Consider the following 72,089-nt stretch of genomic DNA (forward strand, 5'->3'; position numbering starts at 1 on the left):
AGTGGCCTCATATTTTAATAATTATAATTTAGTTAATGTATATATATATAAAAAAAAAATCAAGTTGGATACATTAAGATACATATTAAGCATTAGATGTAGGGTATTATGTGAATACCATTGGAATTATGCTATTGAAAATAATTTGGGAACTTAATCCTAGGCTTGAAACTTGGGAACTCAAATTACCGCATGAATTCCAACCCCTAGCTTTGTATTTCTTTAGTTCTTGAATTACACATGCTAGGTCAGATATTTCAGTTATGCATTTGTACATGCTTCAATTTTTTTTGATGCATCATTATCAAATTAAATGTTGCATTCTCAGTTTACATGTTAAGTTTTGAGCTATCCAGTATTTACAGAAAATTTAGACATAATCAGTTAACTACATAAATCAATGGGAGTAGCATAATACCTAGTTGGACTAGGGTTTAACATAGCCAATTAATCCCAGAAATACTAGCCAAGTAGGTTGTAAGTATCCTCTGTGGGCAATCAGTTTAGTGATCACGCCAGCATGCCTTTATACCTCTGGTAGGGTATATTGGGTCCTCTCGATGGGGCGTATACATCGGACTCCATATTTAGCTTATGTGGTTTTATTGTTGGTTATTAGTAGCTCCAACAGTTCAGTCAAACTCTCTTGCATTGAACATTTATCAGTATATTCAGTAATCAGTTTCAGCATGTTATAAATTAGTCATTGCATCCAGTTAGCTTAGAAATCAGTATATAATGTTCAAATTATGATACTTGCTTTTGTGCTTGTACAGTTATGTTTTATTTCCGCTTTGCTCTATCCTACATGCTCATTACCTTCAAGTGCTGACGCATACGTGCTCTACATCTTCTCGTGATGTAGGCTCAGGTTCTCAGCATCCAGATCACGCATAGACAGATTTTCCAATCTCCAGTTCAGCAAATTCAGTGGTGAGTACTCATTCTCCGTGGACAACAGTCATGAGTTCCATTTCAGTCTTTTAGTCATTTAGTTTCAGTTTTGCTAGACTTAGCTGGGGCTTGTCCTGGCATTTCTGGTCCAGGTTAGAGGCTATTTTCAGACATAGTTAGTTTCAGCTTAGTGTTGAGTTAGTAACTTCACTGTATTAAACTCATTAGTCTACATATTATATCAGTTTTAGCATATGGGCATTCCCCATCTTTTCATTTTAAATTATGATTTAGCTTTCGCATCAGTTTATTATCTTTAGTATGCTCATAATCATGCCAGCAGAGTTAGCTTGGGATCACTTGTGGTCCTAGGTTCCGAGTTCACGTCTCGGGGTAGCTCGGGGCATGACAAATTTGGTTAATGTTTCAAACCCGAAATCGAAGGATTTCTCCATAAACTTCGTTCCTAGGTGTGTGGGAATTAACTAGTAGGTTCCTTTCACCCATTAGGTCCATAGAATTCAGTTAGATTCGTGATTCTCCATGTCTTGTTTAGACCTAGAGTATCTAAAACCATAGATATTGGTTGTGATTTAGCTGTTTTGAACTAAGACTCAAACCATCATTTCTTGTGAGTAATATTTTACCGAGGAATTTAAAATTTCTTGAGTGTTAAGTTCAGGTCACTATATGTAGCAACTTTAGTTCCAAATAGAACTTAATTTGAAGTAGAAAAATCTGAAATGTTGCAAGTTATGATTAAGTTATGAGTTTTAGGTCAAGTTCAAACCACCATAACTGTTATTACAGGATGAGTTACGTGGGATACAAGATAGCCTATGAAAAATCTTTGAATTATATGTTTAACTCCACCAAGTTTTGTATGTTTGAAGGTCTAATGAGTGCGATGTTCCCTTTTGAAGTCAAGTTGTCTAGTTAATGAAAATTAATCGAAAATAGTAAGGGGTATTTTGGTCTTTTCCTTACCCAATATGATTTAATTCGTTTTACGTAAGTTTTTAAGGGTCTAATCTTATTAGTTAAGTTTTATAATCCTAATATACGCCTAAGGTTTAAGTTGAGAGTTCAAGAACAGAAAATATTAGAAAAGAGAAGAAAAGAGGAAATGATTAAGGCGTTCATCGAGATTCTTGAAATTTGTTGCGGATTTTTTCCATGGGTTTGATCACTAAGAGGTATGTAAGTTTTCGTAGTGTTGGGTTCGTTCACCCACACGCCAAACATAATTTTCATATTCAAACTCGTCCATAAAGATTGAAAGATATAATTTCTTGTAAATTGTTCTTAAAGTTCATTTTAAATCTTATTTTGTTGGTGTTTTGATGATTTACAAGATTAAAATTAGTTATTTGATTGTTGTTTTAAGTATATTAGAGTGTACTTATGTTAAGTAATCGAATCTAAGTGATTGAGGAAGAAACTATTCAATTCTTGGTGAGTTAGGGTGACAAAATGAGCAAAAAAAAGTCGTCGGGGGTTTGTGGGTTGGGGATTGGAGCCCCACGCCATCCAATGCACCTCAAACACTCCTTTGTAGGGAGATTTTTGGCACCCCGCTTCACTTAGTGCGCCAAGGTCACCTGCCCACACCCCTTCTCCATCGTTTCGCCCGTTTGAGTCCTTTAAAAAGGTACCTTCAAGCCCTATCAATTCTAAACACTTTAACCTACTTATAAACACCTAGAAATCATTGATAAAATAGTAATACCCTTTAATTCATAATTCAAATTCAAGGTAGAGTTAAAAGTTAAGTCTTGAGAGTTCTTTCAAAACATTTTGAGAAAGTCTCTTTGAATCTTTTTTTGGAATCTTCTACAATGTCTAATAACTTGTGTCAAGACTCGAGCAAGTGAGTATGAGAATGTATTCGTGAGCCTACTTTATCATCAAAATATCCTTCATATTATGGACCATAAAGCGTGAATTCATAATTTACAGTTAAGAGTAGAAATCAAGAAAGCTTTGGAGTTCAATTTTGAATCATTTGAGATCATTTATCGAATCAAACTAAGTTTTGACAAATTAAGTATGAGAATGGGAAGAGTTGTATACATGATTTCTATGTTGTTATGTCGACCCTCTAGTGGAGTCGTTCATGCCCATAAATTCTTCATGAACTCCATAAATTGAGTATCTTTGAGCGGAGCAGTATCTTCAAGTTCTAAGTATTGAGTTCATAATCCTTTTGAGATTATATTCCTATTAATGGGACTATTTAATGCTATCCATGAATTACTTGAGTTGAGTTTCCCATAACTCTGTATGAACCCTATAAGTCGAGCAATTTTGAGATAAGAAGTATCTTTGAGTCCTTGAGTTGACTGATTCATGCTCATAATTTTGCATGAACCCTCTGAATTGAGCATTTTTGAAATGAGTAGTATCATTGAAGTTCTTGAGTCCCAAGTATTGAGTTCTATATATGGTTATTAAAAACCTTTAATTGAGTCGTTCACGTCCATAATTTGGCATGAACTCTATTTTAAGAAGTCTTTTGCAAAGAGTGAAGTTCATTTCTTAAAACAAGTATATGGGAACTATATATTCTCAAAGGTAAAATGTTTCACATTTAAAAAAGAAAGAAAACGTCGATTTCCAACAAAACCTTTGAGCTAGTTTTATAGTAAAGCATAAATGCTTTCATATTTAAGCAAGAGAGGAAACACAAATTTCCTAGAAAGCCTTTGGGCTAGTTTTTGAGTAATTATCTCAAACCACAAAAAGAGTTATATTTTTAAACATATGAGTTAGTTATATTTTGGGAGTAGTTTGAACACCGATATGGGGGAGAGTTCAGACAAATCATAACACCCATAAACCATGTTGCCATAGTGGATAGAAAGGGTCATACTTTTTAGAGGATTCCTTAATGCTTTATCATAGACTAGTGGATCCACTTATTAGTAGGTTATATTCCCCTGGTAAGGTATGGAGGGTTCTGGCAGCATGAGGCCAAATGATGTATCATCACATAGCACATAAGTGATGGTTGTCGGTTAAAAAAACTCCCGCAGAGATAATTGTATTTTTATATACAAAGAGTTTACTTATATTTTCATATACAAAAAGAGTTTATATTGTATCCTTGCATACAAAGTGATAATATTTTCTTCTTTAATACATTGAGTTGTTTTCTACTATTAAAAGTTTTTCATGTATTTCATCTCTTATCGTTGCTTATACTGAGTAGAGTATCCAGATTTGAGTATCTAGAGTTCAGCATTCGGAGTTTGAGTACCAACAGTCGAGTATAATATTATTGAGTTAAGTCTTATTTCACTGAGTTGAATATCATATAATTGAGTTGAGCCTTATTTCAATGAGTTCCATTCAACTTTATGCTTTGTATGTTTCAGTCAGTCTTCCGTTGATAGTTAGACTGGATGAGGGTTCGCTTGGGGACCAACAATGGTTCTCAAGTGCCAGGCACGTCAAGGGTGTAGGCTTGGGTCGTGATATTTATAGTATTCTTAATCGAGTTATCATGGTTTCGTGGAAACATTGCTTAGTTTCTTGCATGAAACTTAAAACCCTAAATTTGTAGATTCTCTTAATTGATTAATTACACTTGCTAGCACAGTTAACCAGATAAACATGCCTTATATTTTGAATGTTATACTGCTAGTACTTAAATTTGCATTCTCAAATTTACATGTCAAAATATTGAGTTATCCAGTATTGTTGTTATGTTGTGTCATATACATTTCATGTTTGGAGTAGACTTAACACCGGGTTGAACAAGGATTAAGCATACCATCATCATGCTTGAACTATGTGGCCCCGTAGGTTCATAAGTCCCATATATTGGGCCTAAGATTTAGTGATTAAACAATTGATGCATTTATACCCCTGCCAAGGTAAATTGGGTCCTCTTGATGGGGGTATACATCAGACTTTGCATCTAGCTCACGTGATTTTTTGTCGGTTAAAAGTATCTCTCACTGTTAGACTCTAGTGCATTTGACCAGGTTTTCAGTTTATACTTCAATATTATGTCTCACCATGTTGTGTTCATAATCAATACTTGGTCATTGTATTCATTTCAATTTTTGTCACTTATAATTCAGTATTTATATTATGTTCAGATTGTATCATTGCTAAGATATTGTTTGTTCAACCTATATATTTTTCAGTTATTATCTACATTGTGCATGCTGAGTACATTCCAAGTACTGACGCATACTCTATGTTACATCATTTCATGATGTAGTCAAGCATTGTCCTTGGGATAGGCTGGCGGTAGTGTAAAAATTCGCATATCGTAATACTTCCGCTGTCACTAATTACTTATCCACTTTTCCATTATTACTTGTACCTTTTTACTTCTCCATTTTAAAAAATCAAGAAATGACGATTATACATCCATATAATCCATCTTCACATTGAGCCAACTATAATAACAAACCCAGTGCAGTACCACAACAAGGTATGAGGAGGATAGAGTGTACTTAGATCTTACTCCTACCTCGTGGAGGTAGAAAAACTATTTCCGAAAGATCTTCGACTCAAGTAATGCACATAAAAGTAGCTAAGAAAACACAAAAGTTAAGAGGACATAGCAAATAACACTGAATGCATAAATTAGATTTCCGGAAACATAAAAAAGCATTTTCAAAAATAGGAGCAATAACAATAACTAAATAATGTGATGTTTAGTATGAGTAACAATAATAGTATGGCATGCACTATGAGAATAGTGCTACTACTATTGGCATATCTAAAATTATGGTTGGAAACAAGTAAATAGAAGTATATAATTGGATACATATCTACTTTATACAAGTGTAAGTGTCTACTTCTGCACAACCAAAGTTGGAAGCATAAATGTGAAATGGGGTCAAGTTAAATGTCATATTTATGTATTATGCTAATTTGAATTGGTTCATAAATAGTGATCTTTTTTGAAGAAAAACAATTAATATAATCTCTATATTTCATTCTCATATATATCATACATTCAAATTAGCTAGAGATAAGATGTAGAAATACATTAAAGCTATTGATGGAATTATTTAAAGAGAGATGAACCCCTTTAATAGAAAAATATTGTTACTATTTATGCATGACTAAATTTTATATATATATATATATATATATATATATATATATACACACACATATCATAAGTTACTTAAGTTGCACTTGAACCATCAAACCATTTTAAGCATAACGAGTAAGAGGTTCAGCTAACTTCCTCAAAATAGAATAAAGTGAATCAACAGTAGGGATACTCAAACTTCATATTCAACAACTAAAGAGATACATCAACTAAGACATTAAATCGAGCAATTATTGGACATTAACAGTGAACCAAGATGGAATAGATGCATTCATGAGAGGGAGAGAAGAAACCAACAGAGAGCTTCAGTTCTCAAATGAAATACCAACTAAAAAAATGTTAAAGATCAAAAGAAGATTACCTTTTCCGGGCAGCAAAATTGATACGGGAACGAGTTGAAGGGAGCTATATTACCAACACCACCGCAAGTGAGAATCCGACAAACTCTAAGCAGTGAACGAAAAATCAAACTCAAAACTAAACTCTAAACTCCGATCGTTCAGAGTCTATTCACTATGTATTTTGTATATGACTTTGTGCACCTCGTTATCTTATAGTATATTTTTTGTTTCCAATATAAGATGGTTTTCTTCTATATTTTCGCCAACCTTTTCCGTTGTTTTTCCATTTTTTCTCCCAACTTTTCCTATACTTCCACTTTGTCTCTTGCCATTACCCAACCCTTAACACTTAGAATGAGAGGGTTTATATAGATGAGAAGATGGGGCCGAATGTGGGGTGGGTGGGTGTGGTGGGGGGAAATTGGGTAAAGAAAAGGGGTGAACTCGAAATTCGCTTAGAGATAAGGTTGAGGAGATGTAAATCGTAAAGTTCTCAACGGATATAGAATGGCGTCCTCCCGATTTCTGAGCAAAGGACGAAGGAGAAACACCATCGTCACACCTGGAAGATTCTTCCTATTGAGGATAAGCGAAAGACGACACGCGAGAGTGGAATCGGGTCGCCAGATCCGCTGGACTAGATCGCGATGGGCTGCGCTCTAGCTGGGTTCTCCTTCACAAAAAAAAAAGATGCGTTGCTGGAATTGTGTTCGGGGAATGTTTGGATCACTGATGTATTTTTTAAGAAAAATTGGGAATGGGGCTGGCACAGGTCGATTGGAATGGGCTGCTGAATGGGAATTGGGCTGACTGAAATAAAGGCCCAAAACATTGGTCTCTAAATAGGTTGAACAGATTTGGCTACAATTGCAATAGAATAATAAATAATCTAGCCAAACGAATTAAAGACGTAACCAAAAGATTCGACTAGGATTCAAATAGGATGAATTAATATTAATTAATTAATGAGTTTCTTAATCTAAACGAAATAAAATAATAAACGTAATTGTAAACAATGATTCAAAAAATATAGTCATATTTTAAGCTAAAATAATTTAATAAAATACTTACTAAAATTAAAATCTTTTTGAGATAATTTTCAAAATGTTTATAAATATATTAATTATATACAAAATTACATCAAGCCTATATGTTACTTAAAAACTTATAAAAATAATAACATTACCTTAAAATAACCTGAAAGATATTTTGAATTTCATAAAGTTAATTATTTCATATTGTTCGAAATTTAAGAAGATCGATGAATCAATTTCTATAGGGGAGAGTCAAAATTGAGTGTCAACACTGCCAATGGGTTGATTTTTCTTTGCAATCACGAAAGGATGATGTGTGTATGGAATCCCACCATTAATAAGTCAATAAAATTACTTAGTTCTCTTTGGGGTACCTCTTTCTATACTAAATATGGTTTTGGATATGATGACTCATGTGACAATTATAAAGACCTGTTTATTGATCATTATCATAATTTTTACAATGATGAGGTGTCCAACATGAGAATTGCCGTCAATATTTACGGTTTGAGGACTGAATTCTTGGAAAACACTCCATGACCAGCTTCAGGGGATCTTTCGAATAAATCATTCGGGTAATTTTTTCAATGGGAAGCTTTATTGGATTGTATCTACGAGTATTGACTATGATGATGCACGCGACATCTTTCATTTTGATGTAGCAAACGAGACATGGGGAAGCTTGCAGATTCCCATTTGTGGAGAAAACAATTGAAATATCAAACTGGGAGTGGTGGGAAGTGACCTCTCTTTGCTTTATACTTGTCATATATGTACTAATTTTGATGTTTGTATTTTGAAAGACTGCAGAGGTAATATGTCATGGACGAAACGGTTCACCAATGAATACCCTAAATATGGTGTGTTATATATGTTTTCTTCACCCAATTTCACATTTCTTTACACCTTCTTCAGACAAATAAGGGGGACATTACACTTTCGGTTCGGCGATTGATCATGTTATTTGATAGTTCAACTAAAAACTAGAACACATTGCTACAGTTGGGGGATACAATCCTTCAAAAAGCATTGCTAATCCCCTAACATATCCGGCAAGAATTCTTCTTAGTTTTGTTGGTATGCTCATTTTGCAATTCTTTTTTCTGTCAAATATAGGACGAGACGTTGAATTATATGTTTTATTGTAGTAATTGTAAGCATTTCTGCTTATTATTTAATTAATTTACACATACGTGTGTTGCGTGTAGTCCTCTATTGTCGATTATTATAGCACTGTTTGTATTCTAAAGCAATAAATCATTAACAATATACATGTTTCAAAAGAATTTTTTTGAATTATTGATGGTTCAAAAACGTACAAAGATAATTTTTCATGAGAGATAGATCTGAATTTAGAAATATGTTGATGTGGTCTGCTATATCTTTCACCAATATCGTGTGAGTGTGTATATAGCATCTTGCGATCCTCGTGCAGATAGAAGGATAGTTTCGAATGACACTCGAGTCGAGGAATGAACATCAAAGAAGTTAAAAGGAAAACACATAAGTAAAGAAGACATTCCAAATAACAAGGACAATATAGCATACCAGTCAGGGTTTCGATACGACCTCATCTCATCACTACAAATATGCTTATTGTAAATCCACACATGGAGACACAATAACAAGAATACAGTATGGTAAAATTAGTATTTTGGTGAACCCTAGGTGAACTTTTTAAGTTTTATGTACTAAACCAGTAAAAAGATATTTAGACAAATATGTCACTTATGAGCTAATAATTATATAAGTATATATGATAAGTAGATCCACCTCTTGTTGATTATAATAAATGACATTATTTTCTCACTTCGTAATCTAATTAAAGGAAAAAGGTAGTATCTCCTAGACCATGACCTAAATCTCAGAGACACACCTTAACTAAACTAAGATCTTATTACACCCCCCCCCCCAAAAAAAAAAAAAAAACTCCATCTTTGTAATTTTATGCACCTTTTTAGCTTATGTGGAATCCAAATATCTCCCACGCGGCCCATTTGCGTGGAGTCACGGAGTGTGCCATATAAGACAAAAGGTGAACAAAATTACCAAAAAAAAAAAAGTTCAGGCGGTAATAGAACCTTATTTTAGTTAAGGTGTGTGTGAGATTTCACTCATAGTTTAGGAGTACTTGTGCATTATCCCTTTAATAAATGATATTTACACAAGTATGTTAAATATGGGTAAGTTTAAGTTCTTTTCTTTTGTGCATATGCATATATTGCAGTGTTTTTCTTAATTTCGTGTTCTTATTTAAATTGTTAGTAGTTTCATCACAATGTTTGTCAGAGGAAAACAAGATTCGGTAATTAATTCACCAAAGAAATAAAAAGAAACAAAAAAAATGTCACAAAGAGAAATTAAGAGTTTAACACAACAATTTACGTCATCTAGCTTGAACTTTGAAATCAATATACTACAATCTAGTACTCCATAACTTTTATTACTTGTAAATAGTGAGTACATAAAAAGGAGGAACGCTTATAAGTTTACATATAAGACAAGAAAATATGATTAGAGATTCGTATGGATATTCATCGTTTACTTTAATGATTGTTGTGCCATCCTATATACATGGTTGCACGACCACCAACACTTCAACAATAACAATGTATCTAGTGTAGTTCCAAAAGCGAGGGTCTGAGAAGTGTAGAATGTACACAGACCTTATCTGATATTCTTTTATTGATAGCCCCCTCAGTAGAAATGTATATCGACATAAAATTTCATCCTCTAGAGATTTATATCAACTAAATTAGACTGTTTAATACTCATGCAACTTCTCACTACCTATTAGAGTAAATTATAATTGCTACATTCACATCTCCTAAAATAGCTCATACAACTTCCCACTATTGTAGTTGTATTCTTTGTTATTACGTGATATATTGAAATTATTATTTACAAATTTTCAGGATTTGAGATTGAAGAGAGCCATGATTTTTGAAACAAACATAAATTGCAACCATGAATTCACTTTTCAGGATTTGACATTGAAGAGAGCCATGATTTTTGAAACAAACATAAATTGCAACCATGAATTCACATGAGTATTCTTTATTGGAATAGGTTTATTTTTAGCTTTAGAATATTAATTTAAGGGTTTCTAGTTAATCATCTTTGAAAAAGGGATTAAAATCAGTATTTGCTGATCAATAAAAGTTCATGGCTGTCAACAGAGAATAAAACTTCACGAAATGAAATTTACGGATATATAACCATCGGCCAATAAGTTTACCAACATGGCTGAGTATTTCGATCTCTTTAAAGAGATTCAAGCTCGATTTTTCATAATTTGCATCAATCTAGTAGTGTGACTCTTGAATTGTCCCATCCATGATAAAACAGTCCAACAATGTCAAATAAATCAAAAAATTCCGAACTAGTTGAAGAGCTCAAAGCGATCAACCAAAAGAACAACTTCATTCCATATAAAATTACTCTCTTTTATAGTGAATTAGTTGAAGATTTTTCTATCTCAACACTCTCTTTGACTACCCAACCCATGGACTCAAAGAAGACAAGAACGGCTACTCAAGGGTCGTGATATATAGACGATTTGCTTGTATGATAAAAGAATAAGATCATCAAACAAATTGTAGGTCTGGGGTGTTGTCTTCAAGAGAGATATCACAACAGTACCATTCAAGATTTATAGAAATTGAGATCTCATTACACAACCTACAAGATATGTATGTTGAGGTCGAATACATAGTCCCTCAAATTTATCACAATTTATTTTTATATTTAGACACCTTGATTGTGACCATGGCCTATTGGCAAGATATTCTATCTCTATTATAAAAATGTAGAAAAACCTTTGCCAAAAAAATAACAAATTTTATATGCAAATTATAAAAGGAAAATTGTGATGCATAAATTGAGATCTACTCTTCCCTGTATCTCAATTTACGCATCTTCCTTTCCTTTTATAACCGGTCAAAAAAGGAATGCTACACAAAAATTGTATTTAATATTTTATTGTTGTTGATATCTCCGTTAAAAATTAAGAGTGTAAAGTAAATTACTTCTACTAGTTAATAGATGTGGTTACCATTATTATTCCCCCCTTTTTACACCTAATTTAAGGAGGAATACCAATTGAATTTCTTTTATGAAAAATCATGTTATAGAAATAAGGTAAGACTTATTTTTCTGTACATGTAAATAAACTAATTGTTGAGTGGTCTTGGGCCTTCTCAACCCAAAAGCTAGCTCAAAGGTTGAGGCTTTCCCTCACACTTATAAATTGACCACCAGCCCCTTCCACTTCCGATGTGGGATAACCCAACACTAATGAATCCCTTCATATGAGTGAAGTTTTGGTGCACATGAGTGATAAACTAACCACCCACTTGTACGTTAAATACCTAAGAAAGTTTTAAGTTTTATATACTAAATCTGTTTTAAAATTGTTTTACACAAGTAGGTAGTCACTTATAAGGTACTAGTTCTGGAAACGTGCATTGCATGTTTGTCCCAAGATACTTATTATAAATTTTGATTGCAAATAACATATTTTTATGTCCTTCAAATCTACTGATATTTACTAAAATTAATCCATAATTTTTGCAATAGAAAAGTATATCTTTTCCTTATAAAAGGATACATCCTTCATCATAAAATTGAATAAAAGTTCATAAATTAAAATGACTTAGTACTATATAAATACTATATGCAAATATAAATTCCCAATAATAACGACGACAAAACAATTGAGAGTTGTAAAATGTCAGCAAACAAGAAACATAAACATTAAGCAAAACTAATAAAAAGAGAAAAGACAAGAGACCATAGAAATGTTCTCATTTTTTAGAATTATTTTAAGTGTGTATAATGTTGTGTCAAATGTCACTATTTATAGGATAGGATTGAGGAACACAAAGAGTTGTCATGAATATGACCGGTATATTAAAATGCGGGGGCGTGAGGCAGCGTATTTTACTTAGCATAAGGCGAGACGTAAGCCTAAAGACATGGGACATAAACCCTATGGATCTTTTAAGGTTTTAATTATACAATATAGTATAATAATATAATAACACAAAATTATAAAAATACATTTATAGTTTGAAATAATTAGAAACATGATTAAGGAAAACGATAGAAAATAATACTTCTAACATGATTATACAAGTATAAATAATTTAAAATCTTAACAAATGTTTTATACAAAAATGTATTTTATCATACTATAAAATATACCTCCCCCCCCCCCCCCAAAAAAAAAAATAATAATACTAACTAGTATTATAGTAAAAACAACATTCCTCATGAATTAAAATAATTAACTTTAAAATAACTAAATAAAATATGATAATTTTGAGACATGATAAAAACATGAAGACCAATGATAAGTGAAAAAGTAAAATTTGCTATGTATTTTACAAGGAAATGTCACGTAGTATATAATAATCCTCACAGTGTTATCAAATAGTAAACATGTGATACCATAACTTGTTATTTAAATTATTCTCAATATTCTTATCTCGGTGGAGTGGTCCGATAAACCCTTGTACTTGTATGAGTTTGTATTTTGGACCATTCTACTTGATCATTTTTCAATAGAACCCTTAAACTTAGTAAAACTAAACATTTATCAGCATCCACATCACATTTTAAATGACACATCACTTACAATTATTTATTTTTTTTAAAAAAAAATATATTTTTTGTTTCTTTTTCACTTCATTCTTTCTTCATCCCTTCATCCCTCTTCATAATTTTTACATTATAGATACCACCACAACTTTTCATTCTTACTAGTATCATTACATTCCTAAATAACTAACAATTATCGTTGGATTTTTTTCCGAAATTTCTTTCATTCACAACTTTTAATCGTATTTCCTGAACCAACATTTATATCTACCACTTTAACCACCATAAATCTCTTTTCCCCCATTGATGTTAACAAACAACCATTAAAATACATCAATATACTCGAATATTTGTACACAATTTTACATAACACATTTCACCTAATTTCACAAAGACATTCAACAACAACTTTTCATCTTTCAAGACTATTAAATTTTATCACTTCATGGGTTATAAATTACCCAGAAATAAAATAAAAATACAGATCTACAACAAAAATACAATTTTGTTTCTAATATCAAGAGAAAAACATGTGGAAACAAAAAAAGAGTGAGAGAGAGAGAGAGAAATAAGAAATCGGAAATTGAGAGATAGGGGAGAAAGAAGAGAAATGAGAATTTGAGGGTAAAAAGAAATGGGCGTTTGAGAATAGAAAGAATAAAAGAAATGGGGAGGTTGGGGTGGGGAAATAAGAGAGAATTGGAAAAAAATTAATTTTTTTATTTTTGATATTCTTATTCTATTTTAAAAAAGAAAAAAATATTTTTAGTCTAAAATTTGATCTTTCATGCTCCTTCTACGCGTGACATCACACATTTATGTTAAGTCAATAATTAAGTTGTCATATAAGCTTGGTCAACAGTCATAATGGCTTAAAACATAGAGTTTCATTAAGCTTAAGGGTTCAGTTGACAAATAGTCATGTAAAAGGGTACAAGATACAAACGCATACAAGTAGAAGAGTCCATCAGATCATTTCTCTATATATTTAAACACTATTAAGTATATTCATTTATTCAAGATTTATGATGGTCAACAATGCTAATGAAAAAAATTCACATAATTTGTATATGATATGTTAGGCAAGTACCAAGCGTTGGGCATTGGGCATTGGGCATAAAGTCGGACACTTAGGGCGTAAGTCTTACAGAACTATGCCCCACACTTGAGTCTCGAGGCGATATGTTGGAGCCACCTCAGGGTGAGTCTGAACAAAATCTTTCAAAACACTGAATATGACGTTAATCTATTTAATACTATGAATGAGAGGTGGGAGTAGAAAACCATAATGAATTATATAATTAGTGGGAGTTACGTGTATTTACATCATAGAGAGTTAGCAATAATAAAATTTATGCAAATGTAATTCTCATTGACACGAATATATATATATATATATATATATATATATATAGAATGATAGATAGATCTGTATGATTTTTTTAATGAAGGGCAAATTTAACCTTCATATTCCCAATTGGAAGAAGAACAAAATAAAAAAAATCATAATTTTACTCCAATTTGAAAGTAATACAAAGAATACATATCCAATAGATTTTATGGAGATTGATTCATGAACTAATATGATGATTTACTATTTACTATTTAATTTATTAAATGATTTATAAGATTTAATTAAAGTAACATATCATCATAGATTAACCTACGTTATTAGTGTAAACATTATTTATACTACTAGTATATATATGTTAAACAAGTTTCAACATCACTAATAGAGCAAAATGCGCAAGGATTAATGTTTATAGAAAATCATAAAAATGTAATATAGCAAAATAGCAACATTTAGTCTAGTTTTATATCACTCTTATACTAAAATATAAAATATACAATGAGAAAAACACACAATTGTTTGTTTTTGGTAAACAACAAACAAGAAATGACATCTACCATTAGCACGTGTGGAGACGTCTGAGACATGCTCCTACATTTTAAACAAATTTTATCCAATAAACATCCAAAACGGATGTCAAGATTCCGAGTTCAGAAAGTTGAAGAATAGCAAACAAGTTAAGAAAGCATAACAATGATATTTCACATGACTATTAAATATTTGTAAACAATTCATAAAGAAAAATCAAGCAGTAGTTAATAATACAGTGATCCCACATGAAGATTTGAGAGTATCGTCATTATGATTTCATCGGGAAGCTAGGATGGAAATTGGGCATCGGTTTTGAACTTTAGTTTCAGCTATTGTTGCTTTGCAAATTTTGCAATCGAAAGGATGACGGCCGCTGATGGTTCTTTATAGTTTTACTTTTTAGAGGTTAAGAATCAACCATTTTTGCTACTCCTTTTGATTAAAGTATTCACTTATATCCTGTTGAAAAGGATAATGATGTAATAAATCAAAAGGAATATGCTAGCATAATCGGAAGTTTGAGATATGTGACTGTTTGCACTAGGCCTGATATTGCATATGCAGTAGGAGTACTTGACAAGTTTACAAGCAAGCGAGGTAATGAATATTGGCATGTTATAACAAGAGAGCGAGATATATGTGCCTCATGTTGAAGATATTTATTTCTTCATTTTATTGTCAATTGTAATCTTGCAATTTTATTATCTTGTAAGTTTTCTCACTATCAATTTCAAAGAGATTCATGTTTTTGTTACATTTTGAAAAAAGAGAGGGAGATATCCGTATCTCTGCCTGAAGATTTGTTTATGCATTTTTTTTCATTTTATTTCAACTGTAATTTTTTGTATTTGTGATATATTACACCAACAATTTGATGTAAGCTTAAAATGGTTAGGATGATATGTAAAGGACAAATTTGAGCAATTTTTCCACATATGGCTTTGATCGTACCCGTGACAACATCTGGAGAGTTCTCCTACTCTTGGCGGCTAGTGATTGCATAGAGGCGATTTTCCCCTTCGTCGGTACCCAAAGTAGCTCCTCTGGGTGTATCCCTATTTGGTGGAGCAACTGATGAAGATTGAGCTATGTTGCCTTGATTTTCGCCACCTTGCTTATTATTAGTCCATTCTCTCATGAAGTGGCCCTATTGACCACACTTTAAACACCGTTTCTGGCCATCACGACATTTGCCAGGGTGGATTCTACCACATTTACCACACGCAGAACTCCCACTACCTCTTTGTGCCTCACTACCTTAAGATTGGGCTGGTCTATCTTTGAAGTGCTGTGAATTGTGATCGCTATACTCACCTCGGTTTCTGGATGCAGGTGCACTAGCTGATGATGGTGCATGCCCCTTTGATTTATGGAATTGTGGTTGGCTCGAACCACCTTTCTGTTTTCCAGACTCATTCCCAGACTTCGCCTTCTTATTTCGTTTCTCTTAGCGATCATTCACCTTCTCTTCTTCATCTTTTTGAAAATATACCATCAGCCTGAATATATCCATGTGACCTATTAACATGGCAGGCCTACCTTCCTTACTTGAAGGACGACCCAACCCTACAACAAACAAACTCATTCTGCTTCTCATGAATTTCACCATCTCCGGAACATAGTGAGATAGTTGGGTGAACTTCATCCTATACTCTTGTACAGTCATGTAGTCCTGTTTCAGCGGAAGGAACTCCTACACTTTGGCTTCCTTCAGTTCGCGAGGGAAAAACCTTCCCAAGAAGTCTTCTTCAAAGCAAGCCCAACTTGGATGTGGTGCACCCTCATCTATTCCATCCTTCCATTGATCAAATCAAGTTCAAGCCACAACCTTTAGTTGATACGCAACCAATTCAACCCTCTCAACATCCACCACATGCATTACCTCAAATACCTTCTTTAATTCCTCCACAAAGTTTTCCGGATCCTCAGTAGGGCTTGATCCAATGAAACTAGGAGGGTTCATTCTCAAAAACTCACGAACTCTCGAGTTATCAGCTTCTTCTTGTCGAGCTGCTCTCTGTTGCCCAACCTGGTTGGTCACAACCTGAACCTCGGTTAGCTTCCCAGAATTTTGCATTGGTGACCTCTCCTTGGAGTTGCACCTCTGGTAAATGTGGAACCTCTTGTTCTTCAACATTCCTTCATGGACAACCTTTAAATGCTCTTTGTGGAGGCGTGATGATCTGAAAAATACGTGTAAGCATGAAATAGAGAGAGACTTTAGAGATAAACTCTTTGCATGAAAGGAACATGAAAGAATGGAAACATTCCTAAATGTTGTAGCCTCCTAATTATAGATGTGGCGTGCTTCACACCGATGACTAAGACTCAACAGACACGGCTTCATAGACACCCTAGGACTCTTGAACTCTATGTTCTTATACCAAGTTTGTGAAGCACCGAGCCTACACCCTGGGCGGGACCGACACTCGAAGAACATTGCTTGCTTTCAAGCAAACCCTTGGCCTGGCTACATAAATAAGTGTAGGACAAAACTTAAATTAAACACGAAAAAAAACATATTTAAAGGAAAATACTTCATAACATAACATTGGCCAATATGGCACTTTAGTCTTAATAACTTAAAACAACTTCAAACTGAAATATTATAGTCTATGAAGCCTCTAGACTGTCTAGAGAGGGATGATGGGAAAGACCACCACTACATCCTAAAAGCTAAGATAATATAGAAATGAAAAGGATGTCCTCCAAAATGCAAGAAGGCTCACCACAACTCTGAATTTCAATCAGGATCAACGAAGCGATGTGTGCTGATCCTGGGTACTTTCTTCAGTATCATAAAATGATGCAGGCCAACTGGCATCAGTACATTGAATGTATGAGAATGCGAGTTGGAGAGCTAAAAAATGACTTAAGCTTTAGGGGACTAGATGATCTTACCTTGGCTCTGCTTAACTCAAGGATATACTCAACTGAAAGGATATACATATAAAACAGTTTAAAGCATATGCAATATATATATATATATATATATATATATATATATATAATCTTGTAAAACAATAATACAACTCAGTTCGTTAAAGAAATGCAATAACAAAAACAACTTTACTTATATATAAAAGTAATATACTTTAGTGGGAGATTCTCTAACCGACAACCATCACTATGAGCCTACCTGATGATATAATGTCTTACGTCACGTTGCAAGAGGACCATCCTACACCTTCCATCGGTATAGGACCTTACTCAACTTAGTGGATCCACTAGGTACCCTTAGGTGATCATCTAAAAATTATGATCCGTCAATTCAGATGGTGGCTACATGGTTTACATGGAGATTGATTTAATATGAATATCAATACTACTCCCAAAACATATTTAGCTCATACTTTTAGTAAAACTTACTTCTCTTTGGGTTGAGATAATTTGCTGAACCCTTTAGATTTAGGAAGCTCTTCTTCGAATCAACATTCCCCTTTTTGTTCTAAACTCTTTTTGAACTTCTAGTTCACCTTTTTACTCAAATGTGAAACATTTGTAAATCTCTAGGGAATACTTAGTTCCCTTATATCTTTTTGAGAAATGAACTCAACTCTTTCTCTTTACTTAACTTTAAACTTGACTCGGAGGGAATGCTTAGTTCCTTTATAGCTTTTGAGAAATGAACTCAACTTTTGCTCTTTACTTAACTTGAAACTTGACTCTTAGGGAATAATTAGTTCCCTTATTGCTTTCGAGAAATGAACTCAAATCTTGCTCTTTACTTAACTTAAACTTTGAACTCTTTAAAACAAAGTGAAAACATTTGTGAAAGACTTTAGAAAACATATAACTTTACTTTGACTTGCTTTTTAACTTCTAGACTTGACTCTTAACTTCTTTGACTTTGATCTTAACTTTTCTTGAATTGAATTATGGATTCAAGGGTTATGATCTCATGTTTATGGATGATTTCATGATGTTTATATGTATCTTAGAGTGTTGGAAACAACTAGGAATGAGGGGTACATCACTTAGGAACTAGTACGAAACGATAGGGAAAGAACGGGGTCTCCTGGGGGTCGGGGCACTCTGAGTGGCGCGGAACGCCATAGCCTGACGGATAGACTCTGTCCTCAGGTGCTCTGAGAGGCGCGGCATGCTAGATCCTGACGGACAGACTCTGTCCTGGAGGAGCTTTGGATGAGCGGCGCCCCAGCATCTATCTTACGGGTTTTCCGACTTTCTTCTTCGTTTTTCATCTCTAAACCTTCCCACACTCCCATGGGTTCCGCCCCAAACAATTAGGAACCCTAATTACTTATTAACCAATGATTTTGACCCGAATACAGTCCCAAAACATGAACTACAACTAACAGCGATCAACGATAATTCAATCAATAAGCACTTCAAACGTTTCATCAAAAGTTTCAAGATTTCCTTTCAATTTGATTCTAATTACTGTAATGAATCAAGTTTGAGGGTGGGTCACCAAATTATCTCACATACCTTGTTAGGGATCACCGCCGATGAAATCCACAAAGCCAAAACTTGGCGTTGTTGCGTCTTCTTCTTCCTCCTCCTCTTTTCTCCTTTCTTTCCTAGTCTATCTTTCTAAATGCGTAAACTGAATGAGATCAGTTTTGACCCCAATATATTTCCCCAAAATGAAAATAATTAATGACTTTAGGAAACGACCAAATCACCCTTAACAAATCCGGATTTGGAATTTTCCCTGCTCAACAATCAATCTTCCGAAGGTCATATCCTATTTGTATGACCTCATAAATTTGCACACTTGGCGTCTTTAACAAGATCTTCCAACGAGCTTTAAATCCATATAAAGAATTCACCAAAACTCTTCCTGAGCTGGGAGTTATGACCTTTTGAAAATGACCAAAACTTACTTTTGAAATCTGGAAATTTTCCTGATTTCCTTACTTATTTCCAAATTTGATTCTTCTTTTTTTTCTTAGCTTAACCTTAGATAATTCAAGATACGAGATGTAACAGTGGTGATATGATGGAGCCCACCCAAAGGTGTGTCCCAACAGAGTCTTTTAAAACACTAAATATGACGTTAATCCTTTTAATACTATGGATGAGAGGTAGGAGTAGAAAACCATAATGAATATAATTAGTGGTAGTTAAATATATTTACATCATAAAGAGTTAGTGGTAATAAAATTTATGTAAATGAAATTATCACTGACACATATTTATATATATATATATATATATATATATATATATATATATATGTATGCATGTATGATATAGATCTGTGTGATTTTTTTTATGAAGGGAAAATTTAAACATTATATTCTCAATTTGTAGAAGAACAAAACAAAAAATTCATAATTTTACTCCAGTATGAAATTAATACAAAGAATACATATTCAAGAGACTTTATGGTGATTAATTCATGTACTAATATGATGATTTACTATTTAATATTTAATTTATTAAATCAATATATATATATATAAAGGAGGATCATAGAGGAGCTGATGTGGCACATCTCTATGGCCTCCATTTCAATTTCTTTTTTTCCTCCTTTTTTTATTTTTTTTCATTTCTTTTCATTAAATAATTTGTTTATTAATTAAAAAATTCATTCATATTTATTAGTCTAATTATACCTAATAAGTTACAACAAAACCTCTATCTATTTACATTCCCTACTTAAATAATATGTCTCTTCAAACTTATTTTTAATTATTTTTATGATTTACACTAACTATAAATAACAACTATCTATGTTCAATGATCATTCTCATTTTCTCATTCTTTCTTTTTATTAGTATAGTTTTTTCCTCTTTTACATTTTTTTTTCTTCATCTTTTTCATCAATCATGTACTTAATATGTTCACCATATGATCTTCATATTGATAAAGATCATAGATATATATTCTTCAAGATTTATCAAATTGATGTTTGCATTAGTTTGGTACAAGTTTATAAAAATGAAGAAAGAATCATAATTATTTCAAGATTTCATCAAGAAGATGATTATATTAGTAAAAAAGTTTGAATGATTTCCAAATATTTTGAAGATTAATTCATTCATGTATTGTTTGATTATATTTTTTTATTAGATATATAATTTCATGTTATTCAACAAAAATTAAATTATGAAACTCTACTAATCAACACATTAGAAAGCTCAATTAACATTATTTTCTTCATTTTACTTTGCTCTTTTTCTTCTTCTTCTTCTTCTTCTTCTTCTTATTATTATTATTATTATTATTATTATTATTATTATTATTATGAATGAAGATGAAAAGTTATATAGTTTTATTTTTATGTAATTGTTTCGTCAAGTTCTAATTAATATTTCAATTTTTGTCACAGTTGAAAAATATAATATTGCTCATGATACATTTCTTATAGCTATTGCATATTGATGCCCCTAAAAAATATATGATATAGTTTATCATATTAAAAAATAGTCATAGACTAAACAAAAAATAAATTAATCACTTTTTTAGTACTTTTAAAAAATTTAATGAATAAATAAATTATTCAATGAAAAGAATGAAGAAAAAATTTCCCCGTAGTCACATTAATTATATTAAAACTAAAAAGTGTAATTTATTTAACTTCTCTTAATTATTGAAAATGAGATACATAAAAAAAGTGATGTGACATTTATCTTCTCTCTTTTGACCTTTTTTCTTATTTAAATTAATTGATTTTTTGTAAAAAGTAGTTTACTCAATTAATTAAAAATAATTTTTATTAATAGAGGAATATTTACACAATAACTTTTCACATACTACTTTATTAAGAGTAAATAATAATCATCCATAACTGACATCTTTCTAATTTCCAATCCTAATAAATTAATTTTCCACATTCTTTTCCTCTTTTTTTTTTTACCTTCTTTTGATTATAATGTCAGAATAACAATTTTAAAAAAATATTTTAAGTTAGTTTCTCTTTATTATTTACTTACAATCAATATATCTATTTACATATAAAGTTAGAATATTAGAAATAAATAAGATGATGTGGTACATTTCTATCACCCCCGATCACATTTATCTTTTCTCTAAATTATTTAGCTTGTTTTTTATTTTTCTTCACCAGTGTGATATTGTAAAATATATTTTCAATTTCCTCTTCAAATAATTACTTAATAGTATTATTCTGCATAATTGACTTTTTTTTTATATATGTAACTTTTATTTTTAATTGTTAATTAATAATATTCATGACTTCAAAACCTTTGATGTGGATAACCCCCTAAAGTAATTAATGTGCAAGTTACATAGTTTTTCTTATCTTACTTAGTTGCTACAATTAACAATTTTAAAGAAAATTTCTATGGAGTTTTTGTATTTTATTAGTATTTTTAATTTTTTTATATATTATAAATTTATAAGTGTTTATTAACAGTTTTGGTATATTGCAAATGTTGCTTTTTTTTCGTTCTGTAATAATAATTATTGTGTTGCTAATTTTTTTTTTAATATTGAATGTTTGCTTTTCATATTAGATTCATGTTTAATTAAAAAAATTAAGTAGAGTACATTGTTAGTTGAATAATGCAAATATGATACTCCTATTGAATTGCTTATGTAGTGTATGATTTCTCAATATACCGAAGATGATTTTCACCAAAATAAAAGTCAATCTTTTATTATTTTACAAGCAATAGATTCTAAAAGATGTAATTATTTTAGATAAAATAATATGATAAGCATGACTTGAAATTAGTTGTATATTTCCACTCTAGGAATTTCATTCACACACACACACACACACATATATATCTGTGTGTGTTTTCTAATTTATTAGATTATTTGTTATCAATTTATTTAGAGTAACTTTTTTCATTAATATTTTTTTTATGAACATTGTATAATTGAACTCCCTCGTAAAATATAATTTAGAATTTACTGCAGCCGCATAAACAAAAAGAAAATTTCCATGAAATTATTTTTCTTTCTTTACATGTTTCTAAAGATAACATACCAAATAGATTATACGAAATCAACTATATTTAAAATACTAAAAGCATAGATAGTGAACAACAAATTGAAAAATATAAGTTATTGGGTTCAATGATAATAATATTTGACTCAAAATATTTAAATAAAAAAATTATTCATAAATCTAATGAGGTCCGCGCGAAGTGCGGATATGTTAACTAGTAATTTTATAAGATTCAACCAAACTAACATGTAAACATTATTTATACTACTAGCATCATATATTAATATAAAAGAGAACCCTAGGCCCGCCTACGTGGCGCCACCACAAGCAATAATTTCCATTTAAATTTATTCATTTCCAAAACTAGCCTCCTCTTTAATGAAAATATGTGACTTTTATGAAAAGTTGCAACTTTAATGTAAAGTTGAGACTTTTATGAGAAGTTGTGACTTTAATGAAGAGTTGCTACTTTTATGAAAAGTTTAGACTTTTATGAAAAGTTGCGAATTTAATGAAGAGTTGTGACTTTATGAACAGAGGTGACTTTTATAAAAGTTGTAAAATTTACGAAGGGTTGCAACTTTTCCAAATAGTTGTATCCTTTCTTATAAGTCACAATAAACATTTGTTCACACTACTCTTTGTTGTCTACAAATAGAGTGATTCTCTCTTATTTTAAAACAACAAAATTTAAGATCTTCTTCTTGTACCGCAAAATATATATTCGTGTACTTTGCTCATTTTGAGTGACTTACAGACACAAGTGTTTTTGTATCAATAAGTTGGTGAATAAAATCGTTCATTCCTGAGAGGATGTAATTCGTTAAACCTCTGGTATTGGAGGGGAATAGTTTTCTTAAGGGAATATTTTGTATTCAGTGGACTCGATTTGTTCCTTTTTATTTGATTCTATTTTTACATATGGTGGTATATATTTTTACACTCATTTATTAATGCTTATCATATTAATTGTTGTTTTTGAGTACATGTTTTAAACTCTGTTGTCTATGTTTGTGCAAAATTATTGTCTCTGGTTATATTGAACATATACACATAGAATACGTATATTCATTGTGCATAAAATAATTATTGTATATTCTATAGTAAATTATATAACTTAAAAGTACTATGGATAAACTTAGATATTATCTATTTTTACATAGATATGAAATTTCTCACTTATGAATTGAACAAATTCATTATGCAAGTTTAAAGTTATAGTTTCTTTCATGTTCAAGCATAATTTATTTTTTTAATATGTTTAAAAAATTTGAATTTTCTTCTAAGACATATGTCACAATTGTATAATATATGCAACATAAATGTTTCTTTTTATTACGAAATACCTTTGTATATATATTATTGTTTTCTCTTTATTTTCCTCTTATTAATGTTTCTTAAAGAACAAATGAATCACTATTTCTTGAAAAAATCATTCATTAGAGGTTCTTGAGTTATATGATAATGACAAATAATCAAATTAACGTTGTAATATTGCTAATACTTTTTAAGAGCCTATTTTCCCGTTATTTTTGATGAATGGATATTAATAAATTTTTTGCAAGTTCAATGCAATTATTTTTTATTTATTACCGCGCGAAGCGCAGGTAAATTGCCTAGTATATATGTTAAATCAATATCTAAATCACTAAAAAAGCAAAATGTGACAGGATTCATGTTTATGAAAAATCATTTAAAATGTAATATAGCAAAATCTCACATTTAGGGTGTGTTTGGTATGAAGGAAAACATTTTCCTTCCAATTTTCTCATGTTTGGTTTGGTCAAATGTTTTCGAAAATGTTTTCCAAATAATGCATAAAGGAAAATCAAGTAGTAAATATAATACAATGATTTCACAGAAAGATTTGAGAGTATCGTCATTATGATTTCATTTGGGAAGTTAGGTTGGAAATTGGACACCGATTTTTGAAGCTTTAGTTTCCGCCATTGTTGCTCTGCAAATTTTGCAAACAAAGGGATGAAGGCCGTTGATGTTTATTTAGGGTTTTAAATTTTGAGAGGATAAGAATCAACCATTTTTGCTACTCCTTTTGATTAAAGTGTTCAGTTATATCATGTTTAAAATGATAATGATGTAATAAATCAAAAGGTATATGCTAGCATAATCGGAAGTTTGTGATATATAACTCATTGCACTAGGCCTAATATTGCATATGAAGTAGGAGTACTTGGCAGGTTTACAAGCAAGCTAGGTAATGAACATTGGCAAGCTATAATAAGAGAGAGAGAGATATACTTGCTTCAACTTGATGTGATTTATTTCTTCATTTTATTTTCAGTTGTAATCTTGGAATTTTATTATCCTATAAGTTTTTCATTATTAAGGAGATTCATGTTTTTGTTACATTTTGAAAAAAGAGACAAGATAATCGTGCCTCAGCCTAAAGATTTTTTAATACGTTTTTTTTATTTATTTCAACTGTAATTTATTGTATTTGTGGTATATTACACCAAAAATTTGATCTAAGCTTAAAATGCTTAGGATGATATGTAAAGGACAAAATAGGTCTCTGGAGCAATTTTTCCTCATATGGAAAGGAACGTCCAAAAAGGGGTAAAGTTTGTCAATTGTTTCCTTGCTGAGACAGAGGAGGCATAACAACAGGAAGAACAAGCGGTTATCTTAATCAACTATGTGTTTTAAACAAACAACAAGTTAATGCACTTCAAATTAATACATGGAGGGTGACGTTTCAAGCTGGTGGGGGTGGTCTCAAACGAGCTTTGATTTACCTAGAAAATAATTGAGTCACATAAGTATGAACGACATGACATTAGTGTGAAGGATTTCTCACATACTATTATGGACTGTCCAAAATCTATACACATTTGGATTTAATTAATCTCTCTGACTAAAAGTGATGTTATCATAAATACTAAGTCAATGCTTGAATGACTCGATGATATCATAAGCAACACCTAGCAACCCTCTCATAGTGCTAATTTCGTAATTTCTAACATTTCTATATAATATATAGCATATATGTAAAGAATGAAACAGAAATTCGATTGAGCAAAACTGCTTACTTTTAAATCTTTTATGTTAACACGTTAGAGATAATGCTAACAAAATTGATAAGTATATTATAAGAAAATCTATAATTTCATAGAATCCAAACTAGTATCTTGGTGTTCTCCTTGGGTATGAAAGCATAAATAGAAATTTGATTGAGTGATGTTATGTACTTATAAAAGGTTTCTGTTTATGTAAATAAATTAATGAATCTCTTTACATGAGATAGTTTATAGTGTACCAGTAAAATTAATTAAAAAATTAATTTAAGTTGAACGTTCGAATTTCAAGAGTGATATTCTTGAATTTGATTGTTAGAATTCATATCATGATCACCATAAATATGGTTATGGTGCTAAATGCAAATCAACATGGAAATACATGTGAAGTATCCTCGTATGGTTCAATATCCATACTGCAATTGAAATGAAATCTTTATGATAGATTAATGTAATGTAAAAGGAATCACAAAAAGGTGGTAATAGTTGTTAGGTTCACTATCAATAACAAAGTATATACACATGCGAAAATATTATCCAGTCATGGAGCCTTCTTAATGTCAAGGAGCGAGGTGACAAAGTTAGGTGCCGGGTAGCACAACACATCTGCTTCGAAACTAGGGGTTCTAACCTGGCCACCCAACGATGTACATTACATATTAAAAAAAATTAACTATAAAAAAGTTTATACAAGAAAGTTACTCATAAGGTAATTATAGGTATTTATAAAGAATATCAATTCTTTTTAAGATCTTCTTTCTTGCTTGGAGGCTATACAAAGGGAAAATACATTGTAATGCAATCATTAAAATTTTGAATGTTATTGTTGCAGTGACCTGTAATAGATTCTGTTCAACACAAATTTACACAAGGGAAGGCTTCAACTCATATGTGGAATTACATTGGTGCCTCCTTCGACATCTCATCGGCCTGGTCCTATAATGATAAATTTTCAATAATTAGTGCAGTGTTAGGAAGAAAGGCAGTGTTCATGATCTGTCATTCAAACTGCTCAAATATTTATTAGTTGGCATATCTTGAAATAGTGGACAGGTTCAGTCCTGGTGTGCGGAGAATGGAATCAACAGTTTCACTTTTTAAATGAATTCCTTGGTGATCACTAACATGTTGAAAAACAGGAACACTGCTAATCTAAAGTTGAAAAAGATCATATATGATACTAATAAAAGGGTTAGCAAGGTCAACTTCATTGTTATCGAGAAGCTAATATGGTGGTTGATTACTTTGTCTATATGTCCTCTACTAATGAAATGAAACTTATTTCTCCTCTTGGCAATCTCTTCAATTTGACTAGATAAGTGGCAAGTACCTTCCACGAGGAAAGAATATGAAAATTGTAGACTAAGAAATGATTTGATTCTTTGATAGAGAAAGAGATTGTTTAGGCAAATCCTTCCCCACTCTTTTTTTTGAAACTTTTTGTGATGTAATTTGTTGGTCAGGGGTATGATCCATGTCCCCCCTAACAACTGTTACTTTTTTGATTAATCGACATGTTTGGGGTCAAGACAAACCCTCCACACCAAAGAGATCACAACACGAGATAAAGGATTGAAAATAGTGACTTGTTACAAATATATCTAACATGTCATCGTAGAGATTAATAACATAAACAACCTAAAAGGAGGATTCGGATTTATAAAAGATCTTTTAAAATGTAATTAAAAAAATCAATATTTATTCACACTTAATGTCACTCTTATTCTAAAATACAACAAATACAATAAAAATAATACAACATTGTATGTCTCCTATAAAAACCAAACAAGAATGACAACTACAAGTAGCACGTATATATGGAGACATTTGAGATATGCTTTTGCATTTTATACAAATTCATTCAACATATATCCATAACAGATATATCAAGCTTCATCGTCGATCTATGCAGTCCGAGTTTAGATTACTCATATACACATAAGTTTCGAATTTCTAAAAGTTTACGAATACCAAACAAGTTAATGAAGTACAATAGTAATTTTTCACATGACTAGTAATTATTTATAGCATTAAAATGTGTCACATGCTCCGGCCTCCATTGGCATGTAACAAACATCAAATCTAATTGAATGAAAATTATTTCTTGGGCATATGAATATATAGTGAAGTAAAAAATTTTGTTGACATTGCAAGCATCAAGAAACTTTAATTATTAGTAAAGTAGATTTGCATCTCAGTAAAAATATTAAATATCATACTATTTTAGCATTCTTCAAATCAAATTAATAATAAATATCATATTCTTTACACGTTGTACATTCAATTTAGTAGAGTCATATAAGTCCAAGTCATTTTCTCCCCATCGGACATGGTAATTCTCTTCGTCATAATGACTATCGCAATTTTGTTTCTCAATCTCTGGTCTCATTCAATCTTTTTGTGCTTTAGTCATTATATTTTTCAAAGAGAAACAAGAATTTACCTTTAGTTCACCAAAAAAAGTGAAAGAAAGAAAATGAATGTCAAAAAGAGAATTAATTGTGTGCATATACAAACACATTGAAAATAATGATAATTGTATATTCATCATGCAACTCATCAAAGTCATCGAAAGTAACGATGATTTTATATTGATATTATAACCCATTGAGTACATTGAATATAATGACAACTTTATTGCTATTCATCATGTAACTCATCAAACACATTGAAAACCGTGACAATTTTATATTTATCATGTAAATCATCTACCAAATTGAAAATAATGATAATATTGCATAATGTTCATCATGTAATCCATAAAGAACATCTAAAATAACAACAACTTTATATCTATTATGTAACTCATCACCATATTGAAAATAATGACAATTTTATATGTATCAAGTAACTTATCAAGCACATCAAAATTAATGATTATTGTATATTCATTAATAAGTAACTTATGAATTACATTGAAAATAAATATAATTTGCATTCATCATGTAACTCATTATACGCATTGAAAATAATGGAATTTCATGTCCATCATGTAATTCATCACCAAATTTTATATTCATCATGTAACTCATCAAGTACATTGAAAATAACGATAATTTTCTATTCATCGTGCAATAATCAAGAACATTGAAGCTAACGATAATTATATATCCATTATGTAACTGATTAAGCACATTAAAAAACGACAATTTTATGTTCATCATAAAATTCAGCAAGCACATAAAAAAATAACGATATTTTTTTTATAGCAAATCAGACTCCATGTAATTTCTGTAAATATTTTAATTTTTCTAATCCAAATACATAATGAACTCCAATCTACGGAAAAAGAACATTGACTTCTATAATGAAATATTTTTACAAACAAACATATCAAATAATATAGTAGAACATTTGGTCATTATAGTGAAATGTTGATACAGAAGAGGCAGAACAAGCCCGAACATTCAGCATTATTACTTATTGTATCTTCAGCCAGTTGCACTAAGTCCTTGGATCCCGGAAGAGAAGCACTAGCACCTCGAAAGAAAAGCTTGGTCTCCTAAATCTCCGATTGGTGTATTTACAACTAGCTAAAACGATCTTCTCTTCATTATCATCATCTTCCACTCGCTTGTGGAATCCAATCATTCTCATGGTAACCATGTATCCCTTGGAAAATTATTGTTTAAGATTTCCCTAGTGATCACAAAGGGCCAAAATTTGCAAATAGGGCTGAAATTCAGATAATCTTCAATCAGATCTATGTGTCTAACTAGTAGAACCAATAGATCATGTTGAAGCTCCGATCAATCAGCCATTTTTTTCAATATGAAGCCCTAGCTAACAAAAGGATTAAATTGGATCTTCATTTTGAAACATACCTGAATCAGAAATGAGAAACTTCAATAGTATCAAGGTGACAAAGGCCAGAGCCAGTCTACGAGTCACTAATGGAACTCCTTTGTAGCCCCCTAAAAAGCTAGAGAATAGCGGTCCTACTTGTTTTTCAAATAGATCAAGGAATTCATTAGCAAACTGATTTATTTAGGAAGGGAGAGTTTCCTCCTCTTCTATGGTAGATGTGCCAAACGGCACAGATGAATGAGGAAGATGAATGAGGCAGATAAATGGTTCCTTAGGGTTTTATAATTGAAACAATTACTAGGATGGTCCCTTTTCAAGATATTTAGTGAAAATTAACCTTTATTTAAAGGTTGTTTTTATTTTAATCTTTTAAATATAATCATATGCATATTTACTCCCCCATCTTTGTTAAACAAATATAAAGGACCTAAAACCAATAATGACTATAAAAAAACATACGACAAAACCAACCAACTCAGCTGATTTGATCCAAAATTGGGAATTAAAGATGCTAAGATATTCTTTGAAGGGCAAGTAGATTAATGAGACATTTTTGGCTTAAAACTCTATCTTTTGAAATAGCAATCAAAGTTTAGTCACAAAAATACATATAATTACAAAATTGTCAATCATATTGTAAAACTTAAAAGGAATATCTCGCTAACACTTAAATCTACTGAGGTAAATTATTATACAAGTAGAGAAATTCCACACCATGATATAGAAAGTGATTAAAGAAAACTAATCAATTAAAAAACGACTTTTAACGGAAAGATTAAGTTATTAAAATAAAGAGTGTATTCAATGTGTTCTGTTGTGTAGGATATAATTTCGATCAACAGAGCAGTTTTGGCGCTAAAACAATTATTTTGATGTCTGAGAAAAAATCTAAGAAATTTAATCTAGAATGTGTTAAGAGTTTGAGGACCAAGTATGTATTGAAAAATTGATATTGAGAAAAATAATTTGGATCCTATAGCGACAGGAAAAAATGAGGTAGTATGCTTTCTTGTAAAATCAGTCTACCGCTATTTAAGCCTGTAGCAACATGTTTATTTTCAATACATTTCCTATCTCACCTATTAAGAGTAGCTTGGTCCGAAAATACATTTAAATAGTATAAACATCGCAAATATTATTTTGAGGGGACTTTGGATTCTTAGATGATTGAGAGGGCGGCTAAATGATGAGGACACTAGAGATTCATTACTTTCCATCATCAAGAATCGATTCAATGCACGAGTTTGTATCGATAGTTGGTTGCAGTGATTTCCAGTTTTCCATTTTTCTTTACATGTGTTTTCATTTGATTATAAATTAGTTTTTCCTTAGGGTATTTACATATATGATGTATTTAGATTTAATATTGGAGCAACTTCAAAAAATAAACGTTCTGAAAATCTCTCAACTGAGAGCAACAATAATTATATTATGTTTTCTTTTCGACAGTTAATCCAATTTGTCAATTTAGAGTGACTGATAACAGTCAAATTACTCAAAAGAAATAAAGTGAATAAGTGATCTCTAGCAATATCAATACTCAATAATAGAGTCAGGGTCGAATCTCAAACGAAATGATCTAAATTGAAGAATTCAATGAGGAAATTAAAGATGCAAACTAATTCATTCTAGCAATTATGACACATGGGTAGATCATTCCACCAAATTTAAGAAAAGAATTTTGGAATTAATTATCACAATTCAACTAAAACAACAAAGTTTAAGCAAGTAACAGACGGTCTAGGGGTGTGGGAGTTGGTATCAATATCAAATAGGGGTACAAGTGCTTGCTCAATAATCCTAGATAAACATGGATACGTTGGGTAATCGTCAATTACACCAATCTTCTTTCGATCTCAATGCCCATATCATAGAATCTTCTTTCAGGTTCATCCACGTAAAAAACAAAAAAACTCAATACCTTACTAAAATCTCACATTCTAGCAGAATCTATAGTTAGAATCAAAACTATAACTTCCCTTTTGCAAAAACTACAATAATCAAATTGAATATGAAAGTATTAAGTTTTGCCTACTTCAATAAATCATTTTTGAGCATCAATCGAAGATCTAAGCTAGGATTAAGTTTGCAATCTTAACCCATAAATTGATCACATGTTAAATATCTTAAATCCATGAATAATTAATAGAAAAATATAGCAAGACATTAGACGTACTAAATTTAATTAACACCCAACTCCATAATCACAACCCCAGAATTGAGGTTTTAATTAAATATCATAAAAGGGAAAGAAATTATAAGAATTATATTTATAGCCATCACAGTGTTAATAATTGGAAATAATCTTCAACACTCACTTTGAATTGAACATTCAATTGTCAACTACAAAAAATTTTGAAACCGCAAAACTCTAGAGAGTAAAGTTTCTAAGCTAATATTCAAAAACAATGTTTTAAAAGATTCTATTGGGATTCTTCTCGGGGCACAACCTAGTGAGGGGATCTAGAAAAACATCTTGAGACTCAAGTGTGGGGCTTAGTTTTGTAATATTTATGCCCTATGCTATTACGATCTGAGTCTACACCCTAGATGTGGTCCGCACTCGACAACCATTGTTGGTCCCCAAGTGAAGCCTCATCCTGACTAACTACAAGTGGAAGACCTACTCAAGCATACAACAACTCAGAAATAGTTAGAATAAATTCAAATACTCAAATATAAAATAATTTAAACAATACTCAATAGATAAACTCTGAGTTTTCAAAAACAACTCAAAGAAGATACACATTGAAAACTACTCAACTTTGTCTATATATGAAGTCTCTACTATTACATAGAAGGAAGTTGAGAGAACACGCAAGACCTCCTAACAAATTTGAAAAGTAAATAGAATCCTCAAGAATTAAACAGGCTCACCAAAGCTAACTCGAACTGCAAGTTATATAAATGAAGCACCTATTGATGACCTTAGCTAACTGTATTGCATCATCTCTTGATGCAAGCCAAATGGTGTTGGTATATGGAATATACGAGCATGTAAGGGGAATTATAAAGCATAACATAATCTTGAACTTGTAACACCTCAGAGCATAGCTAGGACAGAACAATAGAAAATTGGTGCACCACAGAGGGGTTCACAGACTGTGCAAGGAACCATTGTCCGTTGACTTGCTCGTGGTTCACACCCTTCCAGAAGTGATGGGAGTCTGAGCCCTTCATGTGTCCAAGAGCACACACGAGCCATAAGAAGCCTTGTGGAATCAAATAAAAACCACCCAAGGCTCAAGCATCATACCAGGAAACCCTACACGGGTAGTGGTCTTGATGATAATCTGTGGTGAGGCTCGTAAATCTTAACTAGTAGACCCCAACCTCAAGTGAAGAAACGTAGTGGCATGCATGGTTCGTGGTTGTTTACGTGGTCCGTGACGTGTACCATATTAGAGAGTGCCCATCACTAGTAGACCTTGACCAGCAACCACGACCCACATGACGGTATGTGGTCCCTTTGGCGGTTCATTAGTGGCTCCGTGGTAGGCCTCCGTTGGCTTTTAAGTCGGGTTCATTTTTGTGTTTCCCCTTTGATTTGGGAATTTAAACTACGTCGTTTTACTCAACTTAGGCCTAATATTCTAATCAGAACCTACCCTAAACGATTAATCACCAAAACTTAAAGCAAAAAAAAAAAAAAGAGGCACTAGTTTTCCCAAAGACAATCAACAGATTTGCTTAAAGTTTCTAACTCGAAATCAAAGGATTTCCCCGTGAATTTTGTAACTAGGTATGTGTGATTTCACTAGTAGGCTCCTTTCACCCATTAGGTCATTAGAATGCAGTCAGATTCTTGATTCTCCATGTCTTGTTTAGAGCTAGAGTTTCTAAAACCTTAGATATTGGTTGTGATTTAGTTGTTATGAACTAAGACAAGAACCATCTTTTATTGTGATTAGTAATTCACTGATGAATTTAAAATTTCATGAGTGTTAAGTTTAGGTCACTATGTATCACCTTGAGTTCAAAAAAGAACTAAATTAGAAATAGCAAAATCTGAAATGGTGCAAATTTTGCTTAAGTTATGAGTTTTGGGTCAAGTTCAAATGACCATAACTATTACAGGATGAGTTATGTTAGCTACAAGATAGCTAGTGAAAGTTCCTTGAGTTATCTTTCCAACTCCACCAAGTTTTCTATGTTTGAAGGCCGGATGAGTGAGATATGCCCTTTTGAAGTAAAGAAAATTACCCGAAAATAGTAAGGGATATTTTGATGTTTTCCTTACCCAATCAGATTTAATTAATTTTTATTAAGGTTTCAGGGGTCTAATCTGATTAGGTTAAGTTTTATAATCCTATTATATGCCTAGGTTTTATGTTTAGAGTTCAAGAAGAGATAAGAAAAGAAAAGAAAAGAGGAGAAAAGAGGAAAGGATCAAAGAGTTCACCGAGGTTCTTGAAATTTGTTGCGGAGTTTCGCCATGGGTTTGATCACTAAGAGGTATGTAAGTTTCCATAGTGTTGGGTTTGTTCCCCCACACGCCAAACATGATTTTTTACATTCAAATTCGTCCACAAAGATTGAAAGATTTAAGTTGTTGTTAAGTGTTCTTAAAGTTAATTCTAAATTTTATTTTGTTGGTGTTTTGATGATTTATTGAGATTAAAATATTGATTTGACAGTTTTTTAGTAGATTAGAGTGTACTTATGTTAAGTAATTGAATTTAAGTGATTGAGGAAGAAACTGTTCAATTATAGGCGAGTTAGGGTGAGAAAATGAGCAAAGAAAGCCGTCGGGGTTTTCTGGGTTGGGGACTAGAGCCCCACACCATGAAAAGCGCCCCAACCACTCCTTTGTAGGTATATATCTGGCACCCTGCGTCACTTAGTGCGCCACGGTCACCTGCCCACACCCCTTATCCGTCGTTTTGCCCGTTTGAGCCCTTTAAAAGTGTACCTTAAAGCCCTATATATTCTAAACACTGTAACCTACTTCTGAATACCTAGAAATCATTGTTGATATGATCAAAACATTTAATTCATAATTCAAATTCAAGGTAGAGTTATAAGTTAAGTCTTGAGAGTTCTTTTAAACATTTCGAGAAAGTCTCTTTTGATTCTTTTTTAGGAGTCTTCTACAATTTCTAATAACTTGTTACAAGACTCGAGCAAGTGAATATGAGTATGAAGAGAATATATTCATGAGTCTACTTTATCATCACAAAATCCTTCATATTATGGACCATAACTTTTGAATTCAAAATTGACATTCAAGAGAGAGTTAAGAGTAGAGTTCAAGAAAGTTTTTGAGTTCAATTGTGAATCATTTGAGATCATCTATAGATTCAACTATGTTTTGACAAATTAAGTATGAGAAGGGGAAGATTTGTATACATGAGTTTCATGTTGTTATGTCGACCCTCTTGTTGAGTCATTTATGCTCATAAATTCTGCATGAACTCCATAAATTGAGTATCTTTGAGCAGAGTAGTATCTTTAAGTTCTAAGTATTGAGTATTGAGTTCATAATCCTTTTAAGGTTATGTTCCTATTCATGGGACTATTACATGTTATCCATGAAGTCCTTGAGTTGAGTATTTCATTCCCATACCTCCGTATGGACCCTTTAAGTAAAGCAGTCTTGAAATTAGAAGTATCTTTGAGTCTTGAGTTGAGTGGTTCATGATCATTATTTTGCATGAACCTTCTGATTTGAGCGTTCTTGAAATGAGTAGTATCATTGATGTTCTTGAGTCCCAAGTATTGAGTTCTATACATGGTTATTAAAAAACTTGAATTGAGTCGTTCACGTCCATAATTTGGCATGAACTCTATTTTGAAAAGTCTTTTGCAAATGCTTTAAACTTGTTTTAAGACTTGAGTTTTGAGTTGCGTAATGTCACGCCCCGAGCTACCCCCGAGACGCGGACACGGTACCTAGGACCACAAGTGATCCCAAGAAAACCCTAATGGCATGATCATGAGTATACTAAGGATAATAAACTGATGCGGAAGCTAAATCATAATAAATATGAAAAGATGGGGAATACCCATATGATAAAACAGAGATATATGAAAACTGAAGAGTTTAATACAAATAAGTTATTAACTCAATGCTAAACTGAAACTAACTATGTCTGAAATAATCCTCTAACTGACTAGAAATGTTGGGACAGGCCCCAGCTAAGTCTAGAAAAAATTGAAACTAAAGGACTAAAAATACTGAAAAGAAACTAATGATTGTTGTCCTCAGAGAATGAGGACTCACCACTGGTTCTGCTGAACTGGAGGTCGGAAATCGCTATAAGCATGATTTGGATGCTGAGATCCTAGACCAACAACACAACAAGATGTAGCTCATGTATGCGTCAGTACTTGAAAAATATTGAGAATGTAGGATAGAGTAAAACTGAAATAAAACATAACTGAACAACACAAAAGCAAGAACAATATTCTGAACATGATATACTGAATTCTGAACTAACTTGATGCAATGACCAAATTTATAACATGTTGAGACTGAAAACTAACTGAACTTTAAATTTGGACAATGCAATAGAGTCTGACTGAACTGTGAGAGCTACTAATAACCGATAATAAAACTATATGAGCTAAATGTAGAGTTCGATGCATACGCCCCATAAAGAGGACCCAATATACCCTGCCAGATGTATAATGGCATGTTGGGGTGATCACTAAACTGATGCCCACAGAGGAGACTTACAACCAACTTGGATAGTTGTTCTGGGACTATTTGGGTACGATGAACCCTAGTCCAACTTGGTATTATGCTACTTCCGATGAATTAACTGATTAAGACATTATGACTGAATTTCTATAAATACTGGATAGCTCAAAACTGAACATGCAAATTTAGAATGCAACAATTAATCTGATAATCATGCATTAATAACTGAGGCATGTATATCTGAAGTAACTAAAATATCTTATCTAACATGTGTAATTCAAGAACTAAAGAAGTAACTAAAATATCTGATCTAACATGTGTAATTCAAGAACTAAAGAAATACATAGCTAGGGTTCTAAATTCATGCGATAAACTGAATAATAACTTTACAATTTGTTTTGGAACATATATCTAAGTAATTTATGATACTCTGCTATAATTTTAGAAACCCTAGGTCTATTCATGATAAGAGAATCAAGAACTGACTGAAAACTAAGGACCTAATGGGTGAAAGAAACCCACTAGTGAAATCCCACAAACCTGGTGATGAAATGTAGGGAGAAATATTTAGATTTCGGGGCTGGAACTAGTGGAACCTTGTTGCGTTCTGGAACCAGGGTTCTTGACCTTTTTGTTCTCTCTTGCTTCTAATTATCTAAGTTTTGATTTATGATTTTGACTTAGGTAAGTTCTAGTTAAGTTTCGAGACTTAGCCAATTTTTTCTGAACAGAGTTTGGGGAGGGGCTGCGGTGACAATCTACAAGCCTTCAGTACTGGATGTACATCAGACTATGGTATGTCGATGGTGACCTTCGATTGCACCTATAATTTCTGAAAAGCTGATTTTAGGTCTATTTGGATACGGGGTGTTACAAGTAATGAGTAAAGAGTGAATTTCATTTCTTATAAAAACTATATGGGGACTATATATTCTCAAATATTAATTTTTTTCACATTTAAACAAAAAAGAAAATTTCGATTTCCAACAAAGCCTTTGAGATAATTTTTCAGTAAAGGGTAACTGCTTTCACATCTGAGCAAGAGATGAGACACGGATTTCCTAAAGAGCCTTTCAGCTAGTTTTTGAATAATTATCTCAAACTACAAAAAGAGTTATGTTTTTAAACATATGAGATAGTTATATTTTGGGAGTAGTATTGAACACCGATATGGAGGAGAGTTCATACAAATCATAGCTCCGATAAATCATGTAGCCAATGTGGGTCGAAAGGGTCATAGTTTTTTGATGACTCCTTAATGCCTTTTAGCATAAACTAGTGGATACACTTAGCAGTAAGTTCTATAGCCCTGGCAAGGTATATGATGGTCCTGGTAGTGTGAGGCTTAAAGATGTATCATCACATAGATCATTAGTGATGGTTGTCGGTTAAAGAAACTCCCACAGAGATAATTGGATTTTTATATACAAAGAGTTTACTTATATTTTCATATACAAAAAAAGTTTATATTGTATCCTTGAATACAAAGTGATAATATTTTATTCTTTAATAAATTGATGTGTTTTCTACAATTTTAAAAGATTTCCATATATTTTATCTCTTTTTGTTGCTTTATATTGAGTAGTGTATCCAGATATAAGTATCCAAAATTCATTATTTGGAGTTTGAGTATTAACAATCGAGTATCATATTATTGAGTTGAGTCTTATTTCACCGAGTTTATTATCTTATTATTGAGTTGAGCTTTATTTTATTAAGTTGCATTCAGTTTTAAGCTTTGTATGCTTGAGCTAGTCTTTCGCATACAGTCAGCAAGGATGAGGGTTCGCTTGGGGACTAACAATGGTTCTCAAGTGCCAGACATGTCCAGGGTGTAGGCTCGGGTCGACACAGTTATAGTATTTGTGGGAACATTGCTTAGTTTCTTGCATGAAACTTAGAAATCTAGTCATGTAAATTCTCTTAATTGATGAATTACACTTCCTAGGCCAGTTAACTAGATAAACATGCCTTAGATATTGAATGTTATACCATTAGTACTTAAATTTGCATGTCAAAATATTGAGTTATCCAGTATTTCAGTTATGTTGTGTCATATACATTTCCAGTTTTGAGTAGACTTAACACCGAGTTGGACTAGGGTTAAGCGTACCCTCATTGTCCTTGAAGTGCATGCCCCTATACATTCATAAGTCCCCTATATTGGGCATTAGATTTAGTGATTACGATTGTCATGCATTTATAACCCTGCCAAGGTATATTGGGTCCTATCGATAGAGGTATACATCGAACTTTGCATTTAACTCACGTGGTTTTATGTTGGTAAAAGTATCTCCCATGGTCAGACTCTAGTGCATAAAAAATTTTTCATTTTATCCTTCACTATTCAGTTTCATCATGTTTTTTTCATAATCAATACTTGGTCATTGAATTCAGTTTAATTTTTGTCACTTAAATTCGTATTTATGTTTTGTTCAGATTGTGTCATTGTTAAGATATCTTTTGTTCAACCTATATATTTTTCAGCTATTATTTGTATCGTGTATGTTGAGTACATTCCAAGTACTGGCGCATACTCTGTGTCAGTCATTTCATGATGTAGGTTCAGGCATTCAACATCCACATCACGCATAGATTAGTTCTGATCTATCACGCCCGGGCCCACACCCTGGGCCGGACTGGCACCCAAAGACCATTGCTGGCCTTGAGCAAACTCTTGGTCTTACTCACTTAACTCTGCGGAAGACTTAACTCAATAAAAACAATTTCATATAATAACTTAAAGAAATATAATCTGGCCAAATTGGCAAGTTAAGTCTCATAGCAAAAGATTTGCAGTACAAAGATCATAGACTCATAACTAATTGTTTGACGATCTGTGAAGCCTCTATAATACTAATATGGATGTTGGGACAAACCACACAACATCCTATAAAAGAACGAATAAAAGCGAATAAAAGTTTCCTCTGGAATGCAAGGAGGTTCACCACTGAATCTGAGTGATCAAGTGGATCAATGAGGTTCTAGATGATACTGCTCATGGTTACTGCGTCTGCATCATAATAAGATGTAGGTCCAATGGCTTCAGTACATCGAATGTATGAGTACGCGAGTTGGAATGCTGAAACAACTTATGGTTGAAAAAAAGTAAGAAGGAACACTTACCTTGGCTCTTATCAACTCAAGAATAACTTAACTCAATATAAAGCAGTTGGATAAATGTAGTATATAGAAAGATTGTAAAACAGTGTAACAACTTAGTTCTTTAAAGAAATGTTATAAAAAAACTCCACCTAACTTATATATGAAGTAATATAGTTTTTGTCGGAGATTCTCTAGCCAACAAGCATCACTATCAACCTAAATGATGGTGCAACGTCTTATCTCACGTTGCAAGAGGACCGTCGTATACCTTGCCTCAGTATAGAACCTGAACTACTAAGTGGACCGCTAGTCTATGCTAAAAACCATTGAGGAAACATCTAAAAAGTATGACCCTTCTTTTGTCCATGTTGGCTACATTGTTTTGGGGGATTGAGTTAATATGAACTCACGTCCCTATATTGGTGCTCAATACTACTTCCAAAAATACTTAGCTCATATGTTTTAAAAAAAACAACTTCTTCTCTGGTTTGAGGTAATTTCTCAAACTTAGCTATAAAAACTCTCTTGTAAATCATGGTTTCCTCTTTACTAAAACTAGCCCAAAGGCTCTATTGGAAGTCTCATCTTATCTTCTTGCTCGAAATGTGAAAACTTTTGTAACTCTTAGGGAGTACTTAGTTCCCTTATAATTTTCGAGAAATAAACTCCAATCTTTTACTCTTTGCTTACTTGCAAATTGAGCCCTAAAATAAAGTTAAAAGTTTGATAAAGACTCTTGAAAACCTTTAGAACTTACTTTGACTTGCTTTTTAACTTTTGAGACTTGACTCTCATCTTCTTTGAACTTGATCTTAACTTTGAACTTAACTCTTGACTCTCCTCAAATGAAATTATGGATTCAAGGTTATGATCAGCGTTTTGGGTGATTCGCGTGTGTTTATAAATCATTGTAAGTAGTTAGAATTACTGGAGAATGTTAATACACTTTAGAAGGACTCAAACAGTCTAAATGATGAAACTGGGCAATTCGAAAATGTTCTTCAAAAACATCACTTTTATCATTCAACAAATTCAAAAATCACTGAATTGAAATAAGTTTGGTGTGTAAGTGAACTGACCCAACACTAAATGATCTCACATACCTTGATATGAATCACCCTCGATGAATTTCACTCGCAAGCTTGACGTTCTTGGCGAAATTATTGAATTCTTTCTACCTTTCTCTTCTTTTCTCTGTTCTCCAAGCCCTGAGCGTAGTTCTGATTTTTAGAAACTTAATTAAGACTTGAATTTACCCCAATAAACCCCTAAAATGAAATAGGAAATAATTGGTAAAAATACCAGTTTGCCCTTCCTCAAATCCGGATTTGGACATTTCTTAATCAAACAACTCAACTTTCGAAAGGCATAACTCACCCATACGATATCGAAATCGCTCAAACTCAACAACATTGGAAAGATCTTTCCAAGGTATCCCCAACCATATCAAGAACTACCTTTAACTCATCTTGAGTTTGAAGTTATGTCCATTTGAAAATGATCAAAACTCACTTTATTAACTTAGACAAATTTTTCAGAATTTTTCTTTTCATTCCAAAAATGATTATTTTTAGTTTCTTAGCTTATTCTTAGCTATTTTGAGTTGCAAGATTTTATATGATCCGTATTCAGCCATTTCAATGGTGAGTCCTCATATTTCGAGGACAATAAACATGTTTTCATATTCAGACTTTTATTAACATTTTCAGTATTGCTAGAGTTAGTTTGGAGCATGTCCCAACAACTCTAGTTAGTAGAGGTTCTTTAGACATAGTATTGTATTTAGCTTTAACCTTCAGTGAATGTTCAGTATAATTAAGCTCTTAAAAATTTTAATATATTCAGTTTAGTTGGTAATTCCCAATTTCAATTATCTACTATATGTTTCTCATTATGCTTGATACATGCCAGACACAGGGTTAGTTTGGGGTCACTCGTGATCCTAAGTACCGTGTTACACCAAGGGAGTAGCCTCTGGGCACGACAAACTTGGTCTCAGAGCATTAGGTTCAAGAGTCCTAGAATGTCTGCAAGTCGCACTAAGTAGAGTCTCTTTCATGGGTGTGAAGTGCACCACATCTATGAAAGGGAGGCTACAAAGTGTTTTAAGAAAAAACATCACTTTATTTGTTATTCTTATCATGTGTGGGCATGATCCAACTTCTCTTTTCTAATCTATTGTTATACGTTTCAGATTTTGCCTCCTCGTAGAGCATACACATGGAATGCTAATGCACGCAATGCTAACACAATTCCTCAAGTACCGAATAGTGAGGTCACGAATACAAAATTTCAGAATGCGATTCAGCTCTTGGCTCAAACTGTGACTAACCAGATAAATTAGCAGGCTCCAAATCCTGTAGACACTATAGTGGATAAGCTGCATCTAGGGTTTGAGATTTTTTTCGGATGAATCCGCCTGAGTTTCTAGGGTCACAGTTTGGTGAGATCCACATAACTTCATTGATAAGGTCACTAAGAACTTTGGGGTAATGCAAGTCTCTGGTAAGCGTGGAGTTTGCATCCTACCAGCTTAAGGATGTGGCTTACATATCGTTCACGCAGTGGATGGACAACAGGGGTGCGGATGCAATTCCTATGACTTGGGAGTTTTTTACCAGATCTTTTATGGACAGGTTGATTCGATGTCTTCCACCGTATTCTTAAATTAATATTATGATGCATTCTCCTAGACTCTTCGAATAAGGTACTCAGTTTGAGAAGCATTATAAATTTTTGTAATAAAGATTTTGCAACTATGTGAAGAACTTGGTAAACTACATAGGAGGATAATAATGATGATGTATATTGCGATTAAGCTAACGAGACAAATTTTGAATTTCAACTCAAGCAAACAAAGACAAGATATTACTGTTCTTAACCTTCATGTGTGGCTACTAAGGGCGTCCTAGTTCTTTAGGAATGTATGGTGGTCTAGAAATTTATAGAAATGTTAATAGAAGCTTTTCTCATAAACCAAAAAAAAAGGAAAATCATAATTATAATAAAAAAGGCAATGGAGTAAGGTAATTTTTAGTTTGTCATCAATATCACTTTGATTCTGCAACTGTAGAATTTTGAGGCATATTAATTAACAAATTCACATGTTCTGATTATTTGATTAATATGCAGTTAAAGCATTAATCTTGAAGTGGAATCTAAAAGCATTAAAACATTCATGTATGTACTTTTTCAATTTTTGATGTGTAATGATCTAGAATGTCATTTATTAAAATTATCATAAAATTACTATTTTACTCCTCCGAATAGTTGTCCCAAGTCATTTCCGATCAGTGTGTAGTGTTGATTTAGAAATTTGATTTGAAAGTTTTGAATTAAGAAGTTTTAAGTGTTGGAAGGTCTAACGTTTTAGTAGATTTTTGTATCAATCATAGTTTCACGTCTCATGATAGAATTTTGTCAATTTTATCTGTAGTGGAATGTGAAATTTGGTCTAGGATAGTCATTAGTTTCAGGTTTGGGTTTTTTTTGGATTTGAGCTCTTGTGCTGGAAGTGTTGTTAACATTATACTATGGGTTTAGCTTGGTCAATGTTCACAGTTTGGATACTCAAATTGGAGTTGTGATGGTTTTGTTAGATTCATGGGATGATTTTAGGCCTAGTGAAGTCTTGGTTGATTTGTCAGAGGTCCCAATCTCAGTTTCATCCTTTTGAGTGTTAAAGTCTGTGATTTTCACAAGTTTCTGGTTAGAGGACATTGAATTGATATTTTTATGGTTCCATTGAGTCTAGTACATCGAGTTTAGTTGGTTAGCATATCTTGTTTGTGTACTCAGGGTTCCGAACAAATCCCGAGGATCCATTCAAAAATTTTGTACCTTGTGTAATATTTCTTGTTTCTGTTTATGCTCCTTTATTATTTCTAACTTCTTAACTCCTTTACGTATTAATTTGTTCATGATTTTGATTATTAAACTTGAGTTTTGATATGAAAAGGTGTGAGGTTTTAGATAAATTAAATCCAAAGGCGTCAGTCAAATCCATTGTCAAAATGGTTTTTACCCTTGGTTTCCAAGTTTTTTAGTTAGCACAATTTCAGGTTTACTTTTCATTTTTGGAACCGGGTTTTTAGTTTGATTTGACCCCACTTTCCAAAATGCTTGATATGGTTGTCGTCAATTGCAAAATCTTATTGTAATTAATTTTTCTATTAGATTGTGTTTAATTGGAGACTAGATGGAAGGGGAAAGCTTAAATTTCAGAGTGATTGTTTGATTAATTAAGGTCAGTGGACTTCTTGAATTGTCGTTGAGATAATTGAACCTTGTATTCCATTGTATAATTGAGAGTAATGGAATTGGTGAGCTAATTCATATAAGATTAGTGAATTGTAAATTGATGATGTGAATTTTCAAAATAACTAGGGTTAAAACAATAATCTCATTGATTATGTGACTCGATTATGTTGTGGAAAATTGGTCGTATGAGATGATTCAAATCGAGATATGTTTTTATTAATGTTTTACTATCAGTACTTAAATTTTCATTCTCAAATTTGCATGTTAGATATTGAGTTATCCAGTATTCCAGTTATGTTGTGTCATATACATTTCCAGTTTGGAGTAGACTTAACACCGAGTTGGACTAGGGTTAAGCATACCCTCATCGTCCTTGAACTACGTGCCGCGTACGTTCATAAGTCCCATATATTGGGCATTAGATTTAGTGATTACGCCAGTCATGCCTTTATACCCCTGCCAACGCATATTAGGTCCTCTTGATGGGGGTATACATCGGACTTTACATTTAGCTCATGTGGTTTTATGTCGGTTAAAAGTATCTCCCACAGGTAGAATCTAGTGCATTTGACTAGGTTTTCAGTTTATACTTCAATATTCAGTCTTAGCATGTTATATTCATAGTCAATACTTGGTCATTGTATTTAGTTGAATTTTTGTCACTTATAATTATTTATACTTTGTTGAGATTGTATCATAGCTAAGATATCTTTTGTTCAACCTATATATTTTTTCAGCTATTATCTATATCGTGCATGCTGAGTACATTCAAAGTACCGATGCATACTCTATGTTACATAATTTCATGATGTTGTCAAGCATTGTACTTGGGATAGGCTTGGCGGTAGGTTAAAGCATCGCATATTGTAATACTCCCTCTGTCCCTAATTACTTATCCACTTTTCCTTTTTTACATGTACTTTTTTACTTGTCCATTTTGAATAATCAAGAAACGAAAATTATACATCCATATAATCCATCTTCGCATAGAGCCAACAATAATAACAAACTCAGTGCAGTACAACAACGAGGTATGAGGATGATAGAGTGTACTTAGATCTTACTCCTACCTCGTGGAGGTAGAAGACTATTACCAAAAGATCTTCGACGCAAGTAATGCACATCAAAGTAGCTAAAAGGAAAATACAAAAGTTAAGAGGACATAGCAAATAACATTGAATATATAAATAGAATTTCGAAAACATAAAAATGCATTTCGAAAACAGGAGCGATAACAATAACTAAGTAATGTGATGTTTAGTAGGAGTAACAATAATCGTATAGCATGCAACTATGAGTTAAATGCTACCACTATTGGCATATCTAAAATTATGGTTGGAAACAAGTGAATAGAAGTATGTAACTGGATACATGTCTACTTTATACCAGGTTAAATGTCAACTTCTGCACAATCAAAGTTGGACGACATAAATGTGAAATAAGGCCAAGTTAAATGTCACTTTTACGTATTATGCTAATTTAAATTGATTCATAAATAGTGACTTTTTAAGGAAAAACAATTAATACAATCTCTCTACTTCATACTCATATATAGCATACATTCAAATTAGCTAGAGATAAGATATAGAAATACATTAAAGCTATTGATGGAATTATCCAAAGAGGGATGAACCCCTTTAATTGAAAACTATTGATATTATTNTATATATATATATAATTTTGAATCTCTTTAAATTCTTCCTTATCTTATTTTCTGCATAAATACATGAGTTAGAAAAAGTCATTTTAAGAGAACACAATTTTAGTGAAAAATTTCAAAGAAGAACTTCCTCACTTCATTGAAAAAAAATCGACCATGCTTTCGTTTCTTGCTTTTTGTGATTAGATTCATCAGACTTTTCTATTCAAGTTCCTTCTCTCATGGTATCGTTTAATTTTCACTATAAATCATAATTTGATACTCCCAAATTAAGTCATAACAAATATTCTCTTAAGGCTTCCCACAAAGTCTCTATTGAAATGTATGTCTGTTTCGAAATTGTGGCATCAAGTAATATCTAGCCCTCATTTTTTAACACCCATCTCAAATTAAACGGACATCGTAGAGTTGTATTTCCAGGCAGTAGAAATTACTAAATATTTTCACCCCCTCACCTCTTTAACAAAAAACAACTCACTCAGAATCATCTTCACATATATCCACCCACTTTATCATCTCTTTTTTTGGGTTCTGCCTCTTTTACTCGGAAAAAATGACTAGTTTTTCGAAAAATTGATTAAACTTATGATTTTAGAGAAATTGAATTTCTAAAAGAACAAAGTCGCCAATTAATTTTTAGTAAAATTAATAAAGAACTTAACACTTTCAAATGATTTAAACAGTTAAAATCAATTTTAAAAAATAGGTTCGAAGTTCAATGTACATTCCGAGAAGGTAATAGGCTCTCAAAATGTCCACTAACTTGCAATTGTCCGGCTATTTGATCAAAATCACTTTTCAAAATATCTTTCAAAATTTTAAACTACATAAGGAAATTCATTTTTTTACTATCATTATTATTATATTATCTTTAGGGACAAGATCTCCGGGTTTTTTCTGAAGGGAATAAAGTTAAGTATTGACAAAACGAACATCAAAATAATAAATAAAGGCTAAGTAATAAAATATATATTGTCACGCCCCGAGTAACCCCAGAGACGTGGACACGGGACCTAGGACCACAAGTAATCCGAAGCTAACCCTGCTAGCATGATAATGAGCACAATAAAAAAAAATAACTGATGCGGAAGCTAAATCATAATTTAAAATGAAAAGATTGGGAATAACCATATTCTATAACTGAAATATATTAAATACTGACAAGTTTAATACAAGGAAGTCATTAACTCAGTACTAAGCTGAAACTAACTATGTCTGAAATAGGCCTCTAGAAATGCTGGGACAAGCCCCAGCTAAGTCTAGCAAAACCTTAAACTAAATGACTAAAAGGCTGAAATGAACTCATGACTATTTTCCTCGGAGAATGAGGACTCACCACTGAATCTGCTGCACTGGAGATTGAAAATCGATCTAAGCACGATCTGGATGCTGAGAACCTGGACCTGCATCATGAAAAGATGTAGCACACGTATGCGTCAGTACTTGAAGGTACTGAGAATGTAGGATAGAGTAAAGCTGAAATAAAACATAACTGAACAAGCACAAAATCAAGTATAATAATCTGAACATAATATACTGAATTTTGAGCTAACGGGATGCAATAACCAAATTTATAACATGGTGAGACTGAATGATAACATAACTGTGAATATGGTCAAAGCATTAGAGTCGAACTCATCTGTGGGAGCTACTAATAACCTACAATAAGACCAGATGAGCTAAATGTGGAGTTCGATGTATACGCCCCATCGAGAGGAACCAATATACCCTGCCAAAGGTATAAAGGCATGCTGGCGTGATCACTAAACTGATGCCCACAGAGGGTACTTACAACCTACTTGGCTAGTAGTTCTCGGACTAATTGGGTATGCTGAACCCTAGTCTAACTCGGTGTTATCCTACTCCCAATGAATTATGTAATTAACTGATTATGATTGAGTTTCTGTAAATACTGGATAGCTCAAAATTGAACACATAAACTGAGAATGCAACAATTATCTGGTAATTATGAATTTTTAACTAAGGCCAGTATACCTGAAGTAACTGAAATATCTGACATAGCATGTGTAATTCAAGAATTAAAGAAATACATAGCTAGGGTTCTTAAATTCACGTGATAAACTGAAAAATAACATGGATATCTGATTTTGAACATATAACTAATTAATTCATGAAGTTCCGTTAATGTTCTAGAAACCCTAGGTCTAATCATGACATGAGAATCAAGAAACTGACTGAAAACTAAGGACCTAATGGGTGAAAGGAACCCACTAGTGAAATCTCACATACCTGGTGATGAAATCTACGGAGAAATATTTAAATTTTGAAGTTGGAACTGCTGGAACCTTGCTGCGTTCTTGAACTAGGGTTCTTGACCTTTTTCTCCTTTCTTGCTTTTAATTTTCTAAGTGTTTGATTAATGATTTGACTTAGGTAAGTTTTAGTTATGTTTCTAGTCTTAAACTGAATAAAATCTGATGATTTAATGTCAAAACAACGTATCTTAGAGTTTAAATGAAGTACGAAAAGACCAAAAGACCCCTGAGTTAATTGCTGTCGAACCAAATGACGACCTGGACTGACGATCCATCGTTCAAACGACGGTCTATCGTTTGGGTCCGTAGGTTGGGTCTGTTGGACAGGCCATTACTAAAACGGGCATAATTCTTTACTTAGAGGTCTGATTTTAGCAAGGTCGGTGGCTATGGAAATAATTCAATTATCTATCTTTTTGTATTTCAAAGGACACATAATTCATGTTGTGATAAGAGATATGATCATTTAAAGTTGACCCAACTGCATTCTCCCCTAATTGTCTGCTAATTTCCATCCACGGTCATACCTACGGTCCATGGGTCCATCTACGGACCGTGCTGGTCAATCGTGGTTCGTATCATAGAGTGGATAAATGGGGTGGTTATCGACATACTAAGACTACGGACTGTAGTTTAACCTACGGACCGTAGGTCCGTCCATCGTTCGACAGAGAGTCAAATTTTCTGGGTTGAGTTTTTTCGGGGATGTTTCAATCACAATCAACGGATGTGCCGCACAGGACATGGGTCAGGCTATGGTCTGTCAATGGTAACCATTGATTGCACCTGCAGATTTAAAAAAATGGTCTATTTTTGATACGGGGTGTTACATTATCTCCCCCTTGGAAACATTCGTCCTCCAATGAAGACTAAATTTGTTGAAATAGAGGGAGAGAGCTGCAAACTCTACTACTAAACATTGAGAACTGAGTTTCTGACTGAATTGAGTTCCAAGAAGATGTAATTACGCTGAAAATGCAAGTACAAACTAAGGAAACATAATTCTAAGACTAAATTCATCTATGAATGATTGGAAAACTGAAGAGTAACTATTACCTCAACCTGGAGTGGAATCGGAAGGAAAGAGGTGAGGATATTTGGCTCATGGCTGCTTCTGCTTCCCAAGTAGCTCCCTCTACGGACTGACTACTCCACAAAACCTTGACTGAAGCGACTTCTTTGTTTCTCATTTCTAACCTGACGTTCAAGAATCTCAATTGGTACATTCTCATAAGAAAGCCTATCTTTCACCGCCACACTATCTAATGGCACTATAGACGCTGGATCACCCACACACTTCTTCAAGAGTGAGATGTGGATGACCGGATGCACTGCTACTAATTCTGCTGGCAACTCTAGTTCCCTTCTCCTTACACCTGCATAAGATTTCTGACGACTTTGGGTTTTCATAAGTCTATCTCTAATAGTTGCACTTTCTCCATCGCATAAAAGACTGAATTTGGCCCTATCAAAACTTCTTCACCTTCTTCAAACCAACCAACAAGAGATCTACATCTTCGTCCACACAAAGCCTCATAAGGGGCCATCTAAATGCAGGAATGGTAGCTATTGCTGAAGGTGAACTCAATCAGAGGAAGGTGTCATCCCAAATACCTTTGAAATCGATCAAACAAGCTCTCAACATATCCTCTAGGGTCTGAATGGTACGCTCTACCTGTCCATCCGTTTGTGGATGAAATGTTGTACTAAGGTTAAGTTGAGTACAAAGACCCTTCTGAAATGACTTCCACAAATGAGAGGTAAACTGAGGACCTCTATCTATTATGATAGACAAAGAAACCCCATGTAACCTCACAATCTCATTAACGTAAAGCTTGGGATAGTCTGCCAAATCTGTAGTCTTGACCGCCAAAAAGTGAGAAACTTAGTCATCCTATCAACTATCACCCAAATAGATTCATGATGTTTACGAGTACGCGGTAACCATGTGATGAAATCCATATTGATAGCTTCCCACTTCAAAGTTGAAATGTCTATCTCTTGAGTCATACCTCCTTGTTTGTGATGTTCTACCTTGACTTGCTGACAATTGGGACACTTAATCACAAAATCTGCTATAACCCTCTTCATGACATTCCACCAATAGACTTCCCAAAGATCGTGGTACATCTTAGTGGCACCTGGATGGAAAGAATATCTGGAGTTATGGGCTTCTGCAAGAATATGTTGTCTCAAGTTCCTCACATCAGGAACACACAATCTACCTTGGTAGCAATGTACACCATCTCCCCCTTTGGAGAAAAACTTCATTCTCATATTATGGACTGCACCCTTAAGTTCAAGCAAGATGGGATCATTGTCTTGTTTTTCCTTAACCTCCACTACCAAAGAAGATTCTGCCCCATTTTGAATTATTACACCACTATCTGATATGCTCATAAGGGAAACTCCTAAGCGAGCAAGCCTGTGAATATCCTTCACTAACTGCCTCCTTTCTTCCCCAACATGGGATACACTACCCATTATGTAGTCTACTAAGAGTGTCTGCTACTACATTCTCCTTACAAGGATGATATTGCACACTCATATCATAATCCTTAAAGAACTCAAGTCATCTCCTCGGGCGAAGATTCTACTCTTTCTGGATGAACACATACTGAAGGCTCTTATGGTCAGTGAAAAGATCTACATGAACACCATACAAGTAGTGTCTCCAGATACTGACTGCAAATACACTGCTGTAAGCTCGAGGTTATGAGTTGGATAGTTTTTATCATGCACCTTAAGCTGTCTAGAAGAATAAGTTATAACCTTATCTCGTTACATCAACACACAACCAAGGAAAACTCTAGATGCATCACAATAGATCACATAACCATCTGAACCCCTGATCGAGTCAAGACAAGAGCTGTAGTCAATTTAGTTTTCAATTCTGCAAAGCTTTTCTCACAATCATCTGACCATTGAAACTTGACCATCTTCTGAGTTAACATAGTCAATGGTGAGGCTATGGATGAGAATCCTTCCACGAACCTTCAATAATAACCCGCTAGACCTAAGAAACTTCTGATATCTATAGTAGAGGTACGTCTGGTCCATTGTTTCACTGCTTCTATCTTTTGTGAATCTACTCGGATCCCTTCGCTAGATACAATGTGACCAAGGAAAGCAACAAATTGCAACCAGAACTCACATTTGCTAAGCTTAGCGAATAATTGGCGATCTTTGAGAGTCTACAGAACAACTCTCAAATGACTTGCATGTTTTTCCTCATTCATAGAGTAAATGAGGATATCATCAATAGAGACGATAATGAACAAGTCCAAATACTGTATTTGAATACTCTGTTTATCAAACACATGAAAGTTGCAGGAGCATTGGTTAGTCCAAATAACATAACTACAAATTTATAATGACCATACCGAGTTCTGAAGGTAGTTTTCGGAATGTCAGTATCTCTGACTCTAAGCTGATGAAAACCCGATTTGAGGTCTATCTTTGAGAAATGGCTAGCACCCTAAAGTTGGTCAAACAAGTCGTCAATCTTGGGGATGGGATACTTATTCTTGATTGTGACCTTTTCAACTGTCTATAGTCAATGCACATTCTAAGAGAACCATCTTTCTTCTTTACAAACAACACTAGTGAACCCCGTGGATAAATACTAGGTCTGATGAAACCCTTATCTAGAAGGTCTTTCAACAACTTTTTCAATTCCTTAAGTTTTGCTGGATCCATTCTACAAGGAGGAATAGAAATTGGTTGGGTATCTTGAAGGAAATAAATTTCAAAGTCGATTTCCCTTTCAGGAGGAACTTCAAGAATATCTTCTAGAAAAACATCCGAAAACGCACTGACTACTAGAACTGACTCAAGAGTTGGGGTTTCAGAGCTAGAATCCTTAACCCGAACTAGATGATAGAGATAACCCTAAGCGATCATTTTTATTTCCTTAAGGTAAGAAATAAATTGACCCATATACCCTTCCATTCTAAGATTGGTTCGTCTGGAAACTAAAAAACAACAATCCTAGTTCTACAATTGACTGAGGCATAACATTAATGTTACCAATCCATTCCTAGAATGACATTGAAGTCTACCATTTCTAACTCTACCAAGTTTGTTGAGGTGACTTTTTGACAGACTGTGACAGGTCAATTTCTGTATACCCGTCTAACTATAACTGGGTCACCGACTGGAGTAGAGACTGAGAATGATTCTGAGAGAGTTTAAGGACTGACAGTGAATTAAACTGCTATGTAAGGAGTTACAAAAGAAAGAGTACCCCCTGGATATAACAATGCATACACATCAAGGTCAAAGACTCGTAACTTACCAGTAACTACATCAGGAGAACTTTCCTAATCCTTGCGAGCCTGAAGAGCGTACTTCGGATCGTTTACTCGTAGCAAGAGTGCAAAAAATTGAGTGTTTCTTATCACAACCCTTTTTTGTAGCAGAAGTATTTACCGGTTCTCCAGGGAAATATGTTGGTCTAGCACAAACTGTTTTGGTGCTGACCGCCACCTGTACGAGATGAGTTACCCTGCTGAGTCGGGAGACATGTTGGTGCTGATGAAGTTGTAGACTGATCTCTACCATTTCCACCTCCTTGACCCTTTATAGAAGGACAATCCTTCAACTTGATGACCACACCCAAAACATCCTTCCTTTCCTTCAAGGCACTCTCATGTATTGTTCTTACTACACTTAGGGAAAGTGGGGTAAGTCTTGGTGCTTGAAACACTTCCTTGAGACTTAGAGCATGCTGCTCTAACCTTCTGGTCAAACTTGTTCTTGGAGGATGGAACACTAGCTGATGAAGGGGCTAGGGATGAAAACTTCTGACGACTCTTCGAGCGATTTCCACCACCCGATTGCTGCTGAGAATAGTCATAGTTCCCAATCCTAGCCTTCTTATTCTCCTTGGCGTGCTCCATAATCTTATCACCCTCAACTTGTTGAGCATGAGTCATAAGCCTAGAGATGTTCATATCTCCTAGTAACATAGAATTTCTGCACTCTGTTTTCACCAATTTGACACTCCATACAAGAACTTATTCATCTAAGCCCTGGAGTAAGAAACCATGTGAGGAGCATATCTATAGAGTTGGTTAAACTTGAGTCCATACTCTTGGATCATCATGTTACCATGACTTAATTTCATGAATTTCCTGGGATTTTGCTTCTCTCAACTCTATTGGGAAAAACCTGTCTAAAAAGGTCTCACTAAAGCAATCCCAAGTGATAGGAGTTGCATCTGTGCCCCTATTTTTCTTTCACTTAGTGTACCAGATATGAGCAACATCCTTCAACTGGTATGATGCCAACTCAACTCGATCATTCCCAGTAACCTGCGTCACCTCAGATATCTTCTTGATCTCGTCCAAGAAATTCTGAGGATCCTCACTAGTCTGTGATCCTAAGAACTCAGGCGGATTAATCCTAACAAAGTCACGGACCCTAGTTGCTCCTGATCATCCATTTTCATTCATAGTAGCTTCAACCCAATTCTTCTGGTTGGTCATAATCTGAGCCAACATCTGTTTTGCATTCGTGAACTCAATGCTGGAGACTTTCTGATATGGGACTGGAGGAGCTGCATTTGCATTCCTGGCATTCGCATTCCTAGCGTTAGCTCTACGAGAAGGCATGATCCAAAACGTACAACGTCAAGTTAGAATGGAATAAGATCATAACTTACGCACGATAAGAGTAATAAGAAAATGAAGTTTTTTGGAAAGTTACATGAGGTGTTGGGGCTTCACTCAAATAGAATTGAAACGAGCTAGAGCCTTAACAGAAAGAATCAGTGAGAGGCTATATAACCTTCAGGAGGAGGCAAGAACAAGGATATTTACTCAGATTGTAAGGGTCAAAGATGTATCGTCCAAAAGAGTGGATAATAGAATTTAGAGACATTTGGTTTCATCTGTTTTGCCTAGATTCTTTTGATAGTTTTATGGGTTCATCATATTGATTAATGACTATTAGATAAAACTTGAGAAAAGAGTGTATATAGATGTTCAAGTCGAATGTGATTATATGTTTTTATTTTTGTGGTTTTGAGTTGGTAATGAGTACAGTTGAATTTTTAGCAAAAGATATGATAAGGTTGATGAAGAGGCAATCAATGATAAGCTATGATACGTGAATTCATGAAAATCTTCAAGGTATGAGTTAATGTTGATAGAGAAAGGAAATGGGTACACATCTGAATTAAAAATTCAAGTTTTTCGTGGTGAGTTTAGATTTATGGTACTGTATTTTTTTTCAAGGTATGGATTGATAAGGTAAGAAATGATCGATCACGTTGATTATAAAGCATTTTGAAGGACTTAAAAATAATTTGAGTAGTAAATTTGGTTATCTTTGATTGTTATATCAAATGGGCATTTCACACAATGTTTTGTTTATAGGATAAGATAGGAATATCATGGGTTGTTAGTACAATTATAAAATTGGTAAGCAACTCAACGGAAGGAATAAATTAGTATGATGTATCGAAGATTTCAAGCTATTTTGAGTTATGTACCATGGAAAGACTTTAAGAGAAGTGAAAGAATAAGACCTCTCATATAGACTCTTGGCTCGAAGTTGAAGGATGTATGAGTGTTCATATATAAGCTCTTATCTAGCTATGGTTGTGAATTGGCTCGGTTTAGACTTACTAGATATTTATAAGAAATTTTTATGATGATTGAGCTTTGATTGGGGTGAAAACAATGAAGTGTCTAAGATTATGTGTTGTTATCTGGAGCTAAATGGTTCAAATTATGATGGTGACTTATGAATACAAAACAGTATGGACCTGCGATTATTGAGGATTTTGAGGGGATTGAAACTACAAGTTCTTTTATAAGACGATATAGACTGTTATGATGTATTACATAGGCATTTGATGGCGATTAGAGGTTATAAGATTCTAGTATACGAAATAATTGGAGTGACTAAAAATCTCTCTAATTTTGACATGAGGTATATGATGGTTTTGAATATTAGTTAAAATTTGATTAAACAAAATATGTGGAGTTGACATTAAGTGTAATTCAATTTTTGTATCTCAATGGTAAAGTAATTTTAGATTTCGAATTTGTGCTATTAGACTTGGGTGTGACATGTATTTGTCATGAAATGCTTAAATGAAAAGAAAGGGAGCCAAAGTACAATTTTTTTGAAGGAGATAATGTGTATGCGAAGAAGACTTTAATACTAATGGCAGGTTGAGAGTAAGGTAAATAGCTGGAGTGACATGAGGTTCTGTTAGTATTAAGAGTGTTGAACCTATTGAAGTGTTGTGAAGAACATATGTGGTTTAATAAAACAAATTTGTGAGTAATTATAATCGGGACTTGATTGCTGATTGTCGATAACTAGAATATTAAAGAGATGGAGTCATATGAAAGAAAATGTTTGGTATGGTCACTATGGAAGAAGAATCTAGTGTTATTCGACTGTGGTTCTGTATACTTTATATGACCATCTACTTTGTTTTGGATATGATTTGGAGTGTGATTCGCTCTATACCTACACATGTTTTCATATCAATGGGTGAATTCCTAGTGGTGGATCGGGTGTACCGATCCTGTGAGAGTTCTCCTGGTAAGATGGCATCCTTTGTTAGAATTGTTCATTCTGTAAGATCTGGTGTTGTTTCGGATAGCTGAAGTATAGTAGTAATTCTATACGCACAATCTTTCTTATGGGAACTTACATAAGAGCTACTATATATGAAGAGTTACAATTTTCTAAAAGTGAGTTAGAGATTCTGCATTTTGGAGTTTATCGTATTTTTGTATGTTTACTTAATCATTTCTTTCATTGGGTTAGATAAGTTTGATCCTCTTTTGGTGAGTATCCGATGTCTAAAGATCATATTTTTATAACTTAAGTTCGTGAAAAGATTGTGTTGTGAAAATAAAATTTTGATAAAATATGTGATGGTTGTGCATTCTGAGTGTGGTGGTTTGTCAAAGTTCACTTCTAGTTGTAGCCGGTATTGATTCACAATGTTATCTTGGTTATGCAAGAAAAGACTCGTCATGGTGGTAGTGTTATCGTCTAATATGTTTCAATTGAGATTGAGTTCATGGGTTAGTTTGTTGCTTGATAATAACTCTTGATATATATAGATCTTCCAAAGTTTTATTCGAAAGTTCTTTTCTTAGTAGTTGATCTTGATGAAATGGTTTTAAGAAGGAACTTTCTTGGAGAAATGAGCACGACTTTAAAAATCACACCTCATGTTTTTAGTCATGTCGGTTATTCTTCCTTATTCTTCTTCTTTATGTTCGAGGAGGAACATGTATTTTAGTGGTGGATAATGTACAGACCCTCTTAGTTGTTTTATAAATTTTACCCATTTTCTGAGTTAACCCCTTTTTAATAGTTTTATAAATAATTTATGACTTATAGGAGGGACTGACATGATTCTCAGGTTTAAAAAAGGACTATTTTGTTGCTAATAATAATGGAAAAAGGAAAAAAAATAGAAAAGAAAATTAAATATATAAATAAAATAATAATAATGATACATTATTATAAGTGGGAACAAAAAAGTTGAAAGTTGAAATACCAAAATAACCCTATATAGTTGAGTTACTACAATAATACAATTATATTATTATTATTATTATTATTATTATTATTATTATTATTATTATTAAATAGTAATTTAAGTTCAATAACAGAAAACTTTCTACATACCACTAAAATGTTACCGTAATAATTTGAAGTGCATTTATGAGTATTCCTTTTGCCATTATCATTGAGTTGCATTAACAATTTTTCTTCTTAATTGCTGAATTTTGAGCACTTAAAACAATTACCGCTTTAGATTTAAAAAAATTAAACATTAGAGCATATGAAGTGAGAGGTTAGAGCATATGGGGAGATTCATACAATTTCAATATTTAATTGAAGAGAATACATGGTTAGATGGCACAATTTATTATTTTTCACTTCTTAATGACTTTAATTGCTAAACTTTTTAGCTTCTATAATTAAATACATTCATTCACAACCATTCATATACTCAATTTCTCTCTTTATAAATTGAATAGAAAATATTAGTCCATTACACTTTATATTTTCACATCTTATAGTTCTTATGTAATCTTTTATTCATTGGTCATTTTTTTTTATTGATATATTGCTTTGTTTAATTAACTTCTTTCATTTTGTATGGAAATATAGTGTTAGATATTTGGCAATCTTAACAAATCATATAATTGAAGTAGTAATCTTTTTTTTACCAATAAATATAGTGTATCCCACATGATTAAAAGAAATTTTTTTTATGAATACAATCAGAAATTCTTCAGATTCTATTGATCTTTGGAAGTTGCAACCTTAGTTGAATGTTTTAGCAGAAACATAATTTTTACCCTTAAAATATTGTATAATGCATCAATTATTCTAAAATAATTATATCATTTGAAATGTTTGGTATTAAATAACATGGGATACACGAGCAACGTACATGTTCGAGAACTAGTAATAAAAAAATGGCAAAGTGCCCTAAAAGGTTAAAAGCATCAGGCAGCTACGTTGAAGAAAAAGAACGAACAGAAACAAACAAAAAAAAAACGCTGAAGAGAAAAGAAAAGGAAGGCAGAAAAAGAAAAAGAAAAAGGAGGAGAAAATTTGATAGGTTCATCTTAAGGCGTCAAGGTAATTGTGCTTATCCTTTATATTAATTTTTTATGTAATAAGGAGTAGATTTCAGTTTAAAACAGTGTATAATTTATGTTAATATATGAACTTGTGATTATGAATAGAGGTCATTATATACTAAATTTTATTTTATTATATAGAAGTTCGAATAACTGATTCATAAGATGTGGGTGGTAGTACATCTTTGTTAGTATTATTATATTATTATAATAGAGATTAAAAAGGGAATTAAAAAGTGATGAAGTTGTCACTATATAAATGAACAATTTTTTTCTAAAAAAATAGAAAGAATGCAATTTTAATGATGGAAGTGATTATACATATTGAGTGCTGTTATGAAAAATTTGATTGGAAAAGTAACAAACAATTATGACCGGTATCTATGCTTTAAAATTTCGGTCATGGGTGTTCTAATTATTTGGAATATTTTAGGGTGCATAGAATCTGGGTATTGTTGACTATAATAAGTTGATGTGTTATTGTTTCATTAGTTCTTAAAAATTTTCTAGATATTTGGAGAAATGGAAATTTAACCCTAAGCTTGAAAATTGAAAAACATGAGAGTTGACATTTTAATTGGCACCAAGACATAGGAACTTGATTATAGAATCGGGTGAGTTTTTGGGTCTAAACTACACAAATAGTGATACGAGTGTTGTTAATTTCAAAATCTAAGTGTGATTACATGTCTGTATAGATTGCTTTGAGTTGAAATTTCAACGAAAAGGGAAGGATCAAGTCCCGGAGTGATTGTTCGACTATTTAAGACAAAAGAATTTCTAAACCCTTGCTAAGTGTATGAAATGAGTGTATTTCCTTGTGATATATGTTTGGGAGTAATGGGACTTGGTGATGGATTGACTTGTCCACATTGATTTTTTTATAATGAAAATAAAGGGTAATAAAAGGCAATGTGAATAATTACTTGTGTGTGATGTGTTGATAATGAAGAATTGTTTGAAATGCTTGTTGAATCACTGTTGATGTTGTTGTGAATTGTGCAATGTTATGAAAATTGTCATATCCTCTTTATTTGTGTGAACATGTTATTTGCATTATTTTAAGATATGATTGTGACAAGTGTTATGTGCATTGAGAAAGAATGAGACATTAAGGAGGATGTACCATTTCGAGGGACGTATCGCGCCACGATGGATACTTTATTTCGAGAGACGTATCTCGTGTTGCGATGGTTACTATTATCGACGGTTATGTTGTGCGCCGCGAAAGATGCATGGACAGATATGTCCCCCATGGATCTCGGACTAAGAGACAACGAGTGTGTATCACTAGGTAAGACATGCATCATTATACTTGACATTGCATTCATTGTTCATACTTATCATTAGTGAACTTGATATTGTGTTATGCTGATCTTGTGATTGTCTTTCTGCGGAACTTTTGATTGATGAAACATGATCTTGTTATTGAGGATATGTAATTAGTTGAAGTGTTGTTGTTCAAGATATGTAAGTTATTGAAGTGTTGTTGTTGAGGATATGTAATTTGTTGAAGTGTTGTTGTTCAAGGTATGTAAGTTATTGAAGTGTTGGTATTGAGGATATGTAATTTGTCAAATTGTTGTCGTGGAAGATATGTAATTTGTCTAAGTGTTGTTGTTGAGCTACGTGGTACGTAAACTGTGAGCTGTTAGGTTGGGCTGATTTTTATGCAGGTTGTAGTTGTGGAGATTTGGTTGGGCTGGTATGAGACCCGTATTTCATCCCCTCAGCTTGTGTTTAGAGGTTTCCTTGCTGAGTACCGTGTGAGTTGGTACTCATCCCTTGCTTCTACAAATTTTTGAAGGTTACTAGGCCAAACCTTTATGATATATTCTCTTCTTTTCCGAGGCTTCCTGGAGATTTGTGAGGTAGTTGTTCATCATCTCTGCATACCTTCTTACTCCTGTTTATGATTTTGTTCTATTCTAGAAACAATATCATATGAGACTTATATTTTCTTTTGATCAATTCTAATACTTTAGAGGCTTGTACACTTGACAACCAGGTTTGGGGGTATAATGTAAGTTGATAATAAATTTTCCACATTTTATTGTAATTGTTGAGATTTAGGCTGACTTGTCTTAGTGAGATAAGACAAGTGCCATCACGTCAATTTTTGGGTCTTGACAATGTGTAATATTGAGATTAATTTAACCTGTAATCATAGATTTTGCATTATTTTATTCAAATATGATATATTAAATTGATTAATATTTTTGGATTTATATTCGTCTTCTTAGATTTTTAAATGCAATAAATTAATAAATATTTTACTATTGAATAATCATTAAGTTAATAATATTTTGATCATATTGTCAATCAATTACTAACCTAACATTGAACTTGAATGATATATTACCAATTAACAAACAATCAATAGTAAATTTATTAAAAAAAATAAATAGTCATACTAACGTAATTAAAATTTACTATAATCAGGGGTTGTGGTGTAGTGGTAAGTACTCCTGCATGCTTAACCAAGAGTTCTCAAGTTCGATTCTCGTTGGGTACATAAACCATCTTTGTTAAGTGGTGCTTTACCACCCAATGTGGACTTTCGGGAGTGAATCAAGATTTAGTTGGGCTCCAATTGGATACCGAACACCTGATGGAAGAGCCAAATAAACAAAAAAAATATTTAAAATTCATTTGCAAATTACCAACACAAAATTTTTGTTACTAAAATTATCAATCAATTACCAATGTATGAATCGAAAAATGAAGAAATAAATTTACTAACTTCTTTCAATTCGTTAGTAGAGATACTAACGATATTCTAACCAAATATTAGTTGGTAAATTTACCAACGGAAATTTTCAGGGTCATATTTCAAAATTTTGTAACATCTTTGGGTGTTTACCAATTGATTTTTGGTTGGTAAATTTACAAACAAATTAAAATCAGTTGGATATATTTACCGACGAGATTTTTATCAAAGGATTAATATAAGTTGACATTTGGTTGGTAACTCAATTCTTCAACCGATTTGATCAATTTACCAACGAATTTTTTGTTGGTAATTGAGGTTCCTTTTGTGGTATATATATACACACACACAAAGTCAACATATTTTAAAAACAAGTATCATCATAAAGTAGTATCACTAATCTTACAAACTAAATTCAGACAAGATATTCTCTCCAACCGTTCTATCGTCTATTTTAACTACACAATCATTTATCGTCATAATATCTTATTCCATTATAATAAACTTCAAATAATATAAATCAGATTACTACCCATGAATAATTTTCTTGTGTCCATGAATGATATGAGCTCACTAGCTACATTACTTCTGTCCCAAAGGCAAGCCTGAATGAAAATTTATTTAAAATTTAGCAGAATTTCGATTGTTTTTGGCCCTACATAAACAAATCCACTGTCAAAAATTCAATAACTTATCAAACCAATATCATCAAAACAAAACATAATATTCATCAACGATCGATTAGGATTACAGTAATACTAAATTCCCCTCCAAATATGGAAAGAAATCTAATACTATCACATGTCACTAATAACGAAAGAATACTCATAACTCTAGTGAATTGACTAATGAAACCAATCTAAGAAGTTAAAATAAATGGATGATGACAAATAAATAACTTCTTGCCGACCCAAAGCAATGCCTGCACATGTGTTTTTGTCAACTCATGCACTTTTGCTAAAGAAAGCATCAGTACTGTCACCTGTAATCTCTGAAAGAAAAATATAGGGGAGAGTGAGTCACTAACGCATTGAGTAATAACAATTAAACATACACATTTTTAATGGAAAAAAAGTTCAAAAACATGTTAGTATAATAATAAGAAAATATCATGAAATGTATGTCTTTTTAGAAAATGATAACAATAATGTGATTTCATTTTATAGCGCTTAAAAGGATATCCATCTTCTTCCCAACAAGCGTCGTAGATAACAATAACCTTATATCAAATACAGTCTGTCATATCATATTTAATTATTTTTTAAGGGAAAATTTATTAGTTTGAAAAATCCAAATAAATAATATCAACATTGATAGGAACGAAACAACTATGGAAATTCCTGAACTCCATATCCTATCATATTAGAGTGCTTAAATGAAACAACAATTTTACGGACCATCAAAGGATCTCAAATGGTCTTTGAATGTATATGCATATCATATTTTAGACACTGATCCATCTTCTTCCCAACAAGCCTTGCAACTAAAATAATGTTGCCCAAGTCAAATTCATTGTCGATGTTTACAAGCACACATTCTTGGTCAGCGCTAGGTCCTCCAACAACTTTCATTTTCATTAAAAATACACTTGGTAGGATCAAATCCAGAATGTTGTGCTAATCCGAACTCATTCTCACTAACCTAAAAGACTCTACAACCAAGGCCTCTCAAATGTTGCAAAATCTTGAAATTATTATTACCCTTAATATCATAACCATTAATCAAGATTAAAACCCTCTAAAGCCTCCCTGTAAGACTCAACCTTCCTAGTAATTTGGGATACTATATAAATAAAAGGATTGTATTTTCACTGTCTCCATAACACCGTCACAATACAAAATCCATCTTAAGATTTCTTGAATCAATGTTGAAACTTCTGAGTTTGAGGTTCAGAAGCTAAGACAACTCTCAATATTCTAAGGTTTCTTGAAATGAGCTTCAAAGGTTTAGAAAATGGGAGTTTTGGTGACGGGTTAAAAGGTATTTGAAATATTTAGGAAGTGATGGTGATTGTGAAACAAGATGGATAGCCACATAAAAATAATACGACCACTCATCGTAAGATTTTGGCAGATGTAAAGTGGATGTATTGTTTCAAATAGAATGCACATATGCATGGCATGCCGAAAGTACAACTTTAATACTCAATCACAAGAGTTACTTGTCGAATATCTACCAATAAACATTTGTTTCTAGAAACCTCGCTGAGCAATCAAAATACAAATGTGACACTGATAAGTGCAAGGTGTTTGATGTATGGCTGGCGACGGGACCGGTAACGGAACTACCAGATCGAGATTAACCAGAACCGGCACGGAACCAGATCCACAACTCGAAACCGTATACGTTGAGTAGTACCCTTCCCGGTCCGCTAGCGAACCGGTACGGGACCAGATCGGACAGGGTTCTGGAAAAACGACTTTTTTTTAAAATTTTTTTTTATCAAAATAAATTAATTATTAAAAATTTTATTATTTTGAAGTTAAAAGTTTATACTTTTTAAACTTTTAAAGTTTAAAATTTGTAAAATTCAGACTTTCCAACTAGAAATATATAATTTAAATAATAGTTTGAATTTGAATTTAAATTTTTTATATTTCTACTTTAAATTTCTAACTTTAAAAGTTTGAAAATATAAATTTCAAACTTTGAAATTTTAAAAATTTGAAATTCAAACTTTAAAAACTATAAAATTTTAAATTTCAGAATAATAAAAATTAAATCTAAGACAATAATAATAAAAAATTGAGGCGATAGCCTAGACTTTTATTAATATTCATTTGATAGTATAATACTACAATTTGATCTACAAAAATATTAGTGGAATATTAAAAGATCTAATCTACACAGCTCCCTTTTAGGAAGGGTTCTGTTTGAGTTAGACCTCGAATCATCATACTTAAAATCACTGACAATTACACATTTGAATTTGACAATCCGTGTTACTATAGAGGTCTTTTCTTGAATCATTTGACATTTCTCTAGTAACATGATTGGGAATTGGTTGAGTAGATAAATCTTACATTGCTTCAATGCCGTCGTCACTATAATCTTGCATTATTTCATCAACGTCATTTTGAAATTTAGTTGGTACTGGTTCACGACCCAAATTTCTTCTATCAGAATTAATCCAATCTCTATATAATACCGATATCTCCAAGCTATTTGCTGATAATGAATGTCTATGCTATCCAATTTGAAACCTCTCTACACTAAAAATGCCTTCCGAAGCTACTGAAGATGCTTGAATAGCTCACACATCTCGAGTCACCGGTTGAAGTTTTGCAAATCCTTTGCCGCGATTCTCCACCATTCTAGAATATCTTCAGGAGGTTCTGTATTTTGATTAACATATGCATCAAAATCACTTCTATTATGGTGAGAAAATTCAAGATAAGAATCTAAATAACCGTCAATATCATCTTCATTATGTCTACTCCTAGAATTTTGAGAGTCACGCCGGAGCCTACACCATGGAGGTGGCCTACACATAACGACCATTGCTGGCCTTGAATGAACCATTAACCTAGCTTACTTACTCAGTGGAAGACTTAACTCAAATCAACCAAGAAATAAAGCATGGTTGTCACATCCGGGGAGCACCACCTAGACGTAACCAGCATCGTCGTCCTCTTTGAGGACTAAGACTAGCCTCTTAGCATATATCATTACATTCATAGGTTAAAACTGCGGAAAAATTTAAATTTTTTCATTACTTCTACATTGAGGTTTACATAGACCTCTACATACACATAACATATTCATATCGAGTATACATAGACACTCCGTATAGGAAGATTACACAGTCTTCTACTTTTATTGCACATAAGTATATATATAAGATAGAACATAGTCTTTAAAGAGAGTCTCATTTTATAACCATCTAACAAGATTATAGCAATTTGGGCATAGCCCATACATCAATGTAAAAGAGCCACATTCAGGCTATACAATCCGTACTCAAATGAAAGATAAAGAACATAAGAGTCTTAAAACTAAAATAACTTCATAAGCTCGATATTAGCATCGTCCTAGGAAAGTGAGGACCTACCACTTGGATAATTGAGAAATTCCAAGTCTTCTTCAAAGTTTTCTCAAAGAGCCTTCACCAATCGGAACCTAAAATGATTGGGAAAAGGGAGAAAATGGGGTTAGTACACCACTTCTACTAAGTATGAGACCATATGCACATATAAGATAATATCATGCGAAAAAGTTACATTTCATTAAAACATGTTATTTTACCTTTTAGAAAGCCTTATTCATAATCAAGCAAACCATACCAATCAACAAGGCATATGCATTAAGTCAAAGCAAGTAACATGCATATCAACATAATTGCAACCAAACCAAATGCAATCCTATCATCAGGTAATAGCATCACAAGTATGACTAAGAGTTAATCATATCATAATAAAGCAAGACAACTACTCATGGATACTCATAAAGTCAACAAGTTCAATGACCAAGCAAAGCCCCATAACCTTACTCAATCAAGTAACTCAACAAGAACCATGACCAATATCCAACTTCACATAAAATAACTTTTCAGGATACATAACATCATACTTTAGTAATATAGACCAAATACATATTCATAATAATAATCATCACCAGATAGTGTCATTTACATATAAGATCATAATGTTATCATCATTTGTATTTACTATCATATACATACATAATATCCATCCTCTAAGGCTTCCCTCAAGGCAAACTAGTGCAAGGCATAGGTAGAGTCCCATACCCCTACCTAGGCTAAGTCAAACCTCTTAAGTCACCCTAGTTGATTTGTACTTCATTACTTCATTTTAGTTTAGAGAACACTTGCCATAACCGACATTGATTATAAGAGCTAAATGTGGAATCCGGTGTTGTGATACATTACACCGATTGAACGCGGTCTACCGGCCAAAGTAAAACCAAATATAAACTTAGCTTTGTAGGTGGATCCACTAGCTAGTCTTCCAATGGGGGCAACATAGTTCAAGAACTAAGACTAAGTGTAATCCCTATACACACCACTTAGAAATTGGGGCCTCTTCTCATAGGAATCCATTGGATGAGTATCCCTTATTGGGGAGTAAACACCACATGTGGAGCTATTGGGTGAATCTTCCTCTATGGGAAGTCATGACCTACCACTGTCAAGTTAACTCAGTGCTAAGATAAGTCCCTTTTTGAAATGTTTTTAATATCATTACTAATAATCATAACTTATTGTAGGTCATAGGGTATAACAATTTTATATTCATCATCATCGTAGCTAAATAGGAATTGTATGAGTATAATCCTTTCATCACAATTCATATGAGTGAGGTTAGCACATTCACACATCACTTCTTAATAAGGCACATTGGTAAATCATTCACCATCCTTATATCATTTACATCTTAGATAACACCTCACAAATCATAGTCAAGACATTTCAATTCAAAATCATTCCAACTCTATCAATCCTAATACAAGGAATATTGCAATACAACAACATTACTTAATCACAATTAACCAAAATTTGAAGTAAAGAATAGGGATCATTAGACTTAACAAGTCTCTTTTATAATCCATCATCAAGGTCTTACCATAAACCCTTAACTCAACCCAATTAGGGTATAGTTTCATCATAAAAAAATAATCAACATAATAATAACTCTAATTGAATCACTATATCACAAGTCATCACTAGTTCATAGCTTAATACAATATACTTAGGTCAATTCACAATATACTTAATAACCTAGATCATGAGAACTTCTCAAGAACTAGCATGATAGGACTATAATTTATCCTAATCTATTCATGATTGATACAATAACATCATCTAGTAGTAATTCAATAAATAACCAAGTCAATTGAACCAACATTAAACAATTCATATCAAGACCATAACCTAGGGTTAAGGGGTGAAAGTCATCTTCTACTATCTAGACCAAACCATCAAGATATATCATAATTAAGTTAGAATACATATTAATAATTCATAATATCCAAGATAAATCATAAATAAATCAATTAATAACATCAATTTCAAGATTGGATGAAACCCACTTGAAAACTCAACTTTTGAAATCAATTTGATGGATCCCTTTGAGGAAAAGAGTCTCAAAGGTGAATTAGATTTCATACCTTACTAATTGATGAAGATTGATGGAGAAACTTGAATATTATCTGCCCTTAAATCCTCCCCTATATTGGTCTTCAATGGGGTTCTTCACTAGAGAGAGAAAGAAGAGAGATGGAAGAGAGTTTGGGTTTGTGAGTTATGAGAGTTTTGATTAGTCTAATGGGGTTGGGGGTCTTTATATGGGGTGTTAATTAACTTAATTAGGCTTTCCTTAACCCCTAACTAACGACCTAACCCCTTAATAAATTAATTGGAACCAAGTTACAACATGTAGAAAATTAGGCCTTCACAGACGATACCACGATCGACGGATCATGGGTCAATCGACGGATCATGAGTCAATCGAAGGCCAACCCCCACATTCCGTGCTGCACATCCGTAGGTAAGTTGAGAGACTGTGAAAAACAATCCTTCAAAGGATTATGCTAAGTTTTGGTTGATGGATGGCATCGACGCCCCGTCAATCCCGACACGCCTCGTCGACTCTGTTCGTGGGTGCACACTTCCCAGGCAATCTTTGACCCAAAAATGAAAGGGTCCTCCTCAAGGGACCTTGGTTTGTCCTTGGGGAGTCGTACCCGGACGTTTAGACCCTAAATCAACTTAAAAACATGTTAGACACCCTTCCACCAATTTTAATCCTTTTCCGAATTCTAAAAGCTAGTCAAATAGGCTAAGGATCCCTAGTACCTCATTGAACTAGTTTTCGGACGTCATGGACGTTCTTGGATGTTTTGGTTTCTAGACTTCGTAAATGACTTGTATTCATTAAAATAGACCTTAAAACTGTGTCTAAACCTTATGACACTTATTTTAGTCTCTAGAACACATCTTAGATTTTCGAAGTGTTACATTATCCCCCCTTAGGAACATTCGTCCCCGAATGACACTAAAAATATTTTGAAGGAAGGAATAGACTCGAGAAAAGCAGCGCAACCAACAACAATACATAATAACATGAGTTAAAACTTCAACCATATCATTTAAATAAGGCAATTAAAAAGCTTCAATTACCACACATAAGTCTCAAACATCACATCATGAGGAATTTTCCTTCTCACAACAACAACAAGAGCTCAACATAGCATTTTTTGAGTCAATTATGCTAAAGGTCAACTTACCAACACGATACATATCAGTTCATAAAGACTCACCATATCAAAATACACAACATAACTCAAACAAGAAAAATTGCAAATTATTAACATACTTCACTGTAAGTTACTAAAACAGTATTTAAAAATGCACAATTTTCAAAGCTTCACCAAAAATCAAGAAACTTGAATATTTTGTCATTATTTTCATTATCAAGAGGAATGACTAACCTTAGTTATAAAAAAGATGAGGGTAACATGACTTCATGTCGGCCTTGGCCTCCAATGTTGCACCCTCAACAAGGTGATTCTTCCATAACACTTTTACGGAAGCCACATCTTTGTTCCTCAAGTTCTTTACTTGCCTATCAAGGATTTGAGCCGGAACTTCTTCATAAGAGAGTTTATCCTTCACACCAAGACCCTCAATAGGAAGAATAGACTCAGGATCACCGATACACTTCTTAAGCATGGAAACATGGAAAACCGGATGAACCAAAGCCAATTCACTTGGAAGTTTCAATTCATAGGCAATCTTACCAACCCTTTGCAAGATTTCATAGGGACCTACATAATGAGGACTCAACTACCCTTTCTTTCCAAATCTAACCACCCATTTCATAGGAGAAATTTTTAGATACACCTTATCACCTTATTGAAACTCTAAATCCCTTCTCCTATGGTCGGGATACGACTTTTGCCGACTATAGGCCATTTTCAACCGATTCCTTATGATGTGAACTTTTTTCAAAGTCTTATAAATCAAATCGAGACCAAGAATCAAAGATTCACCGACTTCAAACCACCCAATAGGATATCTACACCTCCTACCATACAAGGCTTCATAAGGAGCCATGGATATGGATTAATGAAAACTATTATTATAACATAACTTCACCAAAGGCAAGTGCTTATCCCAACTTCCCTTGAAGTCCATGACTCAAGCTCTAAGAATATCCTCAAGGATTTAAATAGTATGCACCGCTTGACCATTCATTTGGGGATGAAAAGCAGTACTTAAGTTCACCTTAGTACCCAATCCTTCTTCGATGACCTCTAAAACCCAGATGTTAATTGTGCACCCCTATATGATATGATGGATAACAGAATACTATGGCGACACACAATCTCATCTATAAAGATCTTTGAATAATCCTCCGCCAAATAAGTAGACTTAAAGGGAATAAAACGAGCAGACTTGGTCAGCCTGTCCACCACCACCTATATGAGTCATATTGTTTTTGAGTCTTAGGCAAACCTACCACAAAATCCATATTGATGTCATCCCACTTCCAAGTAGGAATTTGTGTTTCTTGAAGTAAACCACTCGACTTTTGATGTTTGACTTTCACTTGTTGGCAATTTGGACACTTAGTAACAAACTTCGCTATGTCATTTTTCAAACCTTCCCACCAATACACTTCTCTAAGGTCATGATACATCTTTGTTGACCCCGGGCGAATAGAGTAATGGGACCCATGAGCTTCCTCAAGAATCCGGTTCCTCAAATCATCTACCTTGGGAACACACAACCTTTCTTGATACCTCAAAACACCACCCCCCTCTAAGCTTACCAAGAACTGATTTCTTCAAATCCATAAATGGTTGATCAAGGTGTTGTTCGGACTTCACCTCAATCACTAAAGATGACTCGGAGTTATGATGGACCATAAAACAACCATTTGGAGAATCATCCAACCTAACACCCAATCTAGACAACCTATGAAAATCATTCACTACGTTTTTATTAGATTCCTCCACATGAGACACACTACCCATGGTCATATGACTTAGAGCATCCGTAACCACATTGGCTTTTCCGGGGTGATAGTGAACACTCATGTCATAATCTTTCAACAATTCTAACCACCTTCGTTGTCGGAGATTCAACTCCTTTTGGTAAACACAATTTGGAGACTCTTGTGGTTGGTATACACATCAACATGAACATCATACAAGTAATGCCTCCATATTTTCAAGACAAAAACCACAGCCGCTAACTCAAGGTTATGTGTTGGATAGTTCTTCTCATGCACCTTATCTTGTCTAGAAGCATAGGTGATTACTTTCCCATGTTGAATAACCACACACATCAAACCCACTTGGGAAGCATCACAATACACAACAAAGCCTTTGTTACCTCCGGTAAAGTCAATACCAGAGCAGAAGTAAGCCTATCTTTCAAGATTTGGAAGCTTTTCTCACCTGCCTCCAACCACTCAAACTTCTTATTCTTTTGGGTCAAAGTAGTCAAGGGAGATGCAAGGGACGTAAAACCATACACAAACCCCGATAATACCCCGCTAGACCCAAGAAACTCCTAATGTCGGTTGTAGTCAATGGTCTCGGCAAATTTTTCACCGCCTCCGTTGTCCTTGGATCAACCTTAACTCCCACACTATAGATGATATGACCAAAAAACGCCACGTACCTCAACCAAAACTCGCATTTGCCATACTTGGCAAACAATTGAGGTTCTTTAAGTACTTGCAACACCACTCTCAATTGACTCATTTGTTCACCCTCAATTTTCGAATATACCAAGATGTCGTTAATAAAGACAATGACAAATGAATATAGGTAACTTCAAAATACTCTATTCATTAGGTCCATAAACACCGTCGGACCATTAGTGAGACCAATGGACATTACTAAGAACTCATAGTGACCGTATCTAGTCTGATATGCCGTCTTTGGTATATCCTCAACCCTCACTCTAAATTGGAGATACCCTAATCTCAAGTTAATCTTAGAAAAGTAGCTTTCTCCTTAGAGTTGATCAAACAAGTCGTCAATCCGAGGGAGATGATACTTGTTCTTAATAGTGACTTTATTTAGTTGGCGATAATCAATGCGCATTCTAATGGACCCATCCTTCTTCTTCACAAACAAAACCGAAGCACCCCATGGAGAAATACTAGTTCTAATGAAGCCTTTGTCTAGTAAATCTTTAAGTTGTGCCTTCAACTCTTTTAATTCGGCCGGAGCCATCCGATACGGAGCAATTGAAATGGAATTTGTATCCGGTAGCAAATCGATACCAAAATAAGTTTCCAATTTAGGAGGAATACCGGGAAGGTCATTAGGAAAGACCTCTGGAAATTCACTCACTACGGGGACCGACTCAATTGGAAAAATTTCAGAGTCTAAATCTTGGACTCTTACTATGTGATATAAACAACCTTTAGAGATCATTATGCATGCTTTTAGACAAGAGATGATACGACCTCTAGGTATAGAATTTCCTCCCTTCCACTCTAAAATCCCTCATTTGTAAAGTTAAGCTTCACTACCCTCATTCTATAATCAATAGATGCAAAGCAAGCATGCAACCTATCCATACCCATAATGATATCAAAATCAAGTATATCGAGTTCTACTAGTTCAACATAAGAAACTCTATTGGGCAACTTTATAGGACAATTTCTATACACCCTTTTTGCAACTACTGACTCACCCATCGGGGTAGACGCTATAAAAGTTTCTTGCAAGATACCGAGTAAAATGTCAAACTTTTTATCTACAAGATGGGTAACAAATTAAAAGGTAGAACCGGGATAAAGTAAAGCATATACATAAATAGAAAAGACTTCCAACGTACCGGTCACCACATTGGGGGAATTCTCTTGATCACCCCTAGTGCGGAGAGCATAAATATGGTTCTTCTTAGAAGCATCATTAGAACCACTTGCTTGAGCTGGACTACCACCCCTATCTTGACCCTTCATATTAGGGCAATCTTTACTCTTTCCACAACCAAAACAATTGCCCGTTCCAACCAAGCATTCACCAAGATGACCCTTTCCACACTTGGCACGTGTAGGCTTCTCATTTGGTAAGTTTCCATCTTCCCCTTTTAGGACCTAGTTTTTTGCACCTTCTCATCACGAGCCTTAGGGAACTTTGATGGATATTTACTAGAGAACCTCTTCTTGAACCTAGGATGTCTTGGATGTCAAGCCTACCCCTTGAAGAAACACCATGAAAAGATCTTTCCCTCTTAGCATCTCTACTCTTCCTTTTATCCCTTGCCTCTTCCACTTGTCGAGCATGAACCATGAGACGAGAAATATTCATATTTCCATGTATCATTGACGAATGACACCCCAATTGCAATCATAAAACACTCCTATCACAAAATAACTTTCATCCCTATGATCGGAAACCAAATATGGAGCATACTTGGACTATTTAGTGAATTTCAAAAAGTATTCAAGCACACACATACCTCAATGACGAAGGTTGATGAATTCCACCACTTTGTCTTCCCTCATCTCCCTAGAAAATAACCAATCAAGAAAAGCCTTCTTGAAGATCTCCCAAGTCACCGATCCATCCCCTAGAGGCCTGTTGTCCCTCCATTGGACATACCAAGTTTGAGCCACATCTTTGAGTTGGTAAGTGACTAACTCGACCTTCCGCTAGTAGTCAACCCCATAACATAAAGGATCTTGTAAAATTCATTAATGAACTCTAGGGGGTATTCTTCAACCTTGGACCCATAGAAAGTAGGAGGATTCATCTTAGTGAAATCCCTTAGACAAGAGGCCATGGTAGTAACTTGTTGATTTGGTTGGGGTACAACTTCCTTGTTAGCTTGGGCCATCATGGCTTGGGATTGATTAGTGTCTGCTTGGACTTGAAAAGTAATGGCTTGGGCCATTTATAAAATTGTATCCCTTATCTCATCATCCGTCAATGGTGGAGGATTGACCGAAGCTTGGTCAACATTAGCATTTTTTTAAAGATGAGGAACTTGATCACCACGGGGAGGAACTCCCGCATTGGCAGTCTCTTCCTCAAGTCTTTGAGCTTCATTCCTTCAAGTATTCACTGCCTATAACCATAATTGAAGGTTTAGGTGAAAGCACATAATAAGTACAGTCTAGAGGCACAATATTGGATTTCCAAGAATGAGATAATTTCCTAAGCATAACATAGATTCCTAATCAAAAGTGTGGCACTCTTCACAATTATGAGTACGAATCTACATAGACGTGGTTCATAGAGACAACGATAT

At 33.4% G+C, this 72,089-nt stretch overlaps 1 pseudogene; it reads left to right on the forward strand.

The window, feature by feature from the left end:
- Positions 1 to 7,661: 7,661 nt before the first annotated feature.
- Positions 7,662 to 16,283, forward strand: LOC107019287 (annotated as a pseudogene).
- The last annotated feature ends 55,806 nt before the right edge of the window (positions 16,284 to 72,089 follow it).

This window comes from Solanum pennellii, chromosome 5, assembly GCF_001406875.1.
Source record: "Solanum pennellii chromosome 5, SPENNV200".
NCBI classification, from domain to species: Eukaryota; Viridiplantae; Streptophyta; class Magnoliopsida; order Solanales; family Solanaceae; genus Solanum; species Solanum pennellii.